Source organism: Oryza brachyantha, chromosome 1, assembly GCF_000231095.2.
Source record: "Oryza brachyantha chromosome 1, ObraRS2, whole genome shotgun sequence".
Taxonomy (NCBI): domain Eukaryota; kingdom Viridiplantae; phylum Streptophyta; class Magnoliopsida; order Poales; family Poaceae; genus Oryza; species Oryza brachyantha.
In genome coordinates this window covers 20,610,196-20,680,346 of record NC_023163.2, presented here as the reverse complement: position 1 = coordinate 20,680,346, position 70,151 = coordinate 20,610,196, and the positions used below count along the sequence as shown (strand labels likewise).

General features: G+C 39.8%; 7 protein-coding genes across 8 annotated transcripts in view; 4 read left to right on the top strand and 3 right to left on the bottom strand.

Moving 5' to 3' along the window:
- Window positions 1-3,913, top strand: part of LOC102703076 (protein CONSERVED ONLY IN THE GREEN LINEAGE 160, chloroplastic) — a 4,456-nt gene extending 543 nt beyond the window's left edge. Inside the window, exons 2-10 of one of the 2 annotated variants that reach the window (XR_001549444.2) lie at window positions 97-155; window positions 243-342; window positions 436-534; window positions 1,030-1,116; window positions 1,271-1,362; window positions 1,569-1,661; window positions 2,588-2,656; window positions 2,772-2,985; window positions 3,401-3,913. Coding sequence is in view for 1 of the 2 variants with exons in the window: in XM_015832722.2 (XP_015688208.1) it covers window positions 97-155; window positions 243-342; window positions 436-534; window positions 1,030-1,116; window positions 1,271-1,362; window positions 1,569-1,661; window positions 2,588-2,656; window positions 2,772-2,907 (735 nt within the window). In the remaining variant the exon portion in view is untranslated. The remainder of the gene's footprint in view (window positions 1-96; window positions 156-242; window positions 343-435; window positions 535-1,029; window positions 1,117-1,270; window positions 1,363-1,568; window positions 1,662-2,587; window positions 2,657-2,771; window positions 2,986-3,400) is intronic. The other variant, XM_015832722.2, reaches the window with a different exon arrangement.
- A 101-nt stretch (window positions 3,914-4,014) lies between these two features.
- LOC121054654 (dof zinc finger protein 5-like) lies at window positions 4,015-5,417 on the bottom strand. The gene has a single exon (XM_040524772.1). It carries the CDS (start codon window positions 5,374-5,376, stop codon window positions 4,876-4,878), a length of 501 nt encoding a protein of 166 aa, XP_040380706.1. The 5' UTR covers window positions 5,377-5,417; the 3' UTR covers window positions 4,015-4,875.
- A 7,407-nt stretch (window positions 5,418-12,824) lies between these two features.
- Window positions 12,825-16,050, top strand: LOC102702794 (ubiquitin-conjugating enzyme E2 36). The gene is made up of 8 exons (XM_006644443.2): window positions 12,825-13,029; window positions 13,183-13,210; window positions 13,310-13,396; window positions 14,045-14,103; window positions 15,079-15,120; window positions 15,201-15,274; window positions 15,582-15,679; window positions 15,775-16,050. The coding sequence occupies exons 1-8, from the start codon at window positions 12,994-12,996 to the stop codon at window positions 15,810-15,812; spliced, it is 462 nt and encodes a 153-aa protein (XP_006644506.1). The 5' UTR covers window positions 12,825-12,993; the 3' UTR covers window positions 15,813-16,050.
- A 1,650-nt stretch (window positions 16,051-17,700) lies between these two features.
- LOC102717397 (katanin p60 ATPase-containing subunit A-like 2) lies at window positions 17,701-25,056 on the top strand. The gene is made up of 11 exons (XM_015832658.2): window positions 17,701-17,883; window positions 18,008-18,190; window positions 18,316-18,362; window positions 19,407-19,472; window positions 19,571-19,678; window positions 20,535-20,601; window positions 21,146-21,230; window positions 22,880-23,040; window positions 23,278-23,379; window positions 23,858-24,080; window positions 24,659-25,056. Exons 1-11 carry the CDS (start codon window positions 17,836-17,838, stop codon window positions 24,790-24,792), a joined length of 1,224 nt encoding a protein of 407 aa, XP_015688144.1. The 5' UTR covers window positions 17,701-17,835; the 3' UTR covers window positions 24,793-25,056.
- Window positions 25,057-28,960: 3,904 nt separating this feature from the next.
- Window positions 28,961-30,799, bottom strand: LOC102702509. The gene has a single exon (XM_040527390.1). The coding sequence runs from the start codon at window positions 30,476-30,478 to the stop codon at window positions 29,303-29,305; it is 1,176 nt and encodes a 391-aa protein (XP_040383324.1). The 5' UTR covers window positions 30,479-30,799; the 3' UTR covers window positions 28,961-29,302.
- A 16,858-nt stretch (window positions 30,800-47,657) lies between these two features.
- On the top strand, window positions 47,658-50,190 carry LOC102702227. Its single transcript, XM_006644441.3, has 3 exons — window positions 47,658-47,901; window positions 47,998-48,279; window positions 48,655-50,190. The coding sequence occupies exons 1-3, from the start codon at window positions 47,791-47,793 to the stop codon at window positions 49,885-49,887; spliced, it is 1,626 nt and encodes a 541-aa protein (XP_006644504.3). The 5' UTR covers window positions 47,658-47,790; the 3' UTR covers window positions 49,888-50,190.
- A 463-nt stretch (window positions 50,191-50,653) lies between these two features.
- LOC102717118 (terminal nucleotidyltransferase 4B) lies at window positions 50,654-57,726 on the bottom strand. Its single transcript, XM_006646129.3, has 13 exons — window positions 57,088-57,726; window positions 56,279-56,391; window positions 56,130-56,186; window positions 55,521-55,616; window positions 55,269-55,339; window positions 55,132-55,174; window positions 54,932-55,012; window positions 54,770-54,829; window positions 54,381-54,446; window positions 52,901-52,998; window positions 52,488-52,536; window positions 52,360-52,404; window positions 50,654-51,521 (listed from the first exon to the last, which is right to left on the bottom strand). Exons 1-13 carry the CDS (start codon window positions 57,677-57,679, stop codon window positions 50,994-50,996), a joined length of 1,899 nt encoding a protein of 632 aa, XP_006646192.2. The 5' UTR covers window positions 57,680-57,726; the 3' UTR covers window positions 50,654-50,993.
- Window positions 57,727-70,151: the final 12,425 nt, after the last annotated feature.

The following is a 70,151-nucleotide window of genomic DNA, read 5'->3' as shown; positions in this document are numbered from 1 at the left end:
TCTCATTTGTTCCAAAATTCTCAACGAGATTAGGTTGCCTCCCTGCGCTGTATGCCAATCTATCTATGTTTCTAAAGCAGTAGTTCGTCTGAGCAGGTGGATGAGGACGCGGAATCGGGGTTTCTGAGCATCAACCGCGCGATGAGCCTTGACAGGTTACTCTTTCACCTCACCTTCTATCGGATTTTCTGCTCACGAGTTAGGTGTGCGTGGTGTTTACTGACCTGTCGTGCGTATTGCAGTGTGGAGGTTGATCTGAGCAAGGAGCTTCAGGCGCCGACCAGGCCGATCTTGCAAACCCAGGTTGAGGCTGCCTGGCGGGGGCGGGCCATTGGAGCTGAGGTGACAACTCGTTATCTCATTGTTCATATCTCTTCCCTTTGTTATGGTCTACTGAAGATGGTGCTCAGTTCAATTTTTGGACTTCATATATAGGCTGTGAATGGTGCTGCATCTCCTAGATGGAGACTAGTCCCGACGCGCCAGGAACAGGCAAAGTGGGACCGAGCGGCTAAGGCAGCCACTGGTGGCAGTGTAAGGCCTTGTTTAGTTCCCAAAATTTTTTTCTAAAAACATCACATCGAATTTTTGGACACCTAAATAAAGCATTAAATATAGATGAACTAAAAAAATAATTGTATATTTATGGAAGAAATCTTGAGACGAATCTTTTAAGCCTAATTAGTTTATGATTAGTCATAAGTGCTACCGTAACCAACATGTGCTAATGACAGATTAATTAGGCTCAAAAGATTCGTCTCGCGGTTTTCAGGCTAGCCGTGAAATTCGTGTTTTCATTCGTGTCCGAAAACCCCTTCCAACATCCGGTCAAACATTTGACGTGACACTTCTTCCAAAAAATTTTCCAATCTGAACACCACCTAAGTCACTGTAATGCTGACACTGATTTATCGGTAAATCTAGGTATTTATTGAGGTCTACATGTGATAGTCTTCTAATTGTTTGTGTTTAGCATGTATATGACGTTACTTCATATAGTTTTGATCTGCGTTCTTTTATTCCCTTTAGGATGTCATACTAAGGGAGTCAAAGTCAAGGGTGCAGCAAGGGGACCCTGAGGTATTGGCAGCTAAGTCCAGGGAGCAATATCTAGAGGTATATCGCTCTTCTTTCTAGTCATTCATTTGGGTGTCAGTCTGTCGAACATTTCAGAAACTGCACTGTCCAAAATTAGTGACATGTTCCTTGATAATCCAAATATTTGTGGCTTATCTATTGGTCTTTGCTCACATTGTGGGATGTTTTGCAGTTGAAACAAAGATTGCAGTTACTTACTTTGGGTATTGGTGGCATTGGTGTAATCTCCGCCTATTTTTCCTACTCTCCTGAAATTGCTGTGAGGTATACTTTGGATTGATTATGTTGATGAGTAACATTGCTATTTATTTAGTGATTTTTCCAACAACTGATTATATATTTGTGTATTGAAATGCTAGACTCCGGTTCTGATTTTTGGCTATATATGTCAATACAAGCATGACAGTGATGTTTCTGGTTACCACTTTTTGGGACTAATATGCTTTGCATTGATACTGGTTGCACTTCAGCTTTGGTGCAGGGCTGATTGGATCTATCCTGTATCTCCGCATGCTTGGAACCAGTGTTGATTCCTTAGCGGGTGGAACTGGAGAAACTGTAAAGTATGTTTCATTATGTTGTTCTTCAAACGGTACTTGTGGATAAGCACTTGAAAATATTTTTCTCATATTTGGTCTAGTTTGACTCAGCTACTAAGGCTTTGTGATCTCAAAGACCACAGTTTATATTATCAATGTGTAAGACAATATGCTCGACCGCATTTGAATAGAATTGGCTCCTTTTATAACTGAAGACATTGAAATGAAACTTTGTTCGGTTAGGGTCTGTAGATCATGGAACATCTTAATGTGTTTGTTGATGGTAACCAAGAATTTGAGGCCCAGATAACAGTTTCCAACTAAAGGTTGGATAAGAACAACAGGTATGGAAATAACCAAAGATTGCGCTTCTTAAACTTAAGGTATAGATGAGGGGGGTCCCTTGGATGGCAAGATAAGTTCTGTAGTTGCTGTGAGCTGCAGAAATATTTGGCCTTGCTCATTGCATTGCCTGACCCTGGGTCATAACACATTTAATCAAACCAACAATCAGAAGATCTTTCGTACAGTCAGGTTTCAAGCTTGAGATTTATTCCTTGAGACGTGCTAAACCTCTCTAGACTCTATTGCGCACAAGATTGGTTGACCTGTCCAAACGTGGTTTTGCTCTGGTTATAAAATTCCAGCAGTCAGTCCCCCATTCTTCATGCGGGTGACTGTTCCTGTTCAACTAGCCTTTATTAGAACTAATTAAGACTGGTAAATCTTCCTTCTTTTAGGGGCATATCCAGAAAAAAATATTGATAAGATTTTTCATCATCTGAACTTCCCTCATTTATTATACAATGCCCTTCAAGTATGTTGGTCACCCTGTATCTTTTCTATAAAACTCCTACAACAGAATTACCAATATGAATAAAAGCTAGGCCAACTTTTAAAATATGCTTGTGTAGACTATAAAGACAATAGCTGTTCCTGCATATTTACAGGAGTGCTGCTGCCCAACCAAGATTGCTTATTCCAGTGGTATTAGTGATGACGTATAACCGATGGAATGGGTAAGTAGATGGCATCCTAGTAAACTTTTACTGTTTGAATATTCAAACTGTGGAACAAATTAAGTGGTTTTCTTACTTGCATGTCTGTGCTTGGCTGCTTGCTGTTCTGCTGCAGGATATTAGTTCCAGATTATGGTTTCATGCACCTGGAATTGATACCGATGCTTGTTGGGTTTTTCACCTACAAGATTGCAACATTTGTTCAAGCAATTCAAGAATCCATACCTGAAGTTGGAAATCGTGAAGTTTGAACATAGTTCTGGTGAATAGAAAATAAAGGTAGTTGCCCTGAGGGAAGATTTGGTCACCAAGATGTCAAAGATAGTAAGGTGCAAGATTTTATATTTTCAACTCGATATTAACATTTGCCTATGTCAGGTCAACAATAGTTTTCAAGTAGTTATGAGTATAGTTGCAGCCAATGCATGTAATTACGTACAAGTGATCATTGAGAAAGTTAATAAGCCCTCATGGTTTCATGGTGCCTTTGAAGCCGCATAATCATAGACTTGAAGTAGTAGTACCAATTTCAGTATCTTTTGCTGTCAGCAGTGCTATTAAATTGCTAGTATAAATGTACTTATTACAGCTGAATTATGTGATTCCAACTATTAAATGATTTTGAAGATTTTACACCTATTGTACCTTAGAAGCAGAATTTTTTCAGGCATACATATGAGTATGCACTTTTTGAAGTATCTTCTGTCTCTCTAATCCTGATCCAGCTTCTGCTATTTTTTACAGGTCAAGGTTTTATAAGGATCCAATCTGAATATGTTACCAGGATAAGATGTTGGCTGAGTCGTCAAGGAGGGAGACAAGGATACCATCTGAATCTTGACTGGTTAATCATAATGATGCCTTCAATTTTACTATAACTGCACAATAGAAAATCAGTACATAGGCGTGTAGTCAACTTCATCCCATTTTACACGTCAATCATGAACATTTATGTACACCTTAAACTTTTGGTTCAGTGACCACTGAATTGTATGGTTTATCTTATATTAGCAGTATGCATAACAATATATAGCCAGGACTCATGACCAATTCTGAATGCAAATAACACAGGATGTCAATACAGCTGAATTCAATAAGCTTGGGGAATCCTATGGAAGCCTTTTTTTTCATGAACTGGATAACTCTTTTCAAGTACTAGTACTTAACTGGAATGTGTAAGTGCATTTATGACATTGTCACATTGTTCCCTGTACTGTGTGAAAAATGCATCTGCACCAATGCTGACTTGTTTTAAAATGGCATGTGTAAAGGCAATCACAGTGCACATGGGATCTGAGACAATTACTGTAATGTTTATTGTTTGACAAGGAGAACAAATAAACAAAACTAGCACCATATCATCACCACCATGAACAGTTGAACCGTTATTACTATAAAATTTCTACCCTGATGTGTTTACCCTTTCTTTGGAAGATGTAGTGTTGTTTTTCCTTTGTCCTGGTCCTCCTGGAATATGCCTTTCTTCATGCTATTGACTATACTTTCTTCATACTCCTGGAGCAGTAGCAGTACTAAGAAATAAGATGTGTCCATAAAACATCTTTTTTGGAAAACATGAATTTTGTCAGGAATTTCACGACATCTGTGACTCTCTCATTTGCCCAAAAATGATCGACAAGAAGTCGTTAGTCAAGTACACACACCAACCCCGTATACATTCCATTTATTGCACATCTACGGACTACAGCAACTCAGTATTGCCACAGCCTCACAGGTACCACATGAACACATGATCTATTGAATGCTTCTAATAATTAGCTGAATTGTGCAGGGCCAAAACAAGGGGACAAGCAAGGGCACCAAAAGAACTCAACAAGACGAAAAATTTTCAATAAATCACGGCTTAATCTGCCACTCCGATTCATCACTGCCTCGAGGCCCTGCTGCTGCTGCTGCTGCTACTGCTAGTAGTACATTCATTTGAACTGCCTACCAATTTTGAAAGCACCCAAATTTCCAATTTTTTTCCCTTTCTTATCTCTTTCGTTGCTGGCCTCATCCATTTGGCCACCAAAAGAATCCTAAAATGGTATCTCAAAAAAAAAAACAGAAATCTAACCCAGAAAAATGCCAAAAAGTGGAAGAGGAGACTCATCCAACGCGTGGGCCCGGGCCGCGCCCGGGAGGATGACGTCACCCGTGCCGCGAGCATGTGAGGAAGCCTCGAGGCGAGCCGAGCCACCACGCCGCGCCCACGCCTACGACCGCGAGTCAACGCTCTCCGCACCCTCGGAGGCGGCGGGGGCGGCCGCGGGGGAGGACGCCGCGGAGGCGGCGGTGGCTGCTGCTGCTGCGGAGGCCGATCGCGCGGCGCTGGGGCGGGGCCTGCGGCGGCCGGGGGACGCGGAGGCGACGCGGCGGAGGGCGCCGCCGGCCGTCCAGTACCGGCGGCAGGAGCGGCAGAGGTGGCGCGGCTGCCGCACGTTGTAGTTGTTGAAGTAGCAGAACTTGGTCTCCCTGCTCCCGCACCGCGGGCACGGCAGCGGCTCCCCCCCTCCCCCTCCGCCGCCGCCGCCCGCCGCCTGCGACGACGCCGCTGCCGCTGCCGCTGCTGCCTCCATCACCGGCGGCGCGGGCGGATGCGGAGGCGCCTGCGCCGCTGCACTCTCTTCTGCAGCCCGCTGCCCATCAGGTTGGATCACCTTCCCGAATAGCTTGAACCCGGATGCGTCTGCTGCGGTGGAGGGGATGTTCGCCATGGATGCGCGGTGAGGAGGCCCGAGCCGGAGGGGTTGGTTGGGTAGAGGCGACCCCTTATATAGCGGAAGAGACGGCCATCCCGCTCGCTTTTACTTCTCCCACTGCGACTCTTTATGTGTACTTTTTTGATCAATCAACAAGGATTATTAATTTTTTTAGTAAAATAATGATCATAAGACTTTTTAAATTTAGATAGAATACATATATCTTTTACTCCCCGTCCTAAAATAAATCAATTTTTCACTTTTTACCTTTAATTTTTGACTCTTCGTCTTATTTAAATTTTTTTGCGATTGATATTTTTGTTTTTATTAGATGATAAATCATGAATAGTACTTTACGTGTGACTAATTTTTTTCTAATTTCTTAAAAAATTTTCAAATAAGACGGATGGTCAAACGTTGGACACGGAAACCGGAGAATTTGTTTTTTTGATAGAGGGAGTATGTGTTTAGATTTATTAGTACACATATAAATTTATATAAAATCAAAATTCTTATTACATAAATAAAACAGGAATAATAATATAATTAAGCTAATTAATCACATAAAATCTTGTGAGGATGGATAGGGGAGATGGACCATGGGGGTGGTGCACTCACTATATCCAGCAGAAAATCATGTGGAAATGCTGGGAAACGTGGCCTCATGTGCCCTCGAGATTTTGTAGCAACGGCGAGAGATTGATGGTTCATTCAGAGCCAATGAACGCCACTTCACTACTCCAGCCCTTTTAGTCCTGTTGACCCTGAATTTTTTTTTATTGTCTTCCTGTCGTTTTGACTTTCTGAAGCCCTTTTTGAACGGATAGCAGCTGGAAAGCTGGATTGATCGTCTTCTCTGGCGATTGGTTACCTCTTCTGTGGATCGGACTCGTAGCTTAGGAAAGGTGCTAGGGCTACCCACAAAGATGATATCTGGTCAAACCTCCAGGGAGAGATGGGGATCAGAATTCAGTTTTTCTTTTTTAAGAGAATAATCAGACAGAACCGAGTGTCACTGTGAACCTATCGATCTTATTCTTAACTTTTAGGACGGAGATTTCTGCTGGACATGTATTACTTACATGAAGATACGGAGCATCTCCGTGAGCGCGACGAGGAGATAATTCTTTGGCCAGAGTCAATCTCAACCTGATGATCGCAAAAGCATATACCTCCACGCTCTGGGTCTAATTTTTTTTTCTTCTTTATAAATCAAAATTTAAATGCATGATCTTGAATTTAGAGTTGATGATAATGTTTTTATTGTAGTTTATTTTTTATTTTTTACTCTTAGGTCGCTAAAAACACGTAGATATTTTTTCATAAATTATTTATTATTTGTAAATGTGTTATTCAATATTTTTTTTTGAAAAAATGCTAACAGATGACATGTCTTTCTTCTTCCCCAGATCGATCGATCGAGCTGCGGTTTCTGGGCAACCAAGCGGCAGGGTCAGCGGGGCGAAACGTGCACAACATGCCAGAATCTTCAGCCGAGCCGTCGTTGATTGGGTCATAGAAAACCCTCCGCAGTGCACGCATGGGAGGGCGAAGCAGAGCTGTGCAAAGCAGTGCGTGCATGGGCAAGTGCAACGAATGAGGCGCATGTACGGTCAGGCGGAGCACTGTGGGTTGGGTTGGGCTCGCCCGTAAGCCGACAGGACGGACAGGGTGAGGCTCGAAGTGACGCGTCGGTCCAGGTTAGGTCGCCACCCATGCAGATAGATGCAGGCGCGTCGGTTTTCTCCAATCATGCAGAGAAGTTGCTGTCTCGCTAAAGCAGCTACGATAGAATATAAACCAGCTATAAATATATTTTAAAAAGATAAAAGAAAAAAGAAAAACGGTGAGGTGTTAATTTGTAGCTAGCTATAACACGAGCTCTAAGACATCGTGTGGGTATGACATGTGAGACTGTATTAATGTTTTATAGGTAACTATTATATGAGTTAACTATTAAATTGACTATAGATGAATTAGAGCATTAGAGCGAGTAGTTGGCTATACTATTGAATTTGCTAGTAGCATAGTAACAGTAACTTCTGCCTGCTGAAAAAAGTAATTATCAGTTCACCAACGGATTAGTATTAGGCCATGTTTAGTTCTCAAAAACTTCTCCTAAAAACATCATATCGAATCTTTGGACACCTAAATGAAGCATTAAATATACATGAACACTAAAACTAATTACACAGTTATGGGGGAATTTGTGGGACGAATCTTTGAGCCTAATTACAACATGATTAGCCATAAGTGCTACAGTAACCAATATATGCTAATGATAGATTAATTAGGCTCAAAAGATTCGTCTCGTGATTTCTAGGCAGAATCTAAAATTTGTTTTTCAATTAGACTACGTTTAATACTTCAAATGTTTTTCAATTAGACTACGTTTAATACTTCAAATGTTTGACCATACGCGTGATGTGATATTTCTCCCAAAAATTTTTGCCAATTAAACATGGCCTTACTTGTTTTTTTTCCTAATGTGTAAAGTCAACTCAAAGTCTAGAGTACACTTTTGCCAGCGAGGCCTTTCTGTGAATGAATGAAAAGCTGGCACTCGTCGTTTGTCGGACAAGTATTAGGACTCGCGCTGATCTCACCTGCTAGAGCCCCGATGATTTTGGTTACGGCTCTAAGGGCAGGTTCAATGGTATCGCTGTGGGTTCTGTCTCAAGCCACATCAGTAACAAGAGTCTATTTTATAATGATACGTATAAATGTAGAGTCATGTGTGGTTTTATCATTAATGGAATAAAATATTTTTTATTACGCTAATTTCCTTTTATACACCCTCATGCAAGAAAGTTTCATTTAATAAATGCTAAGAGTCGATTCTAAGTCATTATCATGCATGACAACAGCTTTTCTCTCTCCTTCTCTCTTTTTTTCACGTCACTAAATTTGCTTACGAGTCAGCTAATAAGCACGCCCTAATTACAGGACAATACACCGGTCCAACATAACCTCAAACGAAAATTCCTCCCGGACTTAATCTAGGATCTGATACGTGTTCTGTACAGAATTAGGCGAGCAATTAGGCGCTGACCTTGACATTTCTTCGTACCCAGAACAGGAGGACACATTTGCTGCCGACTCATTTCGATCCAAGTGACGACGGAAATATCATCGTTTTTTTATCGCCTCTAGTAAAATTAACCGCTCGGTTGGTGAACCAGGAATCGACTAGTCAAGCTCAAGCTCACGTAATCAAATCGATGGATCGGAAGAAGGATTTATCAAATCCTACTTACGTATGCTGCCGTCCCAATAAACAAAAGCGCATACGTGGAAACAGTGGTTGGATAGTGTTGCGGATAGCCAGGGTAAGAACAGGTACAACAGACTACAAGTCAACTATAAGCATATTTTAAGGTAATAAGAGAAGAAAAGAGCAGTGAGCTATAGATTTATAGCCAGCTATAGCTTGGACTCTAAGACACGTGTGTATGACAGGTAGGACCGGATATTAATTGTATAATATACAGCTATTATATAAATTGACTATTAAGTTGACTATAAACAATTTATAGCCAACATTTAACTATACTATTTAACTTGCTCTTATATATTGCACTCGATGTAGTATCAGTAGCCACGAAAAGAACAAAGTGACCATTGACACCACTACTGCTACTAACCTTATCTTTCTTGCTTAGATTTATTATTCCAAGTTAACTCAACCCTGATTTGTTTTTGTCAGGAGGTTGAATTGCGTGAGCTCCTGGGTGTGATTCTCTACCTCCCCAAGGAAAGGGAGACGGGGAAGAAAAGATCGTGCTCCGTTGAACTGAAATGACGCAATGGTTGACGTCAGATGGGAGAAAAATAGAGAGATAGCGTAGGATTAAGGCCAGGTCTTTTCTCTGGCAAAGAATCATACTACTACAATTGCTGGTTTTTTTTTCTTTGCCATATTCTTGCCCGTCTACCACAAGTTTGATGAAAAAAGGCATAAACTTTTTCTGCAGTAGTTGACCACTGCAAAGCGTGCAAATTGTTTCTCAAAAGTACCAAACAAGGGGTGTTTAGGTGGTAAAATGAAAATTTATGTATGTTATATCAGACGTTTGACCGGATGACGGAAGGAGTTTTCGGACACGAATGAAAAAACGAATTTCACGATTGGCATGTAAACCGCGAGATGAATCTTTTGAGCTAATTAATCCGTCATTAGCGCATGTGTGTTACTGTAGCACTTATGGCTAATCACGTACTAATTAGGCTCAAAATATTCGGTTTACCACGTAACTGTGAAATTAGTTTTTTATTTTATCTATATCTAATACTCTATTTAGGTGTCCAAAGATTCGATGTGATGTTTTTGGATGAAAATTTTTAGAACTAAACAGCCCCCAAGTAACGAATAGCAAATTTCCTCGAACTTTTGAGCTGCTTGATTTGACTTGAGTTGTCTTCCTCACATAGTGTAATAGCGAAACAATATATTTACAAACGATACGATAGATAATTTATAAATAAAATTTCTATATGCGTGTTCTTATAATTCTAAAAGTCAATACCGTAAAATAAATTGTGATGAAAAAACTTTAAAATTAACTATAAATTTAACCTTCAAAATTTAAAATTTTCCTTATTATCATAAATAAGAAAAAATGTGGGTGAACGAATGGTACTACAATAGATATTGCAGTAGCTCGTGCTCTTTTCCATATTAGTGGTGAATTTGTTCCTGCCCATTGCCAAGAAGCACACAAGTAACAGTTGTAATGGGCCTAACTTTTTTTTATAAAATTTAATCGTTGAGTTCAAAAGAGGTGTGCTGAAAATTCTATAGCTTTTTAACTAAATTTGTTAAGAATTAAATAGGTCTATGAAAGGGCACAATTGCCTTGGAATGTTGTCACCTCTACCCATATGCCATAGCTAATACCCAGCAAGTCTGGAAGGCCCAATCATGTTCGCCTTTTCTATCGGCAACATCTCTAACAATGGTAAAACTCAACGAAGGACCCATTTAATTTATTTCTCATGTCCCTCATTGTTTTACTTCTGATTGTCGATATTTGAATTTAAAACAAAATTTAGAGTTGCTTTTGTGATTTTCTCTTTATAGTTTATGTTACAATATTTACTTTTAAATCACTATAGTCACGGATATAAGAATTTTACCCTTAAATATTTTTAGTTGTTGCTAGCAATCTGTATGGCTTATTCTTCCAGTACGTGAAACAATGGGAGCATGTAATCTTTCCATGTAACTCCATGTAACAAGAATTTCTTTGTACATAATTTCATGTATATATCGGTTTGTCTTTCTAAGGTCTATCTTGAGAGTTTCAATCCATTCCGCGCTTAAAAAATTTCTATTAATGATATCATGTATATTGATTATATTTATAATGTTAAAGACACTATGTTTATTTATCTCATTCATACAGTCATATTGGTTATCACAATTTCTTATTGTGTTAGCATCCATTCCAAGAGTATGGGCTATATGTAACCACTTTGTGTTAAATAGAACCGGAAAGTACACCCCTGCTTGTTTGTGAGTTGGCATGAGATGATTCTACTACCCCTTTGTATCTATTAGGATTAATATTTGAACATGCTTTAATTCTAATATGGTCAAGTTACCTTTACCTTACACAATGTTTTGCTCTAGGTCTAGAGAGGCTGAGAAACTTCTTAGGCCTCCTTATCATCTCATGTTGCACATGCCCTATGGCATTTTTAAACCTTTTACCTTATTTTGAAGGCCTTTAGAAACCATAAGTTTCACATGAAACAGTCATATGTATGTGTTTCAGGCATAACTGGATTTAAATTTATTTGCGTACATTTTCTCTATATAATATTTATACATTTAAAATATGACTATGTGTATAAAATTTGTATTTGCAATGGAGTTTCTCGAATAATGTTTCTACACACATATGTATATATATATATATACACGATTTACATTTCGTTTGCATAATTTTCTCTATATAATATTTCTACATTAAAATATGACTATCTGTACAAAATTTGTATGTATAAATAATAAGGAAGAAATAAAGCTCATTGGACTAGAAAAATCTAAGTGTAGGAAATGCGTCGAGCATGTGGAAAGGAGGATGGCCATATATTTAACATGTTTTGTTAAGTTTTGATTTGTGTGCGGTAGGGGAGCACAAACGTTCATGTATCAACCCTACCTAGCCATCCATATATTTTCTCACTAACTGACTCCCAGTGCTTTGTCCATCAATCTTGTCTCTTTTTTCCTAACTAGAGACATAGCCACACTAGCCTTTCTCTAAACCCATCGAATTGTAAAAGAAAAAAAACATTAGTTCTATAAATAATTGGCCAATTCTCTGCTAAGATATTGGAGAAGATGCATTCACTCGTGCTAATGAGTTATTCCTAAACACCTCCCTCTCTTCCCACTTTGGCGAGACAGTAAATCCATTCCTTTTGTGGCTTGATTACATACGGTTAGGGATGTTCGTAGGTCGATCTGCGTTTATTTTAGGATTGACTCTAGTTCAATTAAATAAAATAAATTTTATTTTACGATGAAACTTAGTTTATTTTGTTAAATTAGAGCTGACCCTAAACCATCCGTGAGTCGATCCATGTCCATCCTTAAATGAGGTAACAAATCTTATCCGTGTGACAAGCAATAACTTACAATAAAAAAATAATACAATTTCCTACCAATAATTAATACTCCCTCCGTTTCATGATATAAGATGTTTGACTTTTTTCTTACAATATTTGATCATTTGTCTTATTCAAAAAATTATGGAAATATGATTTATTTTGTTTGTGACTTACTTTATTGTCAAAAGACTTTAAGCACGACTTTTTATTTTTTATATTTGTACTAAATTTTTTAATAAGACAAACAGTTAAACATTGCAACAAAAAAATCAAACATCTTACCTTATAAAACGAAGGTAGTAATGCGTATGCTACATAGATTATATACCGTATTTATGGTAATACCTCCTTTACTCGTCGCCACTAGCAAATTATACTTTGTTAGAGCAAGTATAATAGTAGATTATAAGTTGGCTATAAGCGGATGTGGAGAAAAGAGGTAATGAAAAAGGTGTGGGGTTGGCTCTTATGCAAGAGCCAGCTATATACCAACACAAAAAAATGCATTAAATGCAAAGGTAAGAGAAATAGATAAGAGATAAAAATTATAGCCAACTTTATAGCCAATCTATTATATGTGTTGACTATAATATAAACTTACAGCTAGTAAATTGGCTTTACTGTTAAACTTGCTCTTAGATAGGGGGAGATATTTTGTGGGTGAGGGCGTGCTTCTTCATGCCCTAAAGTCCCGCAAATAATTTGCCCGGCGATTAATCTCCGCCGTTCAAGGCCCCATCACGCGGCTGCGATAAAGCTTAGGCACTAGCCAGGAAAAAAGCAAATCGGGGCCACAGTCTCTCCACTATAGCAAAGCCGCGTCCGTCTCTGTATAACAGCGCGAGCGATCCATCCATCCGTCGTCGTCTCCCCCCGTTTCCCCCACCCTCGGCTGACGGCTCCCCCTCCCCCTCCCCCTCCCCGATCCCCTCCCCCGCACGAAACTCAAAGCATCCCCCGCCGCCGCAGCTCCCCGGAGGAGGAGGCCCCCGCCCCACGCCCCAGCCAGATCCGATGGCCAACAGCAACCTCCCCCGGCGAATCATCAAGGTTGCGCCTCCGATCTGATGGCCTGGGCGCAGATCTCCCCGCCGCTTCTAACCCCGAATCCCCTTTTGTGTTTCTTTTTTGGTTTCTCCTTTTTGTGCTGATTTTTTTTTCTATGTTGTATGTGTGTTTTGCATCTGGTTGGATCTGCCGCAGGAGACGCAGCGACTCCTCAGCGAGCCAGGTGTGGGCGCTTATTTATGTTGGATTTTGTCGATGTGTTCTACTTCCGTGGTTCGTGTTCGTGTTGTTTTTTATGGTTTTGGTTTCGTTGCTTATGCAGCTCCGGGAATCAGCGCCTCTCCATCAGAGGAGAACATGCGCTATTTCAACGTCATGATCCTTGGCCCGGCACAGTCCCCCTATGAAGGTATGACTCCCGATGGATGCGTTATTTGTGGTAGAGGGTGGTAGAATAGGGCGCTTCTAGGTATATCGTAGAATTGGGATGATTCTTTCTAAACCCAATTACTATGTGTCAGTAGTGGATGGAAACATATTTTGTTAGCCTGTTTTGTTTGATTAGGCTGGTTATTTTGCATTTGCCAATTTTAGTTTCTCGGGTGGTGGGCGATTAGCATGTTCTATGTGTCGCAGATTCCCTTTTTAGTATGTATTCTAGCAATGCTAGAACACCAGTGTTTTGTATGTATTCTAGTAATGCTGGAACACTAGTGACTTTTGGTAATAATTTTCTCTGCTTGGATTGTATGTGCGACTTGGTGCGTGCTTGTCTTTAATTTGTTAACTGTCAACTTGTTTGATGCTCTGTGCAGCAAAGGTCACCTTTAATGTTCTATATCCAAATTGATCCCTTCGGTTAATCTGTTTTGATTAGACACAAGTATTGATATTGTTGCCATTCATGTTGCATGTATGCAGTATCATGCTAATTCATATAGGTATAATGTGTAGGGTTAATTGAAGTTAGACGTATGCTATATGTGCAAACAGTTACAAGCTTTAATTTTTTAATTCTATAATAATGTGGTTTCCTGATACTGTTCCTGCTAATCAGGTGGAGTTTTTAAGCTTGAACTCTTTTTACCCGAAGAGTATCCTATGGCTGCTCCAAAGGTAACAAAATTGTAATAAAATTGGTTACATTTATATGCTATTATGGGAATTGTATATGTTTAAGTTACTTATATGTATTTATAATTGTGTACTATTATATCAAAAAGCTAGAACAGTTCTGCATTCATTAACTTGTACTGATTGAAAGTATTAATTTGATGATATTTGGCTTTCCAGTAACCAAATACATGAAATCAGCCAACATATTTAGTTTGTTTGAACTATTTGTTGGTTTGAAGTTGTTCATGCTTTGTAGCCTAATGTTTAATTGGTTAGTTACCCATGTCACTCTGGACATGTACTGTGGCTTCGTATGTTAGATGTATGCCTATTGGTGATAGTTTCATTGCATCTGCTTGACTTCCTTTAGGGATACTGCTAACCTACCTGATTTGAGATGTCACTTGCAATGGGATCCTGTACTAATGTTGATGTAATATGTACCTTTTGTCCTACAGGCACTTTTTTTAAAATTTCAACATCTTAATGTGGTACTTGATCACATATTGTTTGTTTGGTGTTCAACCAAATCATACCTTAATCATTTTGTTCTTTGCTTGGCTTGACAATTTCATACTCCTGTCCACCAATATAAGGGATTTGAACCCATTTCATCTGTCCACAAATATAATGGATTTTGAGACCCAAGGAGAAAAAAAGTGCAACAAACATCAACTCAATTGTGTATTTAATCCCTCAACCTGTCACTCTCTGTACTTTATTCCTGTTAAACGTGCTAAAACTACAATAGACATCACCTCAGTTGTACCTTTTTGGTTGCTACCTTATTTTTGCTAAAAGTGGGTAACACTTATTTGTCGATGGAGTATATTGTAAATGTTAATTATTGCGTTCATTCCTTGTCCTTTGGTCTCCATCAAAGTTTGAAACTATACATTCATATTTCTGATGAGTCTGACATCTTGCCAATGGTGTTTTAATCATGACGGGTGCTTTCCTTTGTCGCTGGTGCAGGTTAGATTCCTGACCAAAATATATCATCCCAACATTGACAAGGTGTGCAGTCACATTCCTTTAAGTTATTTAGTTTCCTTCCTGATACATAATTTATTCATTAATAGGTTTACTTTTTGTAGCTTGGTAGGATATGCCTTGACATTCTCAAGGACAAATGGAGTCCGGCCCTTCAGATCCGGACAGTTCTTTTGAGGTCTCTCTCCTTCCTTGCATGCATATGTGCTTTGCGTTTCTTAGTTTTTTATGTCCAGCACAACCTTGTCTTCTAAGCAGTTTCTTTAGCTGTTGTTTTATCATTATGGCGTGATTCTGTTGATTTGAATCAATAAAAATACCAAATTTATCAGCATTCCTGTATTTAGTGATCTTACCACTTCGCTTAATGTGTTTTGCCAACAAAAAATCTTGAACATAATCAACTATTGAAAGTTAGGGGCGCCAGTTTGTTTCTTATTTCGTTTGCAAATAGCTACATCTTGACAAGATTCTGTTTTTCTCAGTATCCAGGCACTCCTAAGTGCACCAAACCCTGATGATCCTCTCTCTGATAACATTGCAAAGCACTGGAAAGCCAATGAGGCAGAAGCTGTTGAAACAGGTAAATTAAAGCTAGTAATCCATCCAACAACTCAACAGTCTCCCACCCTCTGATTTTCTTGATGATCCTCATAAGTGATGGTCTGACATTTGCAGCTAAGGAGTGGACTCGCCTGTATGCCAGCGGTGCATAAAACCAACGCTTCTCGTGATGTAATAACCTTCATGCTTTAGCCTTAATCAAATGCCATTTGCTTGATAAGAACAAACTGGAGATATTGGCAGTGGAAGGGAGTTTAAATGACTACCGCTTGAATTATTTGTCTGTATACATGTGGTTGGTTCCCTTTACACTAGGGCACCCTTGACTAATCGGTATCTGTGGTAGAACTTGCTGCTCCTTCAATATATTTATTACTTTATGTTGGAAAACTTGGATGATGTGTGGCTTCGCTTTGTTACCTCTAGTTTCTGTTACTTGGGAAATGTGAGCTCATTCTGCCGGATATTTGGCGAATTTGGCTGCGTTTGTCATGGACTTGTGGTAGCGTCTTGCTAGCACAAGTATTTGGCAAATGGCAACCGTACTTCGGTACTTGTATGCCTTTGGCCTGTCCAATTGTATATCACAGCACATAATAAGCCTTCCAGATGTGTTTCGATTCGGCAACGTACTGTATGTGCGGACACAGGTGCTCTTTATTTTGAACTTTTTAGAGCAAGTTTAATAGTAAAGTTAACTTACTTGCTATAAACTTATATTATAGTCAATACATATAATAGATTGACTATAAGTTTGGCTATAATTTTTATCTTTCTCTTTTACTTTTGCATCTAATGCATTTTTTTAGAGTTGGTGTGTTTTGCATGAGGGCTAACATCATTTCTTTTTCATTACCTCTTTTTTTTTACATCTTATAGTCAACTTATAGTCTATTATTATACTTACTCTTAATCAATCCGGCGAATATCACTTGGAACCTGTCATTATTCTTCACTTGTTATATTTGTCCTGACCATTATGGCTTTGCTTTGTAATTTGAGGGGATTTTGACCTTAATTGCTGCACACCCAAATTCCAATAGCGCAATTCCAGCTACACCAGTTCGAATTGATGTCGACAGTAATCAGGTACGAGGTCGCTCTCATGGCACACGCACGAGAAAGCGATGATTGGCTCGTAGGAAGCCTTCACGAGGCGAACTCCTTTATTCTGAACAGGCTGCAGCAGATGTGTTGCACAGGCTGCAACGTGCCCGATAAATTTACATAAATTTGAGGCAAAGCACGAAATATTTAAATGAAAAAGATTGATAGGATGAGCAGCGAATAGTAAAATCCATGGTGCACAGAAAACGACCCTTCTTTTAATCTTCTCGGCAAGGCCTGGAACGTCGTCTCGCTGGGATAGGCTGATCTGAATTGCTATGTCACCCTTGAAATCAATTAATCAAAGACTCCATTAATTCACCTGTACATTTTGACAGTAGCAGGAACCATTCACCTATCCCACCTCCATCACAAAATATATATTTTTTAGATTTTTTAGAAATAAAATTTAAGAAGAAAATAGTATCACACCTTTTAGAGTGATTGTTTGGTTTTTTATATATTTATAAATGAACAATAAATTATTAATAAAATTTTTATATACATATTCTTAACGATTTAAAAGTCAACATGAAAAATAAACTTTGATTAAAAAAACCCGTTTATAATTGGAACCGGAATAATAAGGCGCTAATAAACAAGAAAGAAATGGACAGAATTAAAAGAATAGATAAATAAAAAATAAAAAAAATAAAGTGATTGATAAGACCAACGACACCGCGAAATTTCCATTTTACGATGGATGGGTACATTCTAACAGTGGCAGCAGTAACGTGACTGGCTGCAGCCTGCAGCTGCACCAGTACAGGTTAGTGTCACTGACACGCGGGCCCTGCCCACGTGGTCGGTATCGGCGCGCCGATGGCCACGTTGTCAGCCTCAAGTGGTGGTCCCCGCCGCCCGCCGCGGTGATTCGCCCGCCTGTCCCGGTAGCGACGAGTAGTGTTGTGGCAAGTCCAAACCCAACGCCTCCACTCCTCTCCTCGCCTCGCCGGCTCGCTCCCCCCACCACCGCTGCGGGAGGAGCCGAGGAGAGGAGAGCTCTCGCACCGCCCACCGCGCGAGGGAAGCAGCCTCGCGGTCGCGGGGCGATCAAATCCGATCGCCATGTCCGGCGGCGACGACGAGCCGTCCATTACCCGATGGACCTTCGAGGTGAGCTCGCGCAAACCTCTCTGGCCCTCTCTCTCTCCCTGTGACTCGATTCCTCTCTCTGCCGTTTCCTTCCTTCTCGTCGCTCTCTCGTCTCGCGTGCTGAGATCGCGTGCTCTCGGCGCAGGACTTCGAGCTCCACTACGAGGCTCGCCTCGGCATCCGCCGCGAGCCCAAGGGGGATGAAGACGGCGACGGCTCCGATCACATCGGGCCGCTTGGATCCGGCTCCGTGACAAGCTCCCGCCCCGCCGCGGTGCGCGCCAACGGCGGGGCCGACCTGGCCGTCTTCGAGCAGTACGAGCGGCTGGTGCGCCCGCCCTTCTCTCTCCCTCTCTCGTCTGCATGCTAAGTTGCCGCGGTTTCATGGATGAATACTGGTTTGCAATTGTCTGTGGATAATTTTGTGATTTTTCATTTCTGTTTTGATGTCAGGAGAGGAAGGTGGAGCTGCGGAATGGAGCAATTGATGCTGGGCCTCCGTAAGACTCCTTGCTAACTATGGAGTATATAGTACATCCAGTTTGGCTGCATTTTTTTTTATCAACTTCCCCCGTATTGTTTAATGTAAGATTATTTGCTCATTAGTGCGATTAAATTTACTAATTGAGACAGAGGTGGTTGATCCAATTCTAATTTGGGTGTTAGCTATTATGGGATTAAAAGAATGCATTTTATTTCAGTTGATTGAACCTGAGAAATGGAAACCTTATAGTTATATTCTAGCTATAGTTATCTGAATGCATGCATGTTAAGCACTTTGTCTGTCTGGCATATGCTATGAAAAAGAGTTTTTGCTATAAGAAATTAAGAATCTCAAATGTAACCATTAGTTATGTTCCTTTCTAGTTATGCTATTGTTTTATAATATAATGTAACTGCTGTATTTTATTGCCCTTATGTAAGTTAGATATTGGTTATCCCGAACAATGCCCTATAACTGCCACCATTAGGGGTGGGCAGAAATAGATAGACTGAACCAAAAAAAAAAACGGGCTCAGGTAGTGAAAGACTTAATAGAACGAATTAACCAATGATGCCCAAATGCAACCTCGGACTAAACCCTCATTTTCACATCTCTACTTCCCCTAGGCATGCAACCCATATGAGTATTCACTTGGTCGCCCTCAAGATTTTTTATGTGCTTTTTGTGCTATGAAATCATTGAAAATTTCTATGATCTCTTTGCATTTATGACGCTGAGACCGAATTTCTCGGTCTCATTTTTCTCAAGACCGATCAGTCCTGAGTTTCTAATGGCCGAAATTTAGTTGAAGAACCGAAGACCGAGACTGAATTCTTCAGTCTGACCAAATGCCCTCCCCTAGCCAGCATTGCAAGGAAGTTTCTGGGCTATCCCCCCCCCCCCCTCCCCCTTTCTATACAACCATAATTCCGAAGCATTTTTGTAATTCCCCTGTCCAAAATAAAACTCCCCAGCCCATGTCTCTCTTAGTCTCTTTCACTTATCATTTATGCTAACACATGTATATCATTGTGATAACTGATGTAGAAAACCTTTGCAGGCAGAAATCTCTACTTCCTTCTTTTGAATCTGCAGAAATGCGCAACTTAGCTGAGACATTGTTGAGGTAACATCGCCTTTTGACAAATGTGGCTAGACCTATCTATTTGGTACTGTAATATATTCAGACTTTACCACCATACCTTCTGGGTGCAATGCCTGCAGGGATATAATTCATGGAAGTCCAGATGTCAAATGGGAAAGCATTAAAGGTTTGGAGAATGCGAAGCGTCTTCTGAAAGAAGCAGTTGTGATGCCTATAAAATACCCCAAGTAAGCTTTGTCTGCTCACTGAAATAGTGAAATGATATATATCCACAACCTAGATTTATTTTCTGTTAATAAAATCTTAAATTCTTGATATGACTTGCAATACCATAAATATTTTTCTCTTCCTAACTTCCTTTTATTAACATATAGCATAGGAAAATAATCCAAACACTTCTGAAAAAAGGTAACTTCGTCGTTTAACATTTTCTGGAAAATTGTTCATACCTTTTGACATGCATGGCCCAAAAAATTGTAACATTTTTGCATCAAAATTTGTGATGTGTGATGCTTCGCGTATCAGCATAGCCATGTTTGCATATTTAAAAGGTCATATCAGTTCTGCCCAATATTGCATTTAAGCTATCGCTATTAGTCATGATAGTACATCGCATACCATTTACTACAACTCTTTCAGCCTCCTGCTAGAGTGCCCTCCTGTGCTTTAAGATTAATGTATTGGTAGCAACTGTGAGATACATGTAATGGCAAAAAGTGGGAGCTAACACACCATGGACTGATCCAAAAACTTTGTTCATCTTGGCTGAAGAATTGTCACCTGGCTGCTTTTGCGAATAATTCATTAATCATTGTGAAAGGCAGTCCGACAGTGTCCTTTCGTACCAAAAAGCTTTTTGGTATCATCTCGAAAAAAGGTTTTTGATGTAAAACTTGTACCTGTCAGGCAATTATTTCATTTCGCTAGTTGTTACACCAGATGTTTTCTATATTTGTTTCTGCTAATTAGATTCAGGAAAAACTTCCCAAATTGACCTATCTAATTGCTGTTATATCTTGTATTAGACATCAATGATTTGGACTTATCATTGGTTCTCAATGATTTTATTTTTTTGAACTACAGGTACTTCACAGGTCTGTTATCACCTTGGAAAGGTATATTACTTTTTGGTCCACCAGGAACAGGAAAGGTTTGCACCTTACAGAAATCATTTAATTCGTTCCTTTTTAGTTGTATACTTGTATATGCTAAGATTACTGTTATCTATATACTGTTTAGATGCCGAGCCAGGAGCCTTTCTTGTACATTGCTAAATCTGTATTTTCTTTAGATGTTATTGTTCATCATGGACTGCACTGGATGAATTATATGGTGAAATATCTTTGTTTAATATGAGCGCTGCCTTGCATAAGAATCTTTAAACAGCCATTTGAAATGCTCTAATGGGATTCACCTAAGCATTTATCTATCAAAGATCATGGATAACTAAGCTATTTTACACATATAGTTAAACATTTAATACCTACAACATGTTGCCTTGGTCTGTTCTGTTTTTGCCTTGTTTTTTTTTAAAGTGCTACAGAATGTATTAGTTTATTGCGTTTCTGTATGTACTTGTTTTCATCTGTTTCGTTTTGTATCAACTCCTTTTCCACCCGGTACGTGGCTTGTCATGCTATATAGTCACTGATCATGTGCTCTTGATATAATAGTTTTAATATATTTTGTTTCAGACAATGCTAGCAAAAGCTGTGGCTACTGAGTGCAAAACCACCTTCTTCAATATTTCAGCCTCATCAATTGTCAGCAAGTGGCGTGGTATGACATTACTTTAATTGCATTTATTCCTTTTTAATTCTAGTGTCGTTCTTGGATTTTACATGTTGTCATGTTGCAATGCTAGTACCACCAACTCATCATGTAATATGTAATACATGCATTGGTTTTTTTCTTTTTGCGCTTCATCTTCTGTTTATGTCTTTTTAGTAATTCATATTAGCAAATCGCTATAGATTTACATTGGATAACATTTATCCTTCCAAGATTCATGAAAGCTCGTTCATGTTTTTCCAGTATTAAAGATGTCCATAGTTAACTATTCATTGTTACTACTTAAATGCACCCTTAAACTCCAGTGCTGTTAGGAAAATATACATACAACTGAGACATAGAATTTTCACGTGGAAAACCTTATGGGAAAAAACCAAGGGAGTCAATCGGCAATAACCACTATATGGTTACACAACGTAGGAGAATAACAACGGGTTGTCATACCGTTCCCATGCATCTTACAAGAGAATAAAATGGAAATCTGAGTCATAATAGGGAAAAAACTAAGTCTTATTAGGAAACTCCGAGAGTCCTAATAGAAAAAGAGTAGAAGTCATATTAGGAAACTAATATTATAATCCAAATATATTGCATATTTAAATGGATCATATATCTAACTATCTCCACCTTGAGGCGGATTTTCCTTGTAGCATAAAATCATAGAGCACCAAAAACCTCATGTTGATAAAATCACTATCCGTCAAATAGTCTCTAGGTCTAAACTGAACACCAATCAAGCTTGAGAACATCGAGAATCTCGCTCGTTTTGAACAGGAGCAGAATACCATACTTCAAACTCGCCGTGAAATGGCTGTGTGGATGCAGCCAAAATCACCGGATTGAGGAATGTACTTATGTACAAATCGGTCAGGTCTTCTCCTGATCTTTATCTTTTTTTATTTTCGGGAACCATGCTGGTGCTGGCATTAGTAGATGATGTATAAGCTGCTGATAGACCTGCCTGCTCACCTGCCTTTTTTCCCCTTCAAGACGCGTGCATAGCAGATGTCTGGACGCCAGCTTGGACAGATGAAAAATCGATCTCACCGAGAATGACTCACTGAATTTGTTTGACCTCTCCAACATTCATAATTCTTGATTTTTTTTTCATTTCCTTCTCTCTATAATGACTCACTGAATTTGATTGTCCGTTGGCCTCCTGTACTGGCACTGTTGTGCATGACACTGCTCCAAGGATGCTAACCTATGACACTCTACTTTTGAACTTAACAAAACCATATAATATTCCCTGCAACTTTCAACACCATGTTGTAGCACCCAAATACCCAATGGTGTAGGTCTTCCATAGTCATTGTTGGCCACTTGCTCCCTATTATCACCAGAGCCCTATTAGTCTAATACTGTCACCCTGCCTGTACATTTTATGGAACTGTATATCCAATGGCACTAACCTTGGTGGAACTATCACTTCATTCTCTCCACCCATCATATGGAAGAACAGATATGTTGAACTATATAATTCCCTCTTTCTATTGCAGATGGATGAATCTGTATCTGACTAGATCGAACTTATAAGTTATAACCTCTAGCACACATCTTTATCATAATTATATTCTGTCCTTTCCCCATTTATAGTGGTGTTATAATAATTCTTCCTAATAGTTGGAATGGTGTAGGTGACTCGGAGAAACTAGTGAAAGTCTTATTTGAGCTTGCAAGGCATCATGCACCATCCACCATTTTTCTTGATGAGATTGATGCTATTATTAGCCAACGTGGCGAAGCTCGTAGTGAACATGAAGCCAGTCGGCGATTGAAGACTGAACTACTAATACAGGTAGCATTCCTGAGGCTTTATGAAGTGATTATGCTGAAACACTCGGTGCTTCCTAAGTGTGTGTTTCTCAACCATAAAGTGTGAACATAACTTCATTGAAGAAAATTAACAAAGAACAAACTCTTCAGATATCACATATCTTGGCACGTGGGATTCTGTTATTAAATAGTATTGAATTCTGATAATGTGCTCTTGCTGGGTGCTATAGTTGTTTCTCATAACATTTTGTTGCTGCAGATGGATGGGTTAACTAAGACAGATGATCTTGTTTTTGTTCTGGCCGCCACAAATTTGCCATGGGAATTGGATGCAGCAATGTTGCGTCGTTTGGAGAAACGTGTATCCTTTTTCTCAAACAATCTTGTAACTGACACATCATAGGTTTGTTATTGAAGTTACTATTTGCCCTAAAAACTGTTAAAAACTTTTTTCTTTCCTCGAAAACGCAGGAGAGCTGCATTTCATTTCAAAAGGGGAAATAAACGGAACAGTACAAATAGAAAACAGAAAAAACAGGAAAAAAAACAAACAATCAACTCGCTCAAAACAGAACCACACTAGCCCAACTTGCTACAACTGGCTATCTAGGATAGCCGCCCTGCTAAGGAGCTTTTGGAGAGCAGAATTTCCTGCCACACACCAAAGATAACCTTCATTTTCAACCACTTGTAAGACCGTCGCAACTCTAGTGCTGGCTCCATTGAATACTCAAACTGGATTCTTGTATCTTCTTGTTGGGATACTCGAGTTTGTATATAGGACCACACTCGATTTCGCCACCTAAAAAGGGAAATTTGTCCTTAACTCGTCCAATTAGATTCTTGTGCCTTTACCAGAACCAGAAGCTAGACATGGTATGTTTGAAGAGCTCTTACCATCTATTCCTGGCACAATCAAGATTCCATATGATGTTCTTGTGGAGAAAACTGAAGGATATTCAGGCTCTGATATACGCCTCGTGTGCAAGGAGGCCGCAATGCAACCCCTTAGAAGGTTAATGGCGGTTCTTGAAGGAAGGCAAGAAGAAGTACCTGAGGATGGTACGTGATCTATTGTCTTCAACTTGTGATTTCTTACCTTCCAGTTGTGTGTACAAGAACAAAAATCATGTGCTTACCAGGGAACTTATAGACGTATTTCTTTGTTTAGTACTCTCTCTGTCCTAATATAAGTGCATTTCTAACACTGTGGAGTCAAATTAGTTACAACAAAATTAAATGCCCCATTAAATAAGAAGATTGTATGGAGTGAGAAGTAAAATAGATAGAGATTTGAATATGAGATGATTGATAGGACAATTATTCCACAATGTATCTTTGTGGGACAAATTTGAATATCAGGAATACACTTATTATGGGACAGAGATAGAGATAGGACCTTACAATTCTAGACTTTATGTTCTGTAGACTTGTATGCTTTGCATCAGGTAGCTGAAAAACCGAACCTATATAAAGAAAATGTAGCAACGAAAGAATAGTTTATATGCCTCCATGGCACCTTCAATGTCACATAAAAATATGCAATAAGTTTCATGCATAAAAAAAATGATCCTACTGCTCCATTATAAAGTCAGTGATTCAGTCGAACCTTTTTGACCCTTTTGGGGGGAAATGTGCAGAGTTGCCTGAAGTTGGTCCAGTAACGACAGAAGATATTGAGCTTGCATTGAAGAATACGCGGCCGTCTGCTCATCTTCATGTACATAGATACGAAAAATTCAATCAAGATTATGGCAGTCATGTCCTCAGCTAAAGGCGAGTTGCAAAAGCAAGGTTATTTTCCCAACTTAGGTTGCTGAGTTTTCCTCTTTGAAGTTTGAACTGTTCCCCAAGCATATGTGGAAATCCTTCTGACGGGATCTCGTCGATACGACTTTTGATTTGCACCTGGTTGATAGAATGCTGAATTACCAGTGATGTATTTATGTATCATGTATATGATCATTTATTTGACGAGTAATAAGTTCTTTGGGTAATCTTTGCCCATTTGGAATACGATAGATTGTACTGGTACCAACCCCTGGCCTCTTGTTGCCATTTATGTTATTTTTGTGACAAGTAGAAATTCAGGATCATGTGTTGGACAATACTAAGGGTATATTTAAAGTTAGAGTATATCATCGACTTTTGTTTGATCCACGTTATCAACAAGAACTCGTCCTGCAAAGACATGTATAAAGATAAAGGTAAATATACTTTTTTCATTAATATAATAAAATATTTTTATTATCTTTTTTCATTTACTTTATGTAACAAAATTTCTCTAAATAAATGTTAAGCCTTCACTCTTTCTTCCCTATCATCTCCCATATCATCTCTACTTGTGGTTGTGTGATGGTAGAGTCAACTAATAAGAGCATACCGAGAGGTATTAAAATTTTAGTGATACTATAAGATAATAAATTTTATATTAAGATATAGCCAACTACTAGCTTCAATTCATCTATAGTCAATTTAATAGTCAATTCATACAATAGTTATCTATAAAACATCAATACATGGTCCCACATATTATACATATATTTTGTTTTGGAGCCCGTGTGCAGCTGACTACAAATTGGTAACCCACCTACATTCTCTCTCCCCTCTTATCTCTTTAAAATATGCTTATAGTTGGCTTATAGTATGCTATTGTACCTAGTCTAAAAAGTTACTTAAAATACCAAATTTTATAGTAAAAAGGTACTTGAAGTTATTCAATTTTACAATAAAATTTTAGTACTTAACTAATAGTTGTCTTTGTATATCCTACTAAACTAGAAAACAACCACCACCTCCGTCAACTAATGCAGGCTTTTGCTATTTTTGCATCGGGTAGCCCCACCACCTGCTGTTTAGTCAAAATTAGATGGCAACAGTAATGAAAGAAGCATACATTTGGAACTACAGTCTCTCTGGTCCTCCCTAACACCAACTGCTTCCCGTATTCCGCGTGTGGTCCTGCACTAACCAACCCCTCGTTTGCTACCACGTAAGATCCACTATAACTACCAAGGCGGCAGCATGAAATATACTAGTCATTCTTTATACAGAAAAATTGTGATACTGATAGCGGTATCGGTTAGAGCAAGTATAATAGCAGGCTATAAAGTAGCTAAATACTTATGTGAGAGAGTGGATGAGAGTGTGTAAGAGCAAGGCTAATAATATAGCCAACAAGCTGGCTATAAGACTTTTTATAGTCTTTTCTTAGCCCACCCATATACTAGTCAGCTCTTTATTATTAATGCAGGACCCATATGTCAATCTTACAGAGTTTCTTGGTTTTTGTGCTTGAGCTGACTACAAGCTTACAGCCTGCTTACACACTCTCTCATCCCCTCTCCTCCACGTAAGCATATAGCTAATTTATAGCCTGCTATTATACTTGCTCTAAGCGGGTCGTAAGCTTGTAGTCGGCTCGGGCACAGGAACCAAAAAACTCTGTGAGAGTGACATGTGGTTCATGTATTAATGATGATGAGTTAACTATTATATAAGTGGACTAATAGAAGACTATAAAAAATTTTATAATCAAATTGTTAACTATATTATTAACTTGCTCTTAAACAGTGGCGCAAAGCGTCATGCGTCATCGAATCCCCACATCCAACAAAGCCTTCCGGTAGTACCACAGTTTTTTTTTTTTGGGTAGAATGGTACCATAGCTTGTAATCAATGAGGGGTCTTCTCAAGACGTATGAGATACAGTTTGCGTGGCGAACCGACGTGGAATCGATGATCCGAGCAGCTCGTAAACTTAAATGCAAGAGGGCTTCTTAATTTACGGCCCCGTCTGCGCGCCACATCGATCGATCAACCGATATGACGACCGATCGCCCTAAGCACAATCTCTACCGGATCATGCACTAGCCTGATAGCCTCTCCTATATAAGCTCCTCGTCATAGCTGGATACTACGTGCAGGTGCAGGAGTAGCTATAGTCTATAGAGGCAGAGCAACCACACCACAGCGAGCGAGAGCCTTAATATTTACGACATATATAGTTAAGCAGCTGAGCTAATTAACCGTAGTGCACGTACGTACTTATGGCGAGGCGTGCCAGCGTCGCTGTGGCCGTGCCCGTGATCGCGGCGTGCGTCCTGCTGGTGGTCGGGATGACGGCGACGTCCGTTGACGCGGCGGCGGCAGCGGCAGCGGCAGCGGCGCGGCGGCTGGGGAGCGGGAGGGACGCCGTGGTGGCGGCCGTGGCCGCGGAGCAGCCGATGCTGCCGGCCCACCAGACGGTGGCGCCGGTGGTGGCGGAGGACGGCGGCGCCGGCGATGTCGTGTCCGGATCCAAGAGGCTCAGTCCCGGAGGACCAGACCCGCAGCACCACTGAGATCGAGATATACTCTTTTGATTCTTGCATTCACCGGCCAGCTCATTCTTGAGTCTTTAGGTTTTTGCATTGTGTGCTCGTAACTCCAGTTTCGTGTCGGCGTGCGTGAGAGGGAGAGCTTGAGCTGCGCGCTAGCTCTCAACCGTGCCAATAAGAGCCGGATAGTACCCCTGATGAGGATTTTGGTTGAGGTAATACCCTCAAGATTTTTGAATGACATGTACTATTGTGTGTGTTTTTATAAGGAACAAATCCGATCCATTCCCTTGTCCTATAAACAGCGTGAACAATTCGTCCAGCACTTCCACTTAGGCCGCGTTTGGGTAAGGTCATAAGTTAACTTAACCATCTCATTTTTCGTGCACACGTTTCTTGAACTGCTAAACGGTATATTTTTTTAAAAAAATTTATAGAAAAGTTGTTTTAAAAAATTATATTAATCTATTTTATATTTTTTAATTAATAATTAATTAATCAATTACTAATCTATTACTGTGTTTTTCACGTCGGATAAGTTAAGTCACCCCCTTACCCGAACGCAGCCTTACAAAATAAATAAATTTGGAATTAGATGTGATATGTCTGGGTACTACAAATCTACATAAATATTATTTAAATTCATAGCACTAAAATATATCATAATAAATTTTAGATTTATTTATTTTAGGATAAAAGAGTATATTATTTATTTTGGGATGAAGACATTATACAATGTGTGAAAAAAATCCCCCTTCTCACACTGTCACTGCTCCACTACACTGTTTATGATAGGTCCTCCGTGGGATGGAATGTACATCCGTGTGCCAAACTATATTGCCAAGGAGTCCTGCTACACGTACAACGATGAATGTACAACCGTCGTACGACCTGACGACGCCCTGTCCACGCCCGCTCACTCTGTCAGCGCGCCGTTCGTCCTCCGTCCGCACGCACGCAGAGTACACTGTGATCATACCTGCGTCGTACCGCTGCTATCGTACGTGAAACAATTCTGTATTGCCAAGAGTCTAGCTAGCTAAGTTTTTCTCTTTTTGTTGAAATCAAAGAAAAAAGGAAAAAATGAATCCCTAGATCCCACCCAAAATGCTAAATATATTGTTCTCGTAATCCCCGTATAATACATTTTTTATAAAAATATAAACATTTCAAGGTTGTTTAATAAGGATTAAGATTAGAAAGAAAAAACTACCGTACCCTTTAATAAATAAAGAAATGATGGAGGTGAGACGGTAGTTAGGGATAAAATATGAAGAACTCTGAATCAAATGATTAATGAGACAACTAGTACTTTGAATAATGCTATAAATACTTATATTTTAATATAAAATTAAAATTCTAAAAATACTTATATTTTGGATCTTGATCAAGAAGAGTATTACACTGAGAATTCCCAAATCCTATGGTAGATTCATATTTTTGATTAAAACTCGTGAAATTTGCTATCGTCTCACCATAGCGGTGAGTAAGGTCGCGACCAAGTGTATACAGGCTTGTATCCTCTACCATAATGGTCTATTCTTCTTCTACGGGGCCTATATATTAGTTATTAGTTATGATAATGACAGTGGCATTATAACAACGGGCCTATATATTAGTTATGATAATGGTAGTGGCATTATAACAAAAGATGTGAACCCGTTCGTAGAGCCCACATCAACGCTTTGCAACCAAGTATACCTAAATCGTACTTTGGTGAAGAACGGTAAATGGAGCATCAGCGACAAGAAAAAGAAAGTAATTGATGTTTGCACCATGTCAAGATACATTTTGTTTTCTTGAATATAAAAACTATAATCTGCATCTTATAGCAGAAAGACGCAGAACTGGAGAAACTCTCCAGAGCCCAGAACAGAGCAAAAGGTACTAGCCCTCACTAGCCACTAGCCAGGATTCCAGGAACCACCAATACCACATTTGCCATATCACGGATGCATCAGGCCATCAGGGGACAAGCCAGATTGGAGGCGAGCAATCTGCAGTAAATTCACGAGGGAATTGGCGAGCGCCGGCTCTGATCTTCTTACCCTTCCTATACATGCCCATGCCGTACTTGCTCCCGTTGTTCAACACCATGGAGTTGGACAGGTCGCAGACGGCGTCGTCGAGGAAGTAGATGGTGTCCTCCTGGAGGATCTTGAACTGCGACACCTCGACGGCCCTGGAGCAGCCTCGCCGGAGGAAGAGCGCCCGCCCGGACAGCTCGGAGATCTCCACCCAGTACGACCCGGTGTCGGTGAGGCTCATCTCGAAGATCCGGAACATGCGGGTGCGACGCCGCACGCGCGGGTTGTCGGTGCAGTGGCGCACCACCATGAGCAGCTTCCCGCGGGACTCCACCAGGTAGCGGGTCGAGATGAACGACGCCGGCAGGTGGTTGGCGCGCCGGCGCATCTGGTAGGAGCCGCAGGTCATCTCCAGCAGCGCGTTGGGGTCCCGGCCGGGGCGGGGCCTGTACACCAGGACGTCCTCCCGGTTGGTGAGGACGTGGAAGCCCTGCCTCTCCTCTCCATTGTAGTAGATGATGTCCTGGACCACGTCCGGCTCGGGACGGTTCGCGATCCAGTGCCTGGACATCCCCGGCTGCCAGAAGGCGATGTTCGAGGCGCTGGAGACGTGCGCGGCGGCGATGCAGTCCGGCGAGGTGGGCGGGGCGGAGAGGACGATGGTGCGGACGAGCATGGGGTGGTGGCTGGTGACGGTCACGGGCCCATACCCGTGGGCGTAGGGGACCTCGAGCCTCAGTTTCTCCGGGAAGGGAACCCTCACGCCGGTGAAGAGGTTGACGGCCGCGAACCCTTGCCACGGGTCCGCGGCGACCGCGACCCAGCCGCCGTCGTGGGCGCCGCACAGGCGCGCGCCGCGGGCGCCCTCCGGGAGAGTCAGGTGGCGGGTGGCGCCGGAGTGGAGGCTGAAGAAGGACGGCGCGTCGCGGGACGGGAGGAGGAGCCACGGGAGCCCGCGCTGCGGTGCGTCGGCGAAGGCCGCGGCGGAGCGCCACGCGCGGCAGACGGCCGCGAAGCAGGCGCGGTCGGCGATGCAGTTCAGCTGCTCGAAAATGATGCCGAGCAGCTCCGGCGGGATGCCATCCGACCACGGGGGCCGCGGCGGACGAGCCATGAGAGAGGAATTCGTGCGCGAAACCCTACCTTCCGAATTTGGGTGGTTGGAGCCTAACCCCCGCCGCCGCGCATCGCCGGCGTATGGCCTCCGATCCGCCGCCCGAATTCCGCCTCCCGCACGTCGCCGGCTGAGCGGCGAGCTCTGACCCTGCGTGTTCTCGGCGATCAACGGACCCTACGACCGATTAGGATTGGGAATCGAGGATCGAACACTGGGGAGCGATTTGGGATTTAGGGCTCGGGAGGTGGGGAAAATTTGGGAGGAAATTTACGTTGTGGGTTTAGAACTTCAGAATTCAGATGGATAGGCGAGCCAGGCAGCAAGCATTGGGGTTTTTCTAGAAGGTCCTAGTAGAACATTTTTTAGAATGGTTTTACGAGGATCAATTGTTTGCTAATTCTAGTTTAGCCCTTCCGAATTGGGATGAAAAAGCGAGCTGTTATCCATATTCTGCTAGTTAATTTGATTCTTCATTTTTACCGGGAGAGTTAATTCGAGGTTATCTTTCGTGGCTACTTTAGGCTGGATATGATTATTACCATAGATAAATCTTATCATGTATCTTTTTAGACGTGGAGGATAATATAATATTTTTAGGGCTTCCTAACAAAAATGGTATTCTTTTAAGACGTAAATGATAAGATGGTTTTGGAGGGTTATCTAAGAAAGTGTATCCTTTTTTGGACGTGGATGATAAGATGATTTGAGATGTTTATCTAAGTGTATCCATTCTTAGACGTGGAGGATAAGATGATCGTTAAGGTTTATCTAGAAAGTGTATTCTTTTTGGGACGTGTAGGACAATGTGATTTTGAGGTTTACCTAAGAAAGTAGTATCATTTTTTAGACATGAGGGATGAGATGATTTTGGAGGTTTACGAAAGAAACTATATCCTGTTTTATACGTATAGGATAGTATGCTTTTGAAGGTTTATCTAAGAAAGTAGTATTTTTTTTACTACGTGGAAGATGATATGATTTTGGAGGTTCACCTAAGAGGATAGTATTTTTTTTTTAAAAAACATGGATGGTAAGATGATTTTATAGTTTTACCGATGTACAATTGTTGCGGTCGCTGTGATGTGATCAACTTTGGAGGTGTTCATAATGTGCTAAACCATGTTTGGAATGTCTTCTTCATGCGGAGTACAACTAAAAAATTTCTTACGGTTCATATCACACTAAACTACTCACTAGAGAATTTCTATTCCTAGATAATGGGTAGAGGATCACACCTTCCTCCTCTCCGCTTGACTTCTTTTAACTTCCAGACCATTGTTCTCCATACAAGTGACATCAAATTTTCCAGTACATTCTATTTTATGATGGTCTTTCTAACACTAATACTCCAAATCACAGATGGAGGGCTATAGTAGTAGAAAGTGCTACTCAAGATCAAACTAATACAATGTGTTGTTATGTTGACAAACATAAGATTGTAAATTGAATTAAAAGAGAAAGTAAAATACTATTGCATACTAATAATGGGACTATTCATTTTTATTACTGCTAACTGCCATTTGACGGAAAATTAGAGAGAACAAATCTTACATATTTTCAACCATTCAATCAGCTTCCCGACTCATCCACCAGGCTCCAACTCCAGTGACCCTCTGACGCAACGAGAACATAGTGCCTACCCTACCGGATAACGATTTATGGGAGGGGAGGGGAAGAGTAGGGAGTACAACCGGTGACAGAGAGGCAGCAGTGGCACTGTCCGAGTCACAGACAGAGGATGACGATGAGAGGTTCATGTGGCCGCCATTAGGGCTGAGCGGTGCAAGCAACAGAGGCACCAAAGCTTGTATGAGCCAGCGGTTGATAGGCACGATACCAACATCATGACCTATAGGTGACCCTCGTTGGTGCAGATTTGGAGGAAGAGGTGGTGTGTAGGGTAGAGCGGATGGAGGATGGAGGTGATGGGATGAGATCGGAACCGGAGCTTGCCCGCATCGGTGAAGAGACCGATGAGAGGGGGAGGCGGCGTGCGGTAGAAGGGAGGCTCGATGTAGGGTTTGGATCAGGGATGATATATATAAGTGAAGAGTAGAATCGGATATGGATCATTGGATCAAAATTGGATATAAAAAACTAATAGATGGAAAGGGTAGAAATATAGCTTTTCACATAAAAACGGTAGAAATATACCAAATATCGCATAGGCAATCCCTTTTTGTTAATTATGACGAGAGTTACCTCATGGTCTAATGGCTTTTGTTGATATGACATTATATTTGAGAAGATAAGAAGGAATCCTATAGGTCATTTCAATGTGGTCCATTCAGGGTTCACAATCACGATGCTGAATAAAAACTACCAATGATAGTATCTCCGGTTTTCACGAAAATCGTTGATCAACTGAAAAAAACCAATGAAATCCATATAATCTTACTAGTACATATTTCATTTTAAAGGGAGTGTGTTAATGACAAAAAATGACATTAACGTCCATTAGAGAGTAAAAGTCAAATTGGACAGGAAGTTGACTTGGTCAAAGCTGATTGGTGAAGGCAATCATATGGTGCAGAAAATATACCAGATGATAGAGTATGAATTAGACAAGAACAGAGATTGGAAGTCGTGCTAGAGGTGGACTCCAAGATAGAATCGAGTACAGGGGTCGGTTTGCTTAAATGGATATTGTATAAAATGGTAAGTTATCTCTGTATATGTAATATAATAGGAACATTGACTCCGTATATGTAAAGATAATTTAAGATAAGTCCTAGTACATGTCTAATGAGGATAGCCTGAAATTGAGGCTATATATATATGCACCTTGGTCCTTGTAAAGACAAATTCAGATCAATACAACAAACTTTCATTGCATCGCCTTCAATTTTGACAGAGCGAGTTGTCAGAGTAAGGTTGCATAGATTAAGTTCAAATTCTGATGACATAAGTTAGCTCCCGTCAGGTAACAGCTTGCCCTCTAGAACAATGTAACCTAGCCCAACCGACAGGTGGGCTCACTTACACATACCACCCCACTTATGTTTAGAATAGTTGTAGCTCACCAATCACAGTTCATATGTATTATTGGCTCGGTTCAAACAGGCAATTTTCTCATGTTTAATTTTGTCTCGGTTCAGTCCGATCAATTATGCTGGTTGCTAATTGTTAGATTAGATCAAAATATGCATATATATATATATATATATATATATATATATATATATATATATATATATATATATATATATATATATATATATACATATATATATGAATTATTTTATTGGGATTTTAGCCAATAATTTACCTAAATGATCTATCGGCTAGAAGTCTAAAATTGCAAGTCTTTGATTTAATTCTTGTTTTGTGGACTTCAATCCTATAATGTCTTGGTTCATTGTGATCTATTAGGGTTGTTTTCAATAATAATAGCGTTTGCCCAAACTTGTCTATTTTAGGGATTTAGGCCAATAGATCATCCTGGATCATCGATTGAAAGCTAAAAACTGCTTAATCCTAGTTTGAGTTTATGCTTACTAACCCTAATCTTGAGTTGTCTTGGTTCGGTCCGATATTCTAATATTATGATTAGTGATCATCGACTTGGAAATTATTACGCATGCTTTAGCTTTTAAGTGACGAGACAGGCAGCCACCCTTGTAATTGCTTAGATAACTGAATTGTCTCATGCTTAGATGGTACTTCGTCCGTTTCACAACGTAAGATTTTCTAGTCTTGTCTAAATTCATATAGATGTTAATGAATCTAGATATTTATACAAATTATATACATTCATCAATGGATGAATCTAGACAAAACTAGAAAGTCTTACAATATAAAACGGATGTAGTAATTATTAGTTGAATCAACTAACATTGGCCTCAATCTTGAACTGTCTCGATTAAGTTTAATCTTATAAGATGTTCCCAATGAATAACACGGTTCACTAAGTGTTATATTTTATTCTAGCCAATAATGGTTGTTGTATATTAACTTTTCATACACAAATTCCTATATGGTCGATTATCATAATCAGTTAGATCCCCAAGTGTCTATTGGTTAGAAAGTCAATCAGCTGCTTTGGGTCTAACCCTACTTTCCTTTACATATGGTCAGTTGAAGGGTCAAACTGACTGTCACGCTTATTTTTAGTTGATTCTAATAATTTAGGTCTTGCACTGAAGATATATAGGGAGTTCCAAGCCTTCGAGTGTGACACATTGAATTGCTAAATTTGGCATCAACGGAGGGTTTATTTGAAAGTATCCTTCAAAACTAGTTTTGGCTAGATATTGTTAGCATAACTGAATCTTATCATGTACCTTTTTTGAGACGTGAAGGATGATATGATTTTAGAGGTTTTCCTAGGGAACTAGTGTGGTCCATATATAATGTGATCAGTCATGGAAGTATTCATAATGTGCTCATCCCTGTCGTTTGGTATCTCTCCTTTGTTATAGGGTACTACTACAAATTTCTTATGACTTTCTATATCACACTAAGGTACTCAATGGAGATTATTTTTATTCTAAAACAACATGGAAAAGTAGTGGTGGGGTGGATGCTTGGGTGATGAATCTGCCACCACCCCACCGGCCACCGACTCTCTATCTTTTTTTGAAAATTATAAAGTAAAATATGGGTCTAAACAACCCACATGTCAACCAAAATTCTCTATTTTTTGTGGGAAGAAAATAAGGCCAAAAGGCTCACATGTCATAGACAAATATATGTAGAAATTAATGGTAATAACTGGTTAGTGATAAATATATTTAATTAAAACTTTGTTACAGCACACGGGTAATATGCTAGTAGCATATAAGTGACATCAAAATAGTGAATTTCCTAGTGCATATAAGGTCGGGTACTCCAATCCGACATTCTTTGTGTTGTAGAAAAACTTGACCGGAGTTTCTGGTGAGAGCTGACGGAGTCTCGGGTGTTCGAATATGCAAGTAACGACTAGTTTTGGGGAGCTTAGGTATTTAAACCCTCCACCACCTTTTTGCTTGGCTACTAAGTTTGGAAAATACTTATCCTAGTGATTTTAGCTATTTTGATCTTAGTGGTAGTTCTTTGTAAGAGTGATCTAAGGGGAGAAAGAAGTAACATAAAATGGGCTTTATGCACTTAAGTTGATAGCAATCAAGCTTTTCTCATTGTCTTTGTTACTCTTGGAGATCAAGGTCTCCTAGACAGCTAGTAGTTGTTGAGTATCCAAGGTTGTGATAAGTTATGAAAGTTTGTATCAAGGTCCATATATACTCACCTCCACAAGCAAATAGGTAATTGAGTGAAAAACGAGCTAGTTATTAGGAGGTTATTTAGTAGAGTATGCTTCACCAGAGATGGATCGATGCTTGTTGTCCTTGCTTGGGTCTTGGTGGTTTCTTGGAAATGGGCATAACCTTGGTGATTACTTGGAGACAAATGATTTCTCCTAGTTTATAGCTTGGTGATGCTTAGGATCAATTGAGATTCGACTCCTTTGATTCTCTCAACAGAGAGCGGGGTCATGGAGATCCAAACTTTGGTGAAATCTTTTTTAATTCCATATCTATATTGTTATCTACATACACATTAACCTCTCATTACATTTTCATCTATCCCTTCTCTATGTGACATTGTCCCTAAAACACGCTCCTTGGGAGGTGCAGGGACAAGAATATCGGTACTTAAGACCAGAGGTCCAAAGTTTTCAATGTTTAAGACCAAATACTTTAGTGGAGAATTTAATTCTGCTACGAGTGCTTTTATGAATGCCTATTCACCGTACTCTAGGTAGGTCATTTCAATGCAGATTGTGGGGGCACTGAGGCACAAGGGGTCAAGATGCAATGGTCGAGTATGAAGGCTTTGATGGCAAGGACATCATCAATGCTAGGCGGTGCAGGCAGAGGGGCACCAACTCTTGAGTAGTTAAAAGACAACGGTTGATGGGTGATGCAATAACATTATGACATATTGGCAGGCCTAGCCTAGTCGGTGTGGAAGGCGAGGTGGTCGTTATGTGGGATGGAGTGGACTGAGGAAGGAGGTGGGGGTTTGGGGACTAGATATAAGTGAAGAGTTCATAATCGGGCCATCGGATCAATATCATATAGTCAAAGAAAAACTAATAGATTGGAAGTGTAGAAATCTGGCAAATATCACATATAGTCTTTTTTTTTCTTATTGTAACGCTACTTTGTTTAGTGGATGGTATCGTTGGTTTGTTTTATCGATGAAATCATCTATGAGTATATAGAGTTCAATTAGCGAGTGTTTAATTAGTAGACTTTGTTTAGACTTTAAAATGACATTATATTAGAGAAAAAAGATAATTGGTAATCATGTATAGGTTATTTGTGTGGGCAAAGTTCCTTGTGCTTTGATTTGTACTTTAGCACGAGGATTATTAAACCGCGGTGGCTGTCCAAACATGTCACTCATTGGAGTAGGTGGTCATGTAACTGTTCAAATGATGGCTAATATAATATCCATATCATTTTATAATGTAGGACTTTCTAGCATTGTATAGATTCTATGGTGGCTAATGACTCTAGGCGATAATAGAAATTGTTACTATATGTACGAAATGAGAGGTGTAGTAGGTGGTATATGTAATCATTTTGTTGGTTCGCTTGTTATAGCACTTCCTATTTCTTAGGTTTGCCACAAACTCTTCTAATAATGTGATTGTGATTGTATACAAGTATACAAACATAGGGTTAAACGGCCACATCCAATTAAAAAAAAGGTGAGGTTTAGTCCTATGCAAGACTGCAACACCAAGTTGATTATTCCTCTTGTGTGGTCATCAATCACCATGGTCATGAACAGTTAAGGCTAATTTGTTTTGCTACGTACAGTGCTACCATATATAGTACTATGTAACAATGTACTCCGTATGCATGAAAGATCCACTAACATGTAATCGAGGCTGGTTGACACTGTCATTGGTAGTGTCTTTAATTCTTCTTTTCTGAAATCGAGGCTGATATATGCTAGATATAGTACGACCTACTCGGAACAGGTAATTCTTCTTAGACAACAGTCAATCTAATGTGTTAGCACTGAAGTATACAGTCATTACCGAACCCTCACATCCAACACCAGCTGGCCGGTTTATGCAATATAGCGTCAATAACGCTAGTCGAACGGAAAGGAAATCCTTTCCTTCCAAATGGCAATGAAATACTCAATCGTATAGAGAGTACGTGTGAGCTCATGTATGACCAATTTGAATAATCTTGTCATCATCAAAGCCAATTAAGCCTCGCTTTGGAGGACACCTACGTGGAAGATCAGTCGCAAATTGCTATATTAATTTTTCGCCTCACGTATACAACCGCGCGCGAGCAGCTCCCCCCCTCTTCTGTATATAAAAGCTCGTAGGGGCTAGCGGTTGGTCATCACTGGAAGATACTAACATAGATATACATCGCTCGGCGTACGCGCTGCAGTAGCTAGCAAGCATCCCAATCGCACGTACGTAAACGGGCCCCCGGACGATCGATCAAGAGGATCTATGGCTAGGCATCTTAGCGTCGTGGCGGTCGTGACCGTGGCGTGCGTCGTCCTGCTGGTGATGATCGGGATGGCGACGACGTCCGTCGAGGCGGCGGCGGCACGGCGGCTGGGGAGCGGGAGGGACGGCGCCGTGGCGGTCCCGGCCGTGGCCGTGGCCGAGGACTCGGAGCCAATGCTGCAGCCTGCCCAGGCGGTGGCGGCTCCCGTGGTGGCGGCGGAGGACGGCGGCGACGGCGGCGTCGTGTCCGGGTCCAAGAGGCTGAGCCCCGGAGGGCCAGACCCGCAGCATCACTGAGATTATCCCACTATATATGCATCCGATCCACCGGCTCGTTCTTCATTCTTGCATTTTCTGTTGCATTTTGCTGATTTCTCCGGTATTAATTGTGTGTGCCCGTGTGTCCGTGTGTGAGAGCGTCCTGAGAGAGTTAAGAGAACTCCTTGTTTTCTGTGTCAATAAAGTGCCGAATAGTAGCACTGGTTTGGCATGCGTTAATTCCTTTGGCAGAAATAATGTAGAATGAGTGACACATATGTACCGGTGTTTCTACGTAGCTGAATGACACATCTTTTTGTAATGAGCGGAAGTTCACAGTTGAATGTGAACTTGAATACTAGCTTGAGCCTCCCTCCTCATTCTATATATACTCTCATGTTATAGTTAGAAAACAACAATTATATAAAATGAGTTATATTAAAATGGGTTTAATTCAAGGGTCATGCAAGGCGTAGCTACTAGCTAGGGAGAGAAATTACCATATAGTAGTTTTTTTCTCTACTATGTGGAAAACTATCTATATATACACACACACACAAACTCCTAATAATATGTGCCGTAAGCCTCATAAAGTTCATATTGAAAGCATACCCTTTATAGGCATAATTATGCAATAAGATTCAAAATCCAAGTGATTTTACCACACTAGCTGTGTTTCCTAGCACATGAAAAACACACATGCATGCATACGGACACGGTAGATGGTAGACCTCCTTCAACACATAATAAGTGACGGTGGCGAGCATGGCAGTCAATGATACGAATATTACCAAATTTATATAAAATTATTCCCATGTGTAATTAATTATGAGCATAAGGACCTTAGGGCTTTTCAATGGTAAAGCTCGTTATAGGCTCTATCTTAAGTCACGTCAGCAGAAAAAACTCCTCGTACAAATGACAGCCTCTCAAGTTGTCTTTTCATAATCCCAGACTAATTAATTCTCCATTCACATTCCATCTGGTTGGCGTCTCTTTTTAGAATCAGCACATGTACAAAACAAATTTTCTAGTTGTCTCCTTGTTTTACGTATCAAGAGTCGATGTTTTGCTGACTCCATGCAAAACAACTCATTTTCTCTCTCCTATCGTCTCTCTTCCACGTCAGCGAGCATATATCGATAGAGATGAAAATAAGAGCTATTTGTATGTGTCCTTATGGAGAAAGTTAGACAATTAATAATATGTTGGGCTTCTATGTTTACTTGTTGTGACTTGCTAATTATTGATTTATTTCATAATTAAATAAATAAAAACTAAATTAAGAGGTCATATATATGGGGACAACTTCATATTTGTTAATTACAAATTTTGAAATTAATGAATTAGAAATATTAGCATTAAAGAGTCTAGGATATGTCTATTGGTATGCCTATTTTAACACGAACTCTAATAAAATATGATATAATGCACAATCCACTTAATCAACGATACAATATTTTTGTTGTTATGCATGTACAATGGTTTAGACTCTCTTTATCGTAACGCAAATAAATTTGGTGACATGGGAAAAAGATGAGAGGATAGAGAAAAGTTATTGCTAGCGTAACAACGGTTTAAAGTTGACTCTTAGCATTTATTTAAGGAGATTTTGTTATATAAGTGTGGACAAAAAAGGAAAGAGAGTAATAAAAAATATTTTATTGCAGTGATTAAGAAATCATACATGACTCTATCTCTATATGTACTTATATAAAATGATTCTCGTTGCTAACGTGAATTAGACAAGAGTCGACCTAGAATTTTACCTTTGAACATGCCCTAACGAAACCCATCAGATTCTGCAAATTAAGCAACACTAAATTTGTTAGGCTATTTGTGGTAGAATGTGTTTGTCTAATTTAAATGTTTTTAGTGGTAAAGTATATACCCACGCTACTTTAAGGTTAGATTCAATGTCTTCCAGGACCAACCCCATGGATATATTGGTGATGGATTTTCATATCTTGTTTGGACATCCACTTATTTTATGTATGTCACCCGATAATCATTAAGATTTTTTTACAAAATTGACCAGATATGTTAATATAAGATATATCACTCCACAAACATAAAAGTTTAAATTTAAAATCTACTAGTTGTAACAAAAAAAACAAATTAAACTAAAACTAGTATGTGCACATTCGTAATTAAATTTGTTGTGTTTAACTTGTAAAAGTCAAATTTCTTGCCTGTTTGTGAAGTGATATATTTTATACTCCTTCCATCCTAAAATATTTGCATTTTTAGGATTCGAATTTGTACTATAATATAAGTATTTTTTACTGACTCTCACGATTTCAATAGTTGTAATAATTACAGAGTCAATCAGATGCTTAAAAGAGAAATATAATCAATTCAAAATTAAAAAAATGATCACTGAAGCAACTAAAATAGAATCTCTTAACATATTCTTGGTGTATGCTGAAGAAACTAGTAATACTTATATTTGAAAATAGATATAGTATTAATTGATATTATTAATTTTTAAATAATTATTTAGGTAATATGTAAGAAAGAAGTGATGAAAAATACTTTTTGTGGATATATGTGGTGTATTTGGGAGTATGGCTTGGATATGTACCGAAGAAAGAAATCCAGCAGCTTGCGCAAACGCGTATCAATACCTCGTCATATGTCATATGTGAATAAACTAACAACTAAAAGCAGCACCCTTTCTCTTTTTTCCGGGCTAAAGCAGCACCTGTTGAAATTGACGTTTATCCATCTCTGACGAACAACAAGTCAACAAGTGCATAAGGCTACGCTGAATATATATGGGAAGTGATTACGTGCGTTGGCCCGTGCACGAAGGAAAGCAGCGAGACCAAGGAGATTCTTTTCACTTTTACTTATATTTATAACTAAAATTTAAATTTTTAATTTTTAATTTAAAGTTAATTTTATGTTTTTTAAGTAACTTATTTGGTAGCATTTATTTTAGATCTCTAAAAACACGTCTATATAAATTGTATTTATATGTTATTTTTTGTTCGTAAATGTGTCATTTGTTTTCTAAAAGAAAAAAAAACCGAAACAATCACCCTAAAAAGCGTTTAACAACACCAAAACTAAATTGATCAACTCCAGTGCCGGCTGACAAGCCTGAGGGACCGACTGAAAAGGCGCTAAGAGCTTGAGAGTCTAAGCGTCTCTTCCTTTTTGCTCCCGCCAATACCCGTGAGAGATGGAACTACGTACCACGGAAAAACAACGGGGCACGCCGTCGCCGAGTGCCCATGGATATATCGAATCAAGCTAACGAATTTGTTTGACTAAAGCACCCACGAGCAAATTAAGCAAAGAAGATATCGTGTCTGCCACCACCGACCACCGATCGCATCGTACGTTGTCATCGTCGCCGCCGGCGTGGCCACCAATGCGCTCGCGCCGTCGAGAACTGAAACCGCCTGCATGCCTGCCATGGCGTACGTCGGATCTCGCTGGCGGCCATTGTTAGCCAAGTGGGGCTACGGACTATGCAGTTCATGCACCAGCAAGTGCAACACAACTACTCATCAGGCAAACCAACTGCCTCAAACACAACAACTGCCAAACGGCCGGTTTAGTGGTCCAATCCATCCATGTTGATTCCTAAATCGAGCAGGCAACCAATTGTGGAATGGTTCTGTGCCAGTTCAGTTGGTACTTTGCATGCACTTCATTAGAAGCCAATTTAATTAAGTCGCACTACCTAGTGTCAAGTATGGTACGAGCACGACTATTAGATTTGATATCTCGAGTGATCGCCATGGTCAAATCTTATTGGCAGACTTGCCAAAGTTGGTTAATCGCTCGTTGTCCACTGGGCCTCTGAGTGGAGTCGGAAGAGGAGATGCATTCCCGATTTGCCATTATATTTTCAACTCGTTGCCTCGTCGGTACGGAGTCAATTTGCCAGACTACTTTGTCATTTTTATGATCCTTATTAAAAAAGTGTCCGTCTCAATCATGCATAATATTTGCACATTGATTAATGATGTTGTACGTAAGCCTGTAAGGGCTTTCTTATAGAATCCAGAGGCATTATGGTCAGCGAAAGATTACGGACTTTATGGGGAAAAGTTGAGCAGAGGAGAATGGAATTATACATGTACGCGATGCACGACGTCGCTTGTGGCCGCCTACTCATGCATGCACAGGGGAAAGCCTACATTATTTGATAATGCAATACGTTTCCCTTTCAAAAAAAATAATGCAATACGTCATTTTCCACTACTACCAAGTACCAACAGGCCAACTAGTACTAGATAATCGCGAGAGAAAAATAAAACTAGTGTCGTAGATAGATGGAGATTGTTTTGAGCTTGTCACGGCCCATTATGTGGCTGTGCTATGATGTCCTCTCATGTTCTTTCTTTTTTTCGATAACTTCGAATGCATATCTCTCGTGGTCCCCAATATTCTTTAACGCCTAGGTTATTCACTATAGTAGGCTGATAATATTTTTTTTCCATTTTTTTTCAAATATGTATTTTTCTTGGTCTTAATTTTTTAACACGTGGGTGGTCAGGACATAGTAGCCAAACAATTTTGGTGTTGTTTGGTAATCTGCAATGGACAAAATATGGGTTTATTTCCTCGACGACACCAACAACGTTGCGACATTGGTGATACCCGATTATACCCCGAATTAGTATGCACTTGGATTTAATGTAATCCGACGACCAGATTAGTATGCTAGTGCGGTGAGACAACAATGCAATACAAGAGATATAGATAGATAGGATATGGCTACCTAACATGCAGTATCGCGTTAGTCCTAACCAGCGACATAAACATGTTTGTAAAAAATAGAACACCGTATCCTTTTATCAGCAGGCAGCAGCCAAAAATAGAAAAAAAAAGCAATATTGTACCATTTTTTTCTTCTTAGGGAAATTTCTCTTAAATTACCCATCCAATTTTGATTCGATTATACTATTACGTTCGTAACAATTAAATCTTTATAACAAGATATTACATGATTATGTTTTTATAAAAAATACAAATTACTTTTATAATATACCTAAATTACTTTTAGATTTCATTAAATTACTTCGAAGTCATAAGAGTACATTTAGTAAAGCCTGAAAGTAATTTATATATATTATAGATGTAACTTAAAATAAAAGTAAAGTAACATGTTACTGCATTAAAAGAAATCTATTGTGGGAATAAAAACATAAGTCTATCTATTAGATTTAATCAACATATCATAGTTACCCCACAACGGATTTACTTCTAATGTCATGACAAATTACTTTTTTTTGTTTTAAGTTACTTGTAAATTGCTTTTATCTTGTATTAAATTTAAGAAGGAACTTAAAATAAAATAAAAGTAAGGTAACTTGTTATGGCATTAAAAAATCTATTGTGCGAGTAAAAACACAAGTCTATCTAACAATTAGATTTAATCAACATATCATAGTTACCCCACAACGGAATTGATTCTAATATCATGACAAGTACTTTCTTTTTTTTGTTTTAAGTTACGTCTATAATATATGTAAATTAATTTTATGTTGTATTAAATTTATTTTTATATGTCTAAAATATAACTTAATGAAATCTAAAAGTAATTTAGATATATTATAAAAGTAATTTGTATTTTTTATCAAAATATAATCATGTGAATCTTGTTATAAAGGTTTTAATTGTTATGACCACAACGGTGTAATCGGATCGTCGATCGGATGAGTAGTTTAAGAGAAAATTATATTTGCAGCATAGGAGTTTTAGGTTGGTTGAACGGTCTCAGTCTTCTGACCAGATAGGTTGCTTCCTTATTTTGCTGGCCTGGTCCCTCGCTCAGGATCGAACAGCTAAACGTCCGTCACTCGTTAAGCCTAAATCATGCGCGCGCACCATTTAGATTTTACGATATGGATAAGGGGTTGGGCTAGCTGCTAGCGGCGAGAGAAAGGAGAATACAATAGATTGGATGATGATATCAAGTTTATTGGGTCTATGGTGTAGGTTACCCTAGATAGAATAGGCACTACTGTATAAATTGTAAGAGGTAAGGTATCACCATTATCTTTTCGCTTCTACTATTTTCTAATTTTAGGTTTTAGATCTCTAAGAATATGTGTATATATTTGTTTGCAAATACTCGTAACAATCATCCCTATATGGCAGAAGAGGAAGAGAGAAAATGTTACATGTTGTAGGATTCAATGCTTACTACAAAATTTCGGTCGACCACCCTTTTATGCTAGGGTGTTTATCATGCCCCTCGTAAAAAAAACATAATAATATGTGCTCTATTTGTCCCGGTCATAAAAAAGATAATTCAACAATGTAGAGCAGCATAAGATTTTACATATAAAATTTCATACATGTTAAACCATCCGTCAAACAGCCCAATTTCTATTTACGCTCTATATTTTACCCAGGGCTATCAATCCTGTCATCTTACATCATAACTCAAGACAAGAAAAAAAACTAAACAATGACTCACTTCTAAGCAACATCTCCAAATCTGCAGAGAGAGAGAGCCAACTATTCCTCCTGTTTAATTCTACCTCCTCCGTCCCTAAATGTTTGACATCGTTGATCTTTTTATACACATTTGACCATTCGTCTTATTCAAAAAAATTTTATAATATATAAAGCTATATATGTATAAAAGTATATTTAACAATAAATGAAATGATATAAAAAATTAATGGCGTCAAATATTTAGGGACGGAGGAGTAATTCCTATCATTTTGAATAGCGATACGGTCTTCAAAACCTATATCTGACTATATTTTTTTGTTGTAATATATACAATAAATAAATATTATTATACTTTTATTAAAGTATATTTTAAGATTTATCTATACATGTTATTATAGGGTCTTCAAACTGAATATTTTTAAAGTTATTAATGCTCGATGTATTAAAACCTTTTGACTTTAAACTCGTTCAAATTAATAATAATTATTAAGCTGGATGGAGTATCTATTGCAATGCTAAAACAAATGCTACAAAAGCAGTTAACTAATGAGTTGGCGACGGCATTTAACCCGGTCCATCTAGAAAGCTACCGTTATAAATTGTAAAGATGTCACTGGAATGTGGTTCTAGTGGTATTTTTGTAATTTTTAATGGTAATTTTTACAATAACGTTTTAAAGCTGTCGCAAATTTGCAAGTGTCCCTTTCCAATTGGTTCCACATGAATACAGTGTAGCAACAATATACTATTTCTGTCCCACGAGGACTATGTTTTTTGCTTTTCTCATTTGTTCTAGAAAGACTATAATTTTAATCAATTATCATATTCGAATTTGTTTAAATACTTCCAAATGCATTGGAATTTAGAAAAGTATAGGAAAAATATATTAGGATTTGGAAAAGTAAATAGCATTCCAGTTTTTGTGGCTTGCATTGGTTTGTATGAGGTAGCTTAAAAGTAGTCTTTTGGCACAGAAATAGTACTATTTTTTTTCAAATACAGGTATCTTTAGAATAGTGCTAAGTCAAGTATGTTAAAGTTGAATTACCTATTAAAAAAAGGTCAAAATGATCTATGACGAAAGTTTTGTCTAGACTTATCACTAAACAAATTACCATACTCTTTTTATTTAAAATAACATTTTTATAAATAATATTGGTTAAAGTATTCTCTCGAAAATCACGTCAGATGTAAAGATTGTACTATTTTGAAATGAATGTAATAAATATTAAAGAAATTCATTGTACACTGGGTACTATAGCATACTGCTCTTGTTCATTGGGTGCGAATCTGTCGACGGTCTACCTTTCATGTACACCTCTAAATCACCCTACCAAAGTCACTAGATCCAAATCAACACGTTCGGAACGAGACAAACAGAGACTATCCATAGCAGCGTGCAGGAGATCAACCAGATCTCATCATCATCCTACATTCTCTGATAAAATACTACTAGCAGTAACAGTAAAGAGCAAGCGATAAACAGCAATATAATTGTGTACGTACTTCGCAAAGGCACTGCAAGCAGACGCATAAAATACAAATTGAAATTGAAAGTAGTTCAAAGCACACTCAACGAACCTCACAGTGAGGACAGTAAAGAAAAAATATCCAGTAATTCTCTAACATAATCGCAACTTGCCAACCGGGTTGGCCTTATCCGGTTTCGTCCTTCGTCGTCGTCGCCCCCACTTAAGCTGGTCACGTCACGTTTTCCTCTCTGTCATATGTTTATATGATAAATTTAAAATTTTAATTAAGAATGGATTTAAGGTTTTTGTCATGTTTATTTTTTGTCTTTCCTTTTAGATAGTTAAGAATAATATGTATAAATATTTTATTATAATTTATTTTTCGTTTGTAAGTACTATCTCCGTCCTGTTCATTTTTTAGTTTTTCATGAAAAAAATGTTTTGACTCTTTGTCTTATTTAAAATTTTTTTGTGATTAATATTTTGATTGTTACTAGATGATAAAACATGAATAAAACTTTATGCGTGACTAATTTCTTTAAATTTTTTATAATCTTTTCAAAGAAGATAAATGGTCAAACTTTAGAAAAAAACAAAAAATAAAATTATTATCGAACAGAGCTAGAATGTCATTTAGCCTTGTCTGAAAAATCGCATGAAGAGCACCCTAACCCTCCTCGTCAGGCGATTGCGTCCCTCTCGTCATTAACCGCCACACGCTATCTCGGTGGATGGACGGATGGACCTACGGAGAATCTGGCCACAGGCGCCCCTTTCCTCGGCAACTAACGTCATCGGCACATCGCGATTACAAACGTGCGCCGAGTGATCGAACGGCGGTGGAGCAGTGGATGCGCCCCCCACTTGCCACCCCCCAGCCCACACCCCCGATCCCCTCGAGTCTCGACAGTCGACACCGATGGGTGGAGACTGCTCGCTCGGTGGCCGAGCATGCGTGCCTCACAGACAAACATCATGCCGTCGTCGTTGCCCATACACACAGCTACGCCCGCCCACACGGTGACACGAAGCGCGGACAGACGCTGCCCGCGGTTCTTAATCCCGCACGTGGTTCAGGAGGACAGCGACGCCGCATCCAACCCAACCCAACCCAACCAGTTCCGTTCACTTCAACCCACTGTTCCACCTCCCGCTCGGCTCGGCTTCGGCTCGACCGGCCGACGACAGAACGAAGCGAGGTGCTGAATCCCATGGATCTCACGGGGACACACCGCGGATTTCGACGTCCCGCAAGTGGCTGCGAGGCCCGCTCGCGTCTCGCGTCTCGTCTCGCGTTCACCGAACCCACGCGTTCCGCGCGGCTCGACCCACAATTTTATTCCTCCCAAACGCCTCGAACACGGCGAACCCACACGGGGCCGTTTGCTTTGCTTCCCTCCTCTGCCTCCGCTTCTCTTTACAACCTTTTTTTTTCCTTTCCTAACCGGATCTGTTTACTCTCTCCGTTTTTTACTCTGCTTTTTGGTGCTTGGCTTCCACTCCACAGAGGGCAGTGAGGCACTGCGACCGCGCCCGCGCCCGCGCCGCGCTCAGCTCGGCTCTCACTTTCCTCGCCCCTTCTCCGCCTCGGATTCCTGACTCCCTCCTCCCTCCTCCACCGTCTCCTCCCGCCCGCTCGCCCAGGCCAAAACCCTAGCTACCCCGCGCCTGCGACTGCGCCCGCCATGGCGTCCTCCGCGCGCCCCGCCGCCGCCGCCGCCTCCGTCTCCGGCGCCTTCGGCCTCCCCGCCGACCCCGCGCGCTGCTCCTTCGACCAGTCCCGCCGCCGCGCGGAGGTAGGCAGAGAGCCATGGAAGATTCCGGCGTCGAGACTGTTTGGGCGTGGTTTCTGATGCTGTGCGTGCGTGCGTGTGATGGGGGGGAATGGGCAGGATTTGCAGCAGGACAAGAGGATGGTGAGGACGTTCGTGAACGTGTACGGTGCGCAGGAGAGCTACACCAAGGAGGCGGTCATGGCGGCCGTGGAGGAGTGCATGAAGAAGCAGGCCGAGGGGCTGCTGCATTTGCTCGAGGGCATCGGCGGCCGCCTGTCGCAGCTCGAGCTCTACTGCTACAAGCTCGAGAGGTCCATCGGGGAACTGCGCAGCGACGTCATGGATTACCACAGCGAGGGGACTGTCAACTTCCGGTGCCTCGAGAAGAATTTGAGGCAGGTGGGTGCTCTCGCTCTAGATCCATGTACGTTTTTGCACGGTCAACTGAATTCCTGGCTGTCAAAATTGCGTGATGTTTTCGAACTACTTACATTAATCATTCCCACGGTAAAGCTGTTTGAACGATAATTAATAATCATGTCTGGGAACCATTTGACGCAATGTTCAGATTCTTCTTCTTCTTTTTTCAGATTTCAGGCTTGAGCTTGTAGCTGCAGTGTTTAACGGTTTCCATTTGCATTTCAAATTTGTTTTGTTTGATTTACGGAGTCACAGTGTATTTTCTTCACAATTGACTTCAATGAAATCAACTTGCTGTTGTCATGAGATTCGCATCATTTTGCGACACTGAAATTCTGCTTTTTTGCGAAACAGGTCCAGAAATCTGTGCAGGTTCTACAGGACAAGCATGAGCTTGCAGAAACACCGAAAGAGTTATCCAAACTTCAAATAGCGCATGAGTTCCCTGCTAGAGTGAATGAAGCCTCTGCTTTCTCAACATTTGGAGCAAGGGAAAACGAACACAGCACACAAGTTGCAAAACATGAGGTCGCTTTCGTGCCTCTTCACCAAGTTAATGCAATGCAATCTCCTGCTATCCCAGTCCAAAGCAGCAATGGTTATATTTTGCAGCAACTAGTGCCTGTCTCTTTGAGCACACAGCCAGATCAACAGCAGCCTAGTCAAGCTGCCATGTTCTATATGCAAAGCCAAAATCCTGTTAAGTGCACTGAGAGTGAACCATCAGAATCTGCGGTTCATGTTATTCAGCCACAAATCCAGAATTCTGAAGCCAGGGTTGCAGTTGAACTTTCTCAGAAATCTAGTCAGGTGACAGAATTGTACCCTCAAACCCAGGATCAAAGGTTACATCTGCCTGCTCAGCAGGTGGAGTCACAAGCATGGCGAACACAGCCCCTTATGGTGCAACCACAGCAATACAATATTCAGCAAATTCCACCACAGCTAGTTCAACAGCAAACATCATCTCCTCAGGCTCAAAGTGCTCCTCAAGTCACAGTCTTGTATCCTCCATACTCTTCTCAGAAGCCTGCGAGCACTACCGCAGAACCACTTCTGAGAAACATGATGGTACAATCACCATACTCTTCACCTCAGCAAAAGCATCATGAAGCCATGCCTTCTTTTTATGGCCAAGGCAATACAGTTTTGCTTCCATCGACAGACCTTAATATCCAACATCAGCAGCCACAACCATTGCAGCCACACAACCTGAGCTCATGCCCACCTCAACCAAGCAAGCCCAACCACTGTAGTGTGGCATCCTATGCTGTTCAAGGTAGTGGCCAAACCTACAGCGCCACATTCAAGAATCCTTCTAACTGCGCTGCTACTGTTGTTGCTGTTCTGCCTCAGCATCCAGTGGGTGCTCCGATGGCATTTCATCATTTGGGATCACAAGTCGTGCATAATCAACCATTTGGCAATATGTTTGAAACAGCTAGCATGGTAGGGTATCCACGGGATCGAGTTGAGAGCGTAGCACTCCCAGTGGTAACTGCAACCCAACCTGCAGACTCTATTGCCATGGCTGATAAGCTCAATGCAGGTAGCAATGTTACATCCCCACGGGAATGGTCAGGTTAGTGCAGAATGCACCAGTCATATTGAGGTGTCTCACTGGTCTCTCAAACTCTCCACTTCTGTCATGACTGGAAGCTTATCAGCTCTCATAGAGCACTTCAATCTGTCCTCTTTTTTTTTTAATTAGCAAGCAGATTGGTGCAAATCCTTCTACTTTTTTTCAGCTGAAGGATCAATCTGAATAAGAATGGTAGCTTAGTCAAGTGATGACGCTGGCATATGTCCTCAGTTTTAATGGACATATCTGCTTGTAACCTGGTAAACTTATGTCTTTGCGGTATGAATATATTTGACGAGTTTACACTATCTTGTCAGCTGTTAGTTGGGCGGGCAACATCGGTTTACCAGCTTCTTTTATTTTGCATTTTTTATTTCAATGCCCATGTAATCTCATATTACAAAGATAGAGCCTTGATATTTGAACACAAACCTTCCGCACATTCTAGATCCGTATGCTATTCGAGTAAGACACTAAGGAGTGACAACATATTTACAAATGAAAAGTAATATTGAATAAAACTATTATATATGTATTCTTAATGATCTAAAAATCTAGGCTAGAAAATAAACTTCAGTAAAAAACTTTAAAATCAATTCTAAATTTAAGATTAAAAATTCAAATATTAGCTTATAAATATAAGCAGGAGCAAAAGTACGAGGGTGTAGAATAACGAGCAAAAGAGAGCTGTTTACTTGTTTATATCTATAAACTGGGAAAAGCATGTGGAACCTTCTATTTAATTTGATTATACTTGGTGTGAATGGTAGCTCCGATGGTTCAAACTGTTCTCCTCTTTTGTTCAATAAAATTTGACCTTTTCAAGGAGTCATGTTATGGATTCACGTTACGGACAATGAAAATTTCAAAAATTCTGAAAACCACAATCTAGTTGGCAAAATTGCAGCCGTTCAAATAATATAATAATAAAATAACTGAAGATATCGGTTTGATCGGCGTTACAGACTTACAAGGGACTGAATATAATGTGCCAGACAAACAAACAAATAAATCATATGGCTTCTTCCTTCAGAAAGCCGCTGGAACTTCGACGTTTGCTAGGGCGCCATAATGCTCTTCTGCCTGTCAAAACCTTGTGGGACTCCAAAAGTCACCACCTATTAATGTGCTGCGTATACTGTGGGAGGGTATTTGTAAATCTGTCATACTCTCTATGTCCTTTGCTCCGTTTGCTGCTTCCTGTACTACGATGAGATCTGTCACATTGTGCTAGTCCTTTCCCCAGCTTGAAACCATTTTCAACATTGTTACCACTTGACGAATCAGCCTTGGCCTTTTTCCGTGATTTCTGTTTTGCTTTGGAGGACTTCCGTTTTTGCGTAGGTGATGGATTTCTGTCCTCCGATGTGGATGGACTATTATTCCTGGGTAGTGGTTCATCGTCTATCACATGCCAACTGTACACTGCATCGTTGCCGCTGTCAAACTGCCGGGGTAATGGTTCCCAGGGTTCTGTTAACATGTCAGCTATTGTATCGTCCTTGTTCCAGCCTTTCCGGTCGAGGAGCACAGAGTCTGGTCTGACAATTGTGCCCAGAATGCTCCGGTTCGCTCCCAAGCTTGTGATCAAGTTCACATCAGTTAACACAGAATAAGCCTTTGAAAATGCTGATTTCACCTGCAGCAGTTAACAGACATCACTTAATCAGATGTTGAGGATGTTATAGGTTGTCATAAGCATACCAAAAGCTACCATAGAAGCTGCATGCTAGATAAAGTGACCATGTACGTCAAACATCAACGTCTAGTTATTATGTAGCAAATTATAGGAAAATCACTTGTTATTGTTGTGGACCAGGATTGGACCATTGGGAAATAAATCAGAACCGTTCGGTTTCCAGAGCCTTGTCTTAAAGAAAACATTTCATCCTACTTAAACCTCCCATTTAGACCACAAGGTCCAGTGATTTCACTAATTCCAGATATGCAAAAGCTGAAAGGTTTGAAACTAAAAAAGTGATCCAATTCTGGTGATAGAAAGAGGGTAGCTTATATTATACCATGTTCCAGTTCCAACCTCCTATGGTTTCAATAAACTAGCCCTCAAAACGTGAAGAACTTTGGCAAAGAAGGTGACAACTTGTGCATATAGCTTTTGATGACCTTAGACAACCCCCCGATTGATTACTCTAACAGAACTTGGGACTACCATTCTGGGAAATTTATTACTGAAGGAAATGCTGTCAGTACTGACATTGACATGGTATGAAACTACTCAGAGTATCACTGAATTTTGCTCAAATAACACAAGGATCACCCAGCAAAATTGCTATGAGAAATCTTGTAAGCACTGTACCAAGGAAAACTGTCATGAAGAGCAAAATAACAAGCTCATTCTAAGATAGGGACGTTTTCATTGATAACTGCTTAAATGAGTATTATTACGAAACAGTAAACAAGTGACATTTTCAAGTATCATAACCACACAGCATAAACAACATGGAGAGAGTTAATACCTTGAAATAGTTAAAGGAATTCTTCCCAATATCATTATCTGGTACCTACGTCATAAAATATAGGTAAATCCACTGAAGCTGGAGATATCCAGGTCGACCAGATGAAAAGGAAAGGGCAAAGAACATACCATGGGATCCTGAATGGCTAGAAGGTATGCTCGATCAGGATTCGCAAAGCTTAAAAAGCAAAACCAGGAACAGGATCAGTAAACGGGTGAACTGAACGTTCATGGCATGTTGTGCAAGAAATTATACAACCAAAAAGTCAAAAATATAGGAAATAAAATTGTTGCACCCTCACTTATAATTTTCTCAATTATATGACACCTAGCCTAGCAACCTTTACAGCATATTGATCTTCAATAGTTTAACAGAGTGGCCTAGTTAGAAGCAAATGAGATATTATTCTTGTTCTCCAGCAATGCACACAAACAAGAAAAAGGTAACATGAAAGCAAGTACAGTTGAACAAAATACTGAAAAATAAAAGTTTTATGGTATATTCATTTGTGATAAACCCACTAGTAAACCCATTGCCTTACTTTTTATCAGTCTTCAAGAAAAAGGTCCTTGCAGAGTTGCAGGATATACCAACATCCCAATTGTTCAGCTTGCGTCCATAAAAATCAAAAAATGTGATCTGCAATGGAGGAAAACAAATAATACTATAAGAGCTGCAATTATGTGGCATGTCCCCATTATCATTAAGAGTGTTGGTACAGGGTCACTTTGCCCCCTATTCGACCGAAACCCGATCCCATGCCTACAAAGTAACTTGCCCTCAAGAAGGTAAGGCAGTTGGCTGCGTCAAGTTGGGGTAGCAACTTGGAGCATTCAATCTTGCGTATAGGGTAATCGATCCTGAGCAAATAGAGTATTCGAACCTATGCATGTAGCGAACATGCAACTTGCCTTTGGGAAAGTAGGAAAGTTGACTGTCGACAGGCTGAGATGGTAAATAGGATGGCAAGTTGCCCACATGAACTTGGTTACAGCATCTCCAAGAGAATGATCAAATAACTCTCTATACCTAGCAATTATATTAAAACAATAACCTCCAAGAGACTACCCAACGATTTGCCATGCCATCCAAATGGCTAAACTTACCCCCTCAATGCTAATCTAGTAATCTCCCTCCCACTAAATTGGATGGCTATCCATAGGTCCCATAGGGATGAGCCCATACTTTCTAGAGAAATATAGGGTGTGGATATAGAGTTTGTTGGAGGTGTTGGAGTTTCTAAAATTTGGATAGTGGTAAAAAGTCGTTAGAATTTAGAGAGTTGAGGATGGAGAGTCTGTTGGAGTGCACATCAATTTAGAGATGAAATATTTTCACATGAATGACTATATTGAGATTTGGAGAGGAAAATTTTATCCATGCTCTTGGAGATGCTCTTATTGTAGGTAGTGAAGAGAGCGACTGGGACAAGATAGCAAGAAGGCAAGTAGCTCAGCAGGAAATGAGTTCGATTAAGAGTTATGTGAGTTGTGTCAATCACACTACAAAGGAATATGCCCCCAAGATGCATGGGGACCAGTACTCAAGTGAAGTTACCAACTCATAATGTGGTCCAAGATGTTATCCAAATTAATGTTAGGCCCATGTGGTCCCCTAGTTTTTCAAGGGATTATCTTGTAACTTCCTTGTGTAACCATCAGGCTATAGAAGCCCTTCACCTCTATTGTAAAGAGGCGATTACATGAAAATTAAAATGTATGATATAGTGGTACTCAAACATACCATACACATTCATCTAGGATAGGTGGGGGAAGTTGCCTTTCACTACCTATTCTCATTCTTGTTCGGGGCATAAGGTCATAACAAAGAGAGTGTATGTTCCTTCATCAAATTAGCAAAGACAATGTAAAAAAAGCATATCTTCATAACAATATTGTAGGATGCAATATGTAATACATATTGCAGGAATATCTCAAATGGAACTTACATGCAACGAAAACCAAATAATTTAAATGCAAAACATCACATTACTATGAAACAGTTAAACAAGTATTGCTTACCAAAAGAATTCCCAAGTTGTGCTCCTTTTTACGATACCCCAGTATATCTTTGCCTCCCCAGACCAACTAACAAAAAGAACACTTAGCATTAAAGTTCAGTTATCCACAATTTGCAATATATTGCAAACTTCAATCAGTGAACAATGTAAGGACAAGGAAGATAAGAAGCTGAGATAAATGATTTACCAATGCTTAAAGCTAAATGACATGATTTATGTTTGTTAGGAGTCCTAAATTTTACTTAAAGAAAAACCTTAAACATGTCATGACAAACACATTATGTTATTTGAAGGAACTATGACCTTTCAGCTTTACACAGTTCAGTTCATGTTACATAAACTATATAAAGGTCACTACTATATTAGAGTACAAAACAGACTCGATTTTACCTGTAGATGTGTGATCAGCATAGTGAGAAGAGCATATGAACCAATTCCACCTGTATAGACCTACCAAAAAGAGTGAAATGGTTTAGAAATCTAGACATAGCACAACTGTAAACAACCTTTTCATTAGAATAGACAGGGTAATTGTTTTAAGTTTAATTTTACCTCATTGAGCTCTCTTTGATGTAAGAAAACTTTCAGAATCATACACAGATGTCTTAAAGCAGGAAACTTCTTCACATAATCCTACAATACAAAGAGAAAAGGATGTTTAAAATATATACAATCATCTGCAACAAATTAGCTTCAAGAGCACATGCTGCCACCAGTAATGGAGTAATTAGTCAATTGTCTGAAGAAAGTACCTTGATGAAGTCCGCTGCTTGCGGTCCACCATCCACATCAAAGCTGGAAAAAGAGAAGGGAAACCACTATATAAGTGCTGCGCTCCCACAAAAAACCTAGAAGGAACAATAGTTGTCAATGAGAAACACAATATAACCTGATATCAAAAGCTATTTCACTTTTTCTCTCCACAAACTTCACAATTGGAACACGGGCCTTGGCTATTACCTGCCATGAAAGAAAAAATAGTACTTGATTGACATTAACCAAGTGGCAACTGCAGAACATAAGTATTTCGGTTGGATAGAAAACTGTTTTTCCCTTTATTCAAAAAATGCATTTTTGTCTCTCCTGTGAGCCTTGGTCTGAGTAGTTGCAAAGTATAGTTGAATAGAGTGAGAAATGGGACCTGTATCTTTTTAGCAACCCCTTTCTGAGACAATGCTTTTGCAAGAGCATATAGGCCAACTTGAGGAGTCTTAACCCTGGAGTCAAATATTACAACCTGCATCACGGAACAACATAGAAACTCATAGATAAAGGAGAGTGTTTCCAAAAATAAGATACATTTCCCATGGGGTCAACACATGTGTAACAGGCTATGTATCACAGTTATCTTTTGATTGTAATCATGAAATAGCAAAAGGGGGGGGTCTGTTTGAAAAGAAACTAGCAAACAAATGTAATTAAGGGTGAAGATCACTCTGGAGAACACAACGCATATCCCTAGAAACTTCAGTAAATATTGCAAGCGCTAATTGTCTTGATCCTACTTTTTCCTCTCCCTGTTCTGCAAAACTGGAAAATAGAAGGTATATGTGGAGCTACACCTTCCTTCTATGTTTATTTTTTCTCATTCATTATATCTTGAGAACAATTCCAGCATGTTTTAATAATAAATAACGGCTCCAGTTTTGTATATCAAAGCAAATGTTATGCTCTAGGGATTCATACAGCTCAACAGAACCGCAAATTATATGCTCAACTCCACTGGAAAGAATGAAAAGAAAATGCTTACGTCGATATCACTTGTTGGTAGAAACAGCCCTGTTCTAAAAGATCCAAAGACTTCCACCTGCAACATGAAATTGGGAATTACCAAATGACTTGCAGCTATTGCTGATCGAATGCATACCCACGTGATAGAGAGAGAGAGAGTTACTGTGCCTTGCACTGAGGCCATATATGTTTGACAACATTGGAGACAGCTGTCACAGCAGCTGTCCGTGAGGACTGTTCTTCAGCAGATGGTGAAATAAACTCACAAAAGTCAAGAATCTCTGTAAGAAATAGGCAACATGTAAGTGCTGCATCAATCAAAATGTCCAGCTTGAAACCATATATACTTGACATCAAGCTCTACAGTCCAAGTTCCCAAATGACCAAAATAAATTGCTATCTGGTTTTGATCATCTCTTTTACTTTTTCTAATAACCAATGCACGGGAATAACAGCAAGATTGTCTTTAGTCAACATGCATATTTTGCTTTGGATGTAAATGTATAACAACACAATATTTTGTTAGCCTGCTACTCTCCAAACTGCAGCTGCTCTTTACGTTAACGTAAGTCGCGTATGCATCAAGTGGGCATTTCAAGATTATAACACCACTGCGTCCAAGAAACACTTCAGAGTATTAACAAAACAAAAAATTGTGAGTAACTTGGTATCAAGATACAGTTAAAACATATCGCTCCACATATAAGCTTATTGCAAGGTGTTTCAGGACCAAATTAAATCAGTTCCAAAGTATTCACAGAACCTAGTTCCCATTCGAAAAAAGCCCATAACCTGTCTCCGGTCACTTTTTCTAATCCCCCATCTCCAATAAAAAAAAAATCGTCCAGCACGCTTAGTCTGGAGCGTGCCTACCTAAGCTAAAATTCAAATTTAAATATCTCTAAGCTAACCGAAACAATAAATGAATCAATGTCTTATAAAAAATCAAAAAGTAATAAAGCTAAAATTTTCCTCACCTTTGTGAAGCTGCAGCATTGGGCTTCTGAACCGCCTGCCTCCCCGAAACCACGCGCGCTCCGATCCCTGCGCCGGCTGCTCCGCGGGGGCTAGGGATCCCGAGGGCGTTGCCTCCGCGACAGGCCGCGGCGACAACGCCGGCGGGGTGGCCGGCTCGTCTTCGACTGCGGCCGAGACGTCGAGGGAGAAGAAATCCGCAGCGGGTATGTCGACTAGCGCGTCCCCAGCAGCCGTGATCTCGTTACGGAACACGGAGTAGGTCGCGGTGGCGTCCTCCACCTCCTCCGCCGCAGCCGAGGCGGAGGCCGACGCGCCGGGGCCGGCAGCCGCACCGCCTAGGTGCTCCTCCTCCTCCTCATCCGGCGAGAACGCCAGGCTGAAACCCGGGAGGGCGTCGTAGACGATGGCCGCGGCGCCCGCTTCAGCCTCCATGGCAGCTGCGGCTGGACCGGTGGTTGTGGTGGCGGTGGCGGTGGCGGTGGCGGCGGCGGCGGCGGCCCCCGCTTGGTTCGGCGGCGCGAGGGAGGGGAGAGGTTTCCTCCTGCCCTTCCGCCCGCGTGGAGGCTCCGCGGGTTGCGCCTTGCGAGACATAGGGTTTGGCCCGGCGGAGATGCGGCGTGGCCTCGGCTCGAGCGGGCGGGCGGGGGGGGGGGGGGGGGATGTGGCGTCGTGCGCGGGCCGGGACAAGACGATTTCGTGGCCCGCAAGGCGCCGGGCTCATTTATATCTCCCGGTTTTTCTTTTCTTTTTCGGAACTCAACAGTTTGTGTTGCTCGTTGCCGTAGTTGAGCCCGTCTGCCTCACAGTGCAAAAAAGAAAAAAAAATGTTTATTTGAAGCCAGCACTCCAAATCCGTGTAAGTTGTGAGGGGAAAAATGCTTGTGATAGTTATCATTACAGATTTACAGTGGCAACGCAACCATTGCTTGCACGGCAGCATGGGTTAGAACATTTTCACACGTTTTTTTCGCTTCTGTTTATATTTATAAGTAAAAATTTGAATTTTTAATCTTAAATATAGTATTGATTTTAGGTTTTCTTTATCAAAATTTATTTTTTAGTCTTGTCTTTTAGATCATTAAAAATATATATATGAAAATTTTATTCACATTATATCATTTAGTTTTTTACAACAAAAAAACCAAATAATCAACCACTTTGCTTTGATCACTACATGTGCGTTTGATTTTTTTTTTACGCAGTAACACGTACCATGTATCTTACGAACAAGTGCACCATGTTTAGGAACATGGTTTTCCCTTGTCAGTGGCATTTATTTTAGAACATTGTCAATGACATATATCTACAATTTGGCTTAGGACATAAAACTATCTAGCTAAGGGGGGCATACACGTACATTAGTATAACATATTTTCTCACACCAGAATCATAAACTGGGCACAGGGCACGTTGCTCGCTCGTCCGAATCACCTCCGATGGATTCATAACACTACGGGGCTGAAGAATTAATTTATACCGTCACCTCCGTTTCATGCTACGACATATTTTGTTTTTCGCTATATTCATATAAATACTAATAAATGTAGATATATATGTAACATAATGTATTGGTTTATAAATAAACATAAAGAAAACCAAAAATAGTCTATAACCTCAATCCTCAAACCAAGGGTGTACCATTTGCACTGAAACTGCCCTTTTACTGTACCCCGGCATGTATGCAGACTTGCGCGCATATGTACAGCCATGGGCCCATGGCACGCTTTGCCTGCAATAATGCGGCCCATGACGTCCCGCGGGCGTCACAAAAAAATAATGGTGGACCATAGCAAAACCGTCCCGCAGGTCGGCTGTTTTTAGTGTGATTTTATCCCATCCGCGCCGTGCTCGATCCGGCATTCCCGCGCGCGGCCCATGCCCATCTATATTTTTGCAACTTGTGGTGGCATCAAAAAAGCGTCCAGCTTGAAGCGCCCTCGTCTCCTCTCCTGGCAAAGGCCGACCGGCTCGATCCCCTTTTGCCCCCCACCATGGCGTGCCCCAGCGCAAAAACCATGGGGCAGTTGCATGCATTGATTCACGTACGATGTCCCAGTGACCAAAAACCATGGGGCAGTTGCATGCATTGATTCACGTACGATGTCCCAGTGACCGGATTGGATCTAGTAGAGTTGGTATTCAGATCGAGAAAAATTTTTAGAGAAGTATTACGTTAAATATTTGATCGAATATCGAAAGTAGTTTTTGGACATGAATAAAAAAACAAATTTCACGGTTAGACTAGAAACCGCGAGACGAATCTTTTGAGCCTAATTAATCCATCATTAGCATATGTTGGTTAGTGTAGCACTTATAACTAATCATGGATTAATTAGACTCAAAAGATTCGTCTCAAGATTTCTTTCGTAACTGTACAATTAGTTTTTTTGTTTATCTATATTTAATACTTTATTTAGATGTTCAAAGATTCGATGTGATGTTTTTGAAAAAAAATTAAGATCTACACAAGACCTTAGGCGAGGCAGGCACGAGCCATGAGCCATGCCCCCCGCTCGGTCAAGTCAAATTGAGCGGGAAATCCAGCGCGGGGAACTCGTCGTACTACATGCACAACACCACATGATTGATCGATCGAAGGTGACAAGCAGCAATGACAGTGAACCTTGTGTCGAGCTGTCGTCAAATGTACTCCGACCATCAATTGCATGATAAATATCGTATTACTCCATTCGTCCTAAAATAAACTAAATTTTTACTTTTTATCTATAATTTTTGGCTCATCATTTTATTTAATTTTTTTGTGATTGATATTTTTGTTTTTATTAGATGATAAATCATGAATAGTATTTTACGTATGACTAATTTTTATCTAATTTTCTGAAAATTTTTCAAATAAGACGGATGGTCAAACGTTGGACACGAAAACCGGAGAATTGGTTTTTTTGACTGAGGAAGTACTCGTTATGTTTCTAAATATGTGCACAATGTAAATATTTTTATAGTGCCATTTATCTCATTGGTTGCTTTTATTTCATATTTATTTTTGTTTTATCTTGATATATTACGTACAAACACGTTTTTAATATGAATATCTCCGAGCAGTGATTTAAAGCTATATCGTAGTGTTTTCTTTTCAATATTTATACAAAACAAAATAGATAATCTAGAAACACTTATACACAACGAAAACAGAGGGTACGCAGTTGTCAGCGACCGATCAACGCCATGCCATCACCACAAATCTTAAGCCTGATGCTTAGGGGTCGTTTAGTTGGCAAAAATTTTTACTAAAGGGGTCACATCGTTTGACCGGATATCGAAAGAGATTTTCGGACACGAATGGAAAAACAAATTTCAGATTTCGTCGGGAAACCGCGAGACGAATCTTTTGAGTCTAATTAATCCGTCATTAGTACATGTTGGTTACTGTAGCACTTATGGCTAATCATATCCTAATTAGGCTCAAAAGATTTGTCTCACGATTTTTCCCGTAACTATGTAATTAGTTTTAATATTTATATATATTTAATGTTTTATTTAGGTGTCTAAAAATTTAATGTGATGTTTTTAGAACAAAATTTGGAAACTAAACAAGGCATTACATAATGATAAATCGATCTCCACTTGCATTGCCGTGCTGGTAGCTCAGCCAGACAGCCACCCCCTTACAGCTACGTACGCGCTGGATAGGGCACGAGTGCGACGTGTAGTAGGAAACGAAGAAATCGGTGCAGTGTTCTGTACTTCAGCTCGCTATGTGTTTGCGCGGCTCCTACACCCTGCGAGGAGAATGAGATGTGACGCCTCAATCGTTTGCGGCTATGGTTTAGGCCCTGTTAGTGTGCCAAAATTTTTCCCAAAAATACCACATCGAATATGCATGAATATTAAAACTAATTACACAGTTATAAAAAAATCGTGAGATAAATCTTTTGAGTCTAATTATATGATGTATCATAATTTTTATTTGGATGGTCCAACTTATATAATTTTTTAATTGTCACAAATATAACATACAATATATATATAATTAATCAAATAAATATTTTTGTATGTTAATAAATAATATTTTTATTTTATATTTATTATATATATTCACTTAAGTTGACAATTTTTTGGATGGTCCGAGGACCACCCTGTGTCTCCACCTATGACTCAGGGGCTGTTTAGTCCCAAAAAATTTCACACAATAACATCACATTAAATCTTTGGACACCTAAATAGAGTATTAAACATGGATAAAATGAAAAACCAATTGCACAGTTATGTGAGAAATTGTGAGACGAATCTTTTGAGCCTAATTAGTACGTGATTAGTCATAAGTGCTACAGTAGCCAACATGTGTTAATGATAGACTAATTAGGCTCAAAAGATTCGTCTCGCGGTTTCCACGCCAGCCGTAAAATTTATTTTTCATTCGTGTCCGATAACTCCTTCCGACATCACATCAAACGTCTGATGTGATATACAAAAGTTTTCATTTCACCAACTAAACACCCCCTTATGCTAAAAGGACATGTTACGCGTTAACCGGTGATTGTGGATCGAATGCAATGTTTCGGCTTTTTCACGGTCCGTGAATGTGACCCCTACTTGAGTGTTCCGATGTCGTAACCTTTGATTTTAGATTATTAAAAATACGTATATAAAAGTTCTCATAAATTAGTTTTCAATTGTTAATAAGTCAATTCATTTATGGTTAATTTTAACTGTTAACTTGGACTGGCACCATTATGTTTCTTCAATTCTGAACCTTATTTTCTTTCAGACATTCTCATCATTTCGTTTATCGCTTGTGTTTATAAATTTGAGTTTTCAACTTTAAATTTGAGTTTGATTTTAGAGTTTTTTATAACAGTTTATTGTTTAGCCTTGTCTTTTAGATTAGTATTGAACACGTATATATAAACTTTATTCACAAATTATTTTTTTATTTATAAAAATATCGTTTTATTTATTTTTCAAATAAGCCCAAAGAAGAGCACCTGACATTTTCTTCCCCCGCCTGGTCTGAGTTCTTCGAAGTTCGAACTGAACTTGATTTGGTCTCAACCGCAAAGCACGGCTCTCATGTCAATACGCGGTTGGGTGGGGGTTTTACTGCTTGTGTGCAACTGTGCCTAGCTCCTGCTGCAACTTCCCGGACTCGTATCTGTTTTCCTAGCGAATCGGATCGGGCAAGCACACACATGTGTACATGAGCATGACCCTTTCCTCCTCACCGTTTCTCAGCAATTTCAGCCCCAGTGCCCCACGTGACTCTTCTTTCTGGCAGAATCCAAGACCAAAAAGCAACCGAGATTTGTGCTTTTGCTAAAAGTACCGCACACATAATATACTTACTGCCTGTTTAAATCCATTTGAAATAGCAAATGGCAAATGACAAAAGTTTTGGTGATAAAAGTTTTGGCATTATATTTTTGCAAGTTGGTGTTTTAGAGGCATATAAAAGTTGCCATTTTTTGGCAAAAGTAAAAGGTGGTCCGCGTCCCTATGCGCTTTTTGGCAAAATTTGCTACTCCAGACTGCAAAATGTCAAATACAAAGTTGTTATTTTTTTATCCTAGCGTTTGGATTCATTTTGCCAAAAAATGCTCCAAAATGATAAAACTTTTGCTATTTTGAAGGATCTAAGGCCTTAACCATTTGGTCCTATCTCCTGTGCGCACATCATTGCTTGTTTCAGGAGTTCCTTTTGGACAGATGGGGTCGTTCAGCTAATTTTACTCAACGAGTTGATCCTGACGTACTCGTAATCAGGTTTCTGAAACCGTGGAATTCGCGAAAACTGCGATACCGCGCTCCCACGGATCCCGCGCGGATACCGCTAAAACCACGAAAACCGCGATAAATTTGAATCTAAAAATTTTGAATTTAAAATCACGGTTACCGCACAGTTTTGGGTCAAAACCGTGCGGTTTTGGGTCAAAACCGCACGATATCGGCCGAAAACCGCGGCCAGTGTAATCAGACAATTAGGTGCAAATTAATTTTGAAAAAACTGTAAAAATACAAGAAAAATAGAAAACTAGTACGTAGCTATATTTATGACCTTTAGGACATGTTGTATGGGAAAAAAGAAAATTTTAACATATTTTTCTAAATTCTTGATAAATTTTGGCTTCATAAGTATACTTACAATCAAATATTACGTATAAAACTAATACATGTTTACAAACATATGACTACATCAGTACATATATAATTTACCTTAGCTTGCACACTGGAAATTAACAAGAAGCCTACAACAAAATATTACTAACTATCTACATCACGAATAGCTAACGCAACAAAAAATATGTCTCATGTATCAAGTATCAACTGCATAGTCAACTAAGTGCTGCAAACATTCAAATATGTGTCTCATATATCAAATACATATTTAACTAGGTGCTATGAAGTGTGAACAATACCGTTTTTTATTTTACCTAACCATTTTTCGGTATTGGATTTTTATTCATTCGTAAATTTAGCTTTTTCATCAATGTTTTTCAACAAACATCATTACAAATCAATCTCTATATCATATTTTTTCCATAAATTTTCTTAATTTTCTTAAATTTGGATCAAATTTACGGACGGTTACCGCGGTATACCGAAGCCGTGCCCCGGCGGAGAGCGCGGTTACCGCGGTAACCGTCACGGTTTTCGCGGTTTCGCGAACCTGCTCGTAATAGTCCAAGGTGGCTTATGCTCGCAACTTATGGTGCGTTTGGTTGTAGTCAAGATGGGATGGGATATGAGTCATATGACCATCCATATTTTTGGGATACGGTAATATAATTTTATGTTTGGTTAGATGGATGAGATGATCCAATTTTTTGTTTGGTTGGATGGATTACATGGACATATTGAATTACTAAATAAATAATAATATAAATTAATCATCATATATTTATCATAATTAGTATAAATTATCAATAAAATATACTATCATCATTAATTAACACTAATTTAAACTTATTAATTAATAATTAATGACAAAACAAGCTAATTATCACTAGAGAATCACTAATGATCCTGGTTAGTGAGGGTGGATGAGCTCATCCAGCAAATTTTGCCGAATACACCAACCCAGCATCTTTGTAGAATATTTCTTTTCTGGGTCACCATATCTAGTTTCACCCATGAACCAAACGCATCAAAAACCTAAACGGTCATCTCTCATCCAGACATACCCTAACAACCAAACACATCCTTACTGGAGTTGATGTGCCTGCGGGACTATGGTCTCATAAAGCTTTGAAGCTCTGCGATACTTCTGTTAAACATGTCATACGAATTTTAGGAAATTTTATTTCTATAGGAATTTTTCTTACAGAGCCCTTTGAATTAAAGAAATGAAACCTATGAAATTCCTATAGAATGTCTCTTTCCATACAAGTTTTGGAAGAAATTTAATAAGAGGTAAAACCTCATGGAAAAAATCCTATGAGACTTTATCTCTCCTCAAATTACTGTATTTTTTCTGTGGTCCAATTAAACGACTATTTCTACGTTTTTTTTCTGTCTTTTGCATTCCTCTATTTTACACTTATATTCCTATCAGAATCTTATATTTTTTATATTTCTCTATTTTTTTATTCCTGTGGTTCAAAGGGGCTCTAATTAGGAATCCTAGTTTATATGAGATGTAGTGATCATATAAACTAGTTTTTTTTGCCCTAGCTAAGATGACATTGGACGCGTTCATACACGCTAATTGGGGCTAATCGCTCTCTTTTATTTTGTGCGCATACTCTCTAAACTACTAAATGTTGTGTGTGTTTTGATAAAAAAAACCTTTATATGAAAGCTCCTTAAAATAACCAGATTAATCAATGTTTCAAGTTTGTAATAGATAATACTTAATTAATCATATGTTAATTATATTTCTTATTTTGCATGTACTATTAAGTCAAATTAAATAGTTGCGATTGCGGCCATTAGATTGGGAGGTGTGTGGCTACCGGTGATCTTATGGGCTGAGATCATTAGTTAAGACTCCTTGAGTTAGGAATTTCCTAACCGATGTTGACTTACTGAGCTGCTTGTTATGGATAGGAGCTACATGGATCCTATCAGTCTATCCTGGTGCACCGACCAAAGGTAGGAGTGGTCTCTCATTGTCGATGAAAAAAAAAATTTCCGTTTATCTCATCATTTCACGGTATATGTTGCAAACCGTAGCGGCAGTGAATCATGGCGAGTTCGTTCCACCAAAAATAAGTTGAATCAATATGTTCATGTCAAACTAGTTAAGACATTAGCATGATTAATTATGTTTTTAGAAATAGAAAAGTATCTTTAAAGTCACAAATAAACTAGTTCTTCAAATTTGAAATAATCAATCAATGCCTAATTAATAATACGATAATGATTTAGTTTGTCAGCGTGAGTAAATTGGTTCGGTTTCTTTTTATCCAAAATAACTCGCCCAGATCAATCGCAAAATTTTAATAGCGAAGGTCGTCGCTCATACGTGGGCAACAAGGATATAATGGCTTTGTTTAATTCCTAAATATTTTTTCCAAAAACATCGCATCTAATTTTTGGACACCTAAATAAAGCATTAAATATAGATGAATCAAAAAACTAATTATACAGTTACGGAAGAAATCTTGAGACGAATCTTTTGAGCATAATTAGTCTATGATTAACCATAAGTACTACAGTAACCAACATGTGTTAATGACGGATTAATTAGGCTCAAAATATTCGTCTCGCGGTTTCTAGGCTAGCCGTGAAATTCGTTTTTTCATTCGTGTCCGAAAACCCCTTCCGACGTCCGGTCAAATATTTGACACGATACTTCTCCCAAAATTTTCTAAAACTAAACACCCCCAATATATTGTCAATAAAACGATGAACCCAGTTGGCTAGGAGAATCAAGGTAAACTCCACTGTTTCTCAAGAAAAAAAAAGAGAAAGGTAAACTCTACTAGCTCTCCGGAGTATTTTAGGCCTTGTTTAGTTCCCAAAATTTTTCTAAAAACATCACATCGAATTTTTGGACAGCTAAATAAAGCATTAACATAGATGAACCAAAAAATTAATTGCATAGTTATGAAAGAAATCTTGAGACGAATCTTTTGAGCCTAATTAGCCTATGATTAGCCATAAGTGCTACAGTAACCAACATGTGCTAATGACGGATTAATTAGGCTTAAAAGATTCGTCTCGCGGTTTCTAGGCTAGCCGTGAAATTCGTTTTTTCGTTCGTGTCCAAAAACCGCTTACGATATCCCGATCAAACATTTGACGTGATACTTCTCCTAAAATTTTTTTCAATGTAAACACCACGTAGTGCAAAACAAATGCGTGGCAATCCCTAGTAGCGCATTACATGCATGGATTGCCTCGGAAGCCATGTGCTGTCCGAGCAACCTCTGGTCATGGACGATGGATCTGGCATATGGGTTAGTGCAAGATTCCCTCAATTATTTTGCTCAAGCTATTTATTTATTGATTGATCTTTCATTAGCTTATTTATAGAGTTATATTCGTTTTTTTATCGTGGTATATTTTTTCAACATTGCTTATACCGCTGGTAAAATATATCAACTTTTTATCATGAATTATTTTATATTGAATTGTACATTTTTCATGGTTTATAAGCTGTCCCTCAAATAATTAGAAATGGCACTATACGATCATATAAAATACACCCTTAGGCCGCATTCGTTTGAAACATTGCTAAGATAACTTAGCGCGCGTGAAAACATAGTAATAAATTAGTATATGATTAATTAATTATTAATTATTCAAAAAATATATAATAGATTAATATGATTTTTTTAAACAACTTTTCTATAGAATTTTTTTGCAAAAAATACACCGTTTAGCAGTTCGGGAAGCGTGCACGCGGAAAACGAGGGAGATAAGTTATCTAACATTGGGGGCCGAACGCAGCCTTAGTCTAAAAACCCAACTTTGAATTGTGAATTTGAATATAAACATATTTACATTCATTCATTCATAGACACAACTTGGGCCACGTTCGAAGGGGTGATAAGTTAACTTATCCCTCTCGTTTTTCCGCGCGCACGCTTCCCGAACTGCTAAACAGTGTATTTTTTATAAAAAAATCTATAGGAAAATTGTTTTAAAAAATCATATTAATTTATTTTTTTACTTTTTTAATAATTAATTAATCATATACTAATCTATTACTACGTTTTTCATGTCATGTTAGTTAACTTATCTGTGTTTTTATCGAACGCGGCCTTGGTTGTTTTGGGGGACGAAGAGAGTATCTCATACTCCCATCATTTTTTTAATCATGGATGTTGTTGACCAAGTTATACGAGCTTTCACCGCTGCATTGTTGTAAAAGTACCGGGCAAAATAAAGCAAGTGTAAATTTCATAGTTGGCCACTATGGTTGGACTGGGGTGTCACGTAGATTTGTAAGTTGGTAAATTGCTCAACTAAATCTGAAATTATATTTAATGTATATCGGATTCAAATCGTCTTTCAGTTGGCATACTTGCCTAGCATGTGGTTGTCCACGGTAGTCGAAACTTAGCATCCAACCCCTCTCACATCCACCACCACAACAAATTTGCATATAGTCACTCCTAGTTCCGTATCAGATCATGTCAGTGCTTGAGACTGACTCCATCCTCCTCTCTCCCTCTGCCTCACTCTTCTCTAAATATCTAAATCTACTCAGTGGCGCAATGCTATGGTTCTCAAGGCTAGTTCCACATCGACTCGCTCACAACCTCTCCAACATTAACGTGTCTCCTTCCAAGATTGATGAGGAGAGTTATGACACTGGAGGTGAACCTCGAGACTTGTAAGGGGGACAACTTGGGTAAGAGATAGTGACTGAGATGGACTTAGGTGCACAATGAAATTGAAGTTCGCTAGCGAGCCCAAGAAGAAGAGAAAGATCATATCATGAGGATAGAGAGGAGCCGAGGAGGAAACATTGGTATAATGGAGAGTCTTGTCAATGGGACCCTGAAGTGATTGAAAATCTTCTACCCAACACAGACAACCATGGCATTATCTTGATTTGCATGCCCCACATGTCACCCCTGTAGTCTAGTTGGCATGCTGTTAGGGGCCCAGCATGTCATGCATGTCGTGGACCCTATAAAACTAGTGTGTCGACCGACAGGGTGGAGCTTTCACTTGGTAGAGGCCAGCAAAACTCCTTACTCTTGTATTGATTAAATTAGATACACATCTTACGCACATTTATGGCTCAACCTGCTCTGTTGAGAGGGGATCGGGGTAGCCCGACCTCCCCTAATAGGGGTGAGCCGTACCCTGGAGAAGGGCACACTTGCACCTATGACGGGAGGTTGGGCTACTCCACACCTATTGTTAGGGGTGCACTGCTTTCTAGAGGATGTCGTGTCTACGTCTGTGGTAAGGAGTCGAGGTAGCGCGATACCTCCTATTGGGGACATGACACTTCAGTGGGTTACGCAGTCGGCCTATTTCTCTCGTTAGTTAATAGGCCAAGAGACTCAAAGGCGGGAGCAAGCGATTAGCCCTAATTAAATACCACCTAGCGTTGAAGGCCTCATGAGTTATCAATATGGATCTCTGGTTCCCACAACACTGACAACGATGGAGGGCAAAGTTGATCTTAGCATGGTGGAGCGCTGAATAAAATGTTAATTCACAGTATCAATCTTGAGCTACATTACATGTGTTCATTGATGAAGAAGTTATTGCTCATTGCTATGTGAAAGGCCAATGGCAATAACATCGAGATAAATTAAATGTATGCTAACAGGGAAGAGGAGAAATACCGTATCATCGATAACACGTGTGCACTACAATGTTTTTAATTTATTCAATTGACAGTGAGGCCATGCAAATTGTTCTATTGATAGGAGGGGCTATATGTAAATTTGTTACTAGCGTGACTACGGGAGGGGTTGGATAAGAAGTTTGAACCACCATGTATAGCCGTGTAGGCAGCCATCGCCAACAAAAGACACTTTAGACCTCCTCGGATACATTACGCATTCAACCTATTTTTTTCTCGTGCTTATGCTTATAAGCAAATATTAAATTTTTTAACCCTAAATTTAGAATAGATTTTAGGGTTTTTTGTCGAAATTTATTTTTCAGCATTGGCTTTTGGATCGATAAGATCACGTATATAAAAAAATTCACATATTATTCTTTACCTACAAATATGTTGTTTGGATTTTTTAGAATAAGCTCAATAATCACCCCCCAAATTATGATCTAGATGAAAATTTTACAAGATTGAGAACCCAAGTGACACTATGATAATATGATATTTAACATATAGAATAATAATATAAGAACTCATCATAGTATTAGCAAACATTTATTGGTCGAAGCAATAAATAAAATCCAGGTATGGTTGCCATGCCACGCTACAAGCGCCCCAAGCGTACATCACTATATGCATATCGTCGTTTTCCTAATCAGAGTACAGACTTGAGACTCCGAAGTCCGAAGAGCATACGACAAGTGAGGAAGCCTGTGTAGCGCAACCGGCGGGCCCAGCGGCCGGGTCACATGGAAGCGCCCAGCCCGGTCGTGCCGGCTCTGGACCGCTGGCAGGCAGATGCTTCTCCTCGCAGACGAGGCACGAGTCCGTCCAACTGTCAGGTACTCATCCCAGGTGATGGATCAAATCGGCACGGTACAGTAAACAAAAGTCCGGTCTACCACGTTAGATTTGCAGTTAGTACAACCACTAATAATACTGTTTTGACGATAAGTACATTAATTAATACAGTATACTACTACTATTACCTATTAACGAGGGAATGTAGAGTTGGCCAGTGGGCGGGGTGGAGGAGGAGAGAACATGAGGGCACCGCGCCCGGCGCCGCGCCGCGAGCGTAACGGTCGTCTCCGTTGACGTTCAATGGCTTTGCCGGCTTTCCAGGCCTTTTGCCGCTGCTGGCGTGCCGCCTGCATGGCCCGGGCACATGGGGGGTGCTTTGCGCCTTTGTCCTCCAGGTTTTGAAGTTTCGCGGCACGCCGGCACGCGAAGCACATCGCGGCACCGTCCAGGCGTAGAGCCACGCCGGGCGGGTGGCGGTGAGAGAAAGTATCCATCGCCTTTAGAGCATACACAGTTCAAGGATCCCCGTGGAGTGGTTCTAGCAAAAAAGAA

What these genes read in the sequence shown, in the direction of transcription:
- LOC102717397 (XM_015832658.2), top strand. Translation starts at nt 17,836, where the DNA reads ATGTCCGGCGGCGACGACGAGCCGTCCATTACCCGATGGACCTTCGAG. An exon ending in TTACCCGATGGACCTTCGAG is followed by an intron (nt 17,884 to 18,007) that starts GTGAGCTCGCGC and finishes CTCTCGGCGCAG; the next exon opens with GACTTCGAGCTCCACTACGA. An exon ending in GCAATTGATGCTGGGCCTCC is followed by an intron (nt 18,363 to 19,406) that starts GTAAGACTCCTT and finishes AAACCTTTGCAG; the next exon opens with GCAGAAATCTCTACTTCCTT.
- LOC102717118 (XM_006646129.3), bottom strand. Translation starts at nt 57,679, where the DNA reads ATGTCTCGCAAGGCGCAACCCGCGGAGCCTCCACGCGGGCGGAAGGGC. An exon ending in ATCAAAGAGAGCTCAATGAG is followed by an intron (nt 54,830 to 54,931) that starts GTAAAATTAAAC and finishes TCTTTTTGGTAG; the next exon opens with GTCTATACAGGTGGAATTGG. An exon ending in ATTCCTTTAACTATTTCAAG is followed by an intron (nt 51,522 to 52,359) that starts GTATTAACTCTC and finishes TAACTGCTGCAG; the next exon opens with GTGAAATCAGCATTTTCAAA.
- LOC102702509 (XM_040527390.1), bottom strand. Translation starts at nt 30,478, where the DNA reads ATGGCTCGTCCGCCGCGGCCCCCGTGGTCGGATGGCATCCCGCCGGAG.
- LOC102702227 (XM_006644441.3), top strand. Translation starts at nt 47,791, where the DNA reads ATGGCGTCCTCCGCGCGCCCCGCCGCCGCCGCCGCCTCCGTCTCCGGC. An exon ending in AGTCCCGCCGCCGCGCGGAG is followed by an intron (nt 47,902 to 47,997) that starts GTAGGCAGAGAG and finishes GGGAATGGGCAG; the next exon opens with GATTTGCAGCAGGACAAGAG. An exon ending in TCGAGAAGAATTTGAGGCAG is followed by an intron (nt 48,280 to 48,654) that starts GTGGGTGCTCTC and finishes TTTGCGAAACAG; the next exon opens with GTCCAGAAATCTGTGCAGGT.
- LOC102702794 (XM_006644443.2), top strand. Translation starts at nt 12,994, where the DNA reads ATGGCCAACAGCAACCTCCCCCGGCGAATCATCAAG. An exon ending in GGCACAGTCCCCCTATGAAG is followed by an intron (nt 13,397 to 14,044) that starts GTATGACTCCCG and finishes CCTGCTAATCAG; the next exon opens with GTGGAGTTTTTAAGCTTGAA. An exon ending in GGCAGAAGCTGTTGAAACAG is followed by an intron (nt 15,680 to 15,774) that starts GTAAATTAAAGC and finishes TGACATTTGCAG; the next exon opens with CTAAGGAGTGGACTCGCCTG.
- LOC121054654 (XM_040524772.1), bottom strand. Translation starts at nt 5,376, where the DNA reads ATGGCGAACATCCCCTCCACCGCAGCAGACGCATCCGGGTTCAAGCTA.